General features: G+C 32.9%; 5 protein-coding genes across 11 annotated transcripts; 3 read left to right on the forward strand and 2 right to left on the reverse strand.

Moving 5' to 3' along the window:
* The first annotated feature begins 26790 nt into the window (after nucleotides 1-26790).
* On the forward strand, nucleotides 26791-28816 carry LOC107889615 (peroxidase 21). Its single transcript, XM_016814113.2, has 5 exons — nucleotides 26791-26940; nucleotides 27404-27552; nucleotides 27741-27929; nucleotides 28026-28191; nucleotides 28288-28816. The coding sequence occupies exons 1-5, from the start codon at nucleotides 26862-26864 to the stop codon at nucleotides 28692-28694; spliced, it is 990 nt and encodes a 329-aa protein (XP_016669602.1). The 5' UTR covers nucleotides 26791-26861; the 3' UTR covers nucleotides 28695-28816.
* Nucleotides 28817-29306: 490 nt separating this feature from the next.
* LOC107889616 (DNA-binding protein S1FA) lies at nucleotides 29307-31641 on the forward strand. Of its 2 annotated transcripts, XR_001681794.2 has the most exons (3): nucleotides 29403-29559; nucleotides 30852-31136; nucleotides 31239-31641. XR_001681794.2 is itself a non-coding variant. In XM_016814114.2 (2 exons), exons 1-2 carry the CDS (start codon nucleotides 29506-29508, stop codon nucleotides 31068-31070), a joined length of 273 nt encoding a protein of 90 aa, XP_016669603.1. In that variant the 5' UTR covers nucleotides 29307-29505; the 3' UTR covers nucleotides 31071-31226. The 2 variants fall into 2 exon arrangements, 1 of the variants encoding a protein (XP_016669603.1); XM_016814114.2 differs by lacking the exon at nucleotides 31239-31641 and having other exon boundaries at nucleotides 29307-29559; nucleotides 30852-31226.
* Nucleotides 31642-36116: 4475 nt separating this feature from the next.
* On the reverse strand, nucleotides 36117-37736 carry LOC107889617 (uncharacterized). Its single transcript, XM_016814115.2, has one exon. The coding sequence runs from the start codon at nucleotides 37159-37161 to the stop codon at nucleotides 36295-36297; it is 867 nt and encodes a 288-aa protein (XP_016669604.1). The 5' UTR covers nucleotides 37162-37736; the 3' UTR covers nucleotides 36117-36294.
* A 14337-nt stretch (nucleotides 37737-52073) lies between these two features.
* Nucleotides 52074-55676, forward strand: LOC107889618 (uncharacterized). Of its 4 annotated transcripts, none has more exons than XM_041076783.1 (7): nucleotides 52074-52251; nucleotides 52500-53034; nucleotides 53205-53393; nucleotides 53471-53710; nucleotides 53882-54099; nucleotides 54435-54689; nucleotides 55153-55676. In XM_041076783.1, the coding sequence occupies exons 2-7, from the start codon at nucleotides 52602-52604 to the stop codon at nucleotides 55408-55410; spliced, it is 1593 nt and encodes a 530-aa protein (XP_040932717.1). In that variant the 5' UTR covers nucleotides 52074-52251; nucleotides 52500-52601; the 3' UTR covers nucleotides 55411-55676. The 4 variants fall into 4 exon arrangements, with proteins under 4 accessions (XP_040932717.1, XP_040932716.1, XP_040932714.1 ...); XM_041076782.1 differs by having other exon boundaries at nucleotides 52114-52232; XM_041076780.1 differs by having other exon boundaries at nucleotides 52156-52346.
* Nucleotides 55677-56651: 975 nt separating this feature from the next.
* On the reverse strand, nucleotides 56652-60633 carry LOC107891112 (protein IQ-DOMAIN 1). 3 transcript variants are annotated; one of them, XM_016815765.2, is made up of 6 exons: nucleotides 60236-60633; nucleotides 59472-59569; nucleotides 59091-59378; nucleotides 58309-58530; nucleotides 57946-58065; nucleotides 56652-57631 (listed from the first exon to the last, which is right to left on the reverse strand). In XM_016815765.2, exons 2-6 carry the CDS (start codon nucleotides 59544-59546, stop codon nucleotides 56978-56980), a joined length of 1359 nt encoding a protein of 452 aa, XP_016671254.2. In that variant the 5' UTR covers nucleotides 59547-59569; nucleotides 60236-60633; the 3' UTR covers nucleotides 56652-56977. The 3 variants fall into 3 exon arrangements, with proteins under 3 accessions (XP_016671254.2, XP_016671255.2, XP_040932718.1); XM_016815766.2 differs by having other exon boundaries at nucleotides 59472-59560; nucleotides 60236-60565; XM_041076784.1 differs by having other exon boundaries at nucleotides 59472-60565.
* Nucleotides 60634-61975: the final 1342 nt, after the last annotated feature.

The raw sequence follows: 61975 nt of genomic DNA on the forward strand, positions 1-61975 counted from the left end.
AATGATGGAAACTTGCAAATTTAATTAGATTATGAATAAGTGTTAACGGTAAAAAAGGAAAGATTTTCCGGTTGAACCCTCGGTACAAGAACAATACGAATGACCCATTGTGAATACACGTGTGTAGAACTAAGTGCAGGCTACTACATGTACCATACTGTTAAGTCGCATGTGTAGTACTAAGTGCAGGCTACTATGCGTACTCAATGACTTCGATCACGTGTGTAGTACTAAGTGTAGGCTGCTACGTGTATTAGATGGTGAGGTCACGTGTGTAGTACTAAGTGCAGGCTACTACGTGTATCAGATGGTGAGGTCACGTGTGTAGTACTAAGTGCAGGCTACTACGTGTACCAGATTGTTGGTCGCATGAGTAGTACTAAGTGCAGGCTACTATGCGTATCAGATAGCTTTGGCTATAAGTGTGGAAAGGGGAAATATGTGTAAACAATGGTATATTTGTTATTTTTCTGTTGAGTTCAACGGGGAGAATCGATAAAGTGGTAATATGTGAAAGTTATTATAAGGTGGATCTGTGCAAATTTATGTTTATGAAAAGTTAGGAGCTATGTGCTCGATAATTGAGTGAATTCTGGTATAACAAAAAGGACTAGGTGAAATTATGCAAGAGTGAATGTTAGAAATAAAACAGTGTTGGACAGTAGCAGTTACATGGTTTTAAAAATTTACCAAAAATAGTGGAAGTTGAATAAAAACGCAAATGATATATGAAAATAAAGATTAATGAGTCTATTTTCACATAAAAGAAACATGTGAAGCAAAAGAATTCTATATTGTGTGATATTTGAATTCTTGTGAAACAGAGTCTGAATGAATTTGAGATCCCCTGTTCTGACTTTAGAAATTCACCATAAATTGTAAAAAAATTATTAAGAGTCACACTTTACATGCATGGATTCCTTATTGAGTTTATTTTTAATGGAAACAAACGGAATGGTCGTTGGAATTCTGTACAAGGAGAAATTTTGTTTGTAGTGCACAGGGGTCAGAGTAGTTGAACCCTGAAATAGGGGAGAATTTAACTAATAAACTGTACTAATTGACCCGACCGAAAATTCTATAAAAAAATTAGTAAGTATACATATGAGTCTAGTTTTAGGGAAAATTTATGGAATTGGATTTTGAGTTTTTTACCTCGAGATATGATTTTTTTTAAACCGGGACTCTAGAAAATAGCCTGTCCTAAATATGTGATTATATACTAGTATGATTGTTTTACTTTGATAAATTGAATATCAATTTCGTACTTACTTACTAAGCTATATGCTTACCTTCTTTTCTTTTTCTTGTCTTATAGAATTACTAAGCCAGCTCGAGATTTGGAGATCGTCGGAGACCCATCCACACTATCAATACTTTTTGGTATTTTGTAAACATTATTTTGGAATTATGGCATGTATAGAGGGCTAAATCATTTTGTTATGTGTCATAATTAATTTGTTTTAAAATATTACTTTTCAAAATTTGATAATTTACTTGTACTTATGTATATCTATTAATGTTATCTATTTTTGTTCAAGCTAGAGGAATTAATTACGTAAGATCAGGTAAATGTGTGAATTCATGTTTTCGTGATCTGTAATATTCCGTACCTTGTTCCGGCTTAGAACATGGGTAAGGGGTGTTACAAAAACATATCAAACACATGCATATCGTCCCTTATACAGGCCTTCGAAGCCTATAACATACATCGGGGTGGTTCGGGACTAAACCGAGAACTTTGAAAATCTTTGGGCAGCTTAACAAATTTTCTTGCTTTGGAGAGTCACACGTCCGTGTGGGTTGGGCCGTGTGGTCACACATGTCCGTGTGGCTTGGGACACGCCCGTGTCACCAGTCCGTGTAACTCTCTGTTTGTGACATCAACAACCGTTTAAAGGCACATGACCAAGGTACACACCAGTGGCGAGAGGCCGTGCCCTCCACACGGATGAGACACACGGTCGTGTCTCTACCCGTGTGGTCAAAACTTAGGCTAATTTCCAAGCATTTTTTTCATTTTCACATGCATACACATACATTGACCTTGTCATCTTAATAATCACTTATACCATTATGTTATGGTTATTTACTTATACATCAACGTTCATGTTCAAGGCACTAACAACTTATTACCATATCACACAATTATTCCATGACCATGACCGCCTCGAACGGTCCTAAAGCCTTCATCGTGTACATATGCCATATACTCCTCATACATAGTGAACGAGCATAATCACAAGACATAAACACATATCATGGATAAATAGGCTTACAAGCCAAAATCATTATAAGCCACATCTCATGGCTATAAACAACAAATCAATATAAGCCAATACCTTTGGCTAATCACAACAATATTCATCATAGAAAAACTAAGTCCCTATACATGCCACTCATTTGAAAACATTTAACTTACACATGTCAATACTCCAAGGGTAATGGCTCGATAGTGTGATGCTGCCTCCGACGATCTCCAACCCCGAACTAACCTGAAAAAACTAAAAGAAATGGAAAGTAGTGAGTAAGCTTTACGCTTATTAAGCTCACATGAAAATAATAAGCAATATGATAACATGTTATTTTCAAATTCTTTCTATTTATTCAAATTCCAGCTAAGCTATTTTCTCGAGTCACAGTCATTAAATTATTTATATATGAAGTTACGAGACTCCAAATAAAGATCTGTTAATTTTTCCAAAAACTAGACTCATATATTTTATTACCATAAAATTTTTAGAATATTTGGCCAAGCCAATAAATACAGTTTATTATTCAAAGTATCCCTTGTTTTGCTATTTGACAGCTTCAACCTTTCTTCACTAAAATTTATTTATCTCATAGTACGAGACTCGGATAATGTTCCCGTCTCTTTATCCTGAAAGTAAACTCATTAAAGATTTCATTCATATGATTTCTAACTCATAATTATTTTTTTAAAATTTCTAGTGATTTTCCCAATTCAGAACAGGGGATTTTAAACTCATTCTGACTCTGTCTCACAAGAATTCAAATATATCTTAATAAAAAAATTATTTTGCTTACACCATTTCCTTTATGTGAAACTAGACTCATTAATCTTTAATTCCATATTTTATTCAGCCTCTAACTCAATTTCCAATATTTTTAGTGGATTTCAAAGTCGGATCACTGCTATTGTCCTAATCTGTCTTAGTGCAACATAATGATAACCATCACAAGTTCATCATAGAAATTATTCTCATAAATATCACTCATTCATTTGCACTCTTATCACAAGTCCATTTTATTTGACATGTCAAACACATACTCATGAGTTGCGAGTACGTACCTGTGCTATCTCTTAGCACAATTACTCATCCAAACAGGACAATCATATGCATCATACTAAAATCAACTAAGCATAGATGAGTTTATCATGCCGTTTTTCTTTATATCACTATGTATGTCATTACCGCTGAATTATTGAATTTATGATGGACCTTTCCTTTTCCAGTTGCACACTCGAGGTGTACGTTTATTTCTGAGTGGTACACACAAAGTATACCTTTCCTTTTCAAATGGTATACACAAAGTATACCTAACCTTTCCAAGTGTACACACAAAGTGTACATAACCTTTTCAAATGGTATACACAAAGTATACCTAACCTTTCCAAGTGTACACACAAAGTGTACATAACCTTTTCAAATGATATACACAAAGTATACTTTTCCTTTTCTAGTGGTATACACAAAGTATACTTTTCCTTTTCACATTCGATAGCCGAAGCTATCCCTTTTCACATTCGATAGCCGAAGCTATCCCTTTTCACATTTGATAGCCGAAGCTATCCCTTTTCACATTGTACACACAAGGTGTACACTTCTTTTTCACAATGAGATCAAAAGATTACCCTTTCGGGACAACCTTTCTGCAATACATGTAGGACCTTATTTACACGGTAACTAATCATTTCATTTAAAATATCATATTCCACCAAATTTCTAATTACATCAAATTCAATACAATTATAACAAGATATATTTCATGTATAACAATAATAACATGAATAATAGGCTTATTAAATCACGCGAACTTACCTCGGACCTAGAAACGATAATTTACCATTTTAGTCCATAACGTTGTATTTTCCCAATTTAAGCCCGAATCTCAATTTCCTTGATCTATAATATCACATTTAGCCTAATAATTAGTCACATTATTCATATGGGTCTAAAAATATACTTTTACAAATTTGCATTTTGACCCCTAAATTTTCACATATTTGTACTTTTGCCTCAATGCTCGTAAAATGATTTTTATTCAATTTACTTACATTTTAAGTCTAGCTGAATCATTTTCATAACTATGGTAGCCTCCAATTTCCACTAAATCACACTTTTATGACCAATTTTACAACTTTTACAAAACGGTCTTTTAGACATTTTCATCAAAAATCACTTAGTAAAAGTCGTTTATTACACACCGAGTCTTCATATTCTACCATTAATATAATTTTAGTATTATTTTATGTTTTATAATATAATTTTATAAGTGCATGTAAATTTTGGTAAGTTAATTTTAGCGATTTCTAGTCCAATTTCGAAAAATGACTAAATCGCGAAAAAGGTAAAAGTTGTGTTTTGATGCCTAAGGTGTTAAATTTCTTTGTGTCTTAAATTGGGGGATTTTAAAGTGAAATTAGACCCGTAAATGAAGTATGACTGGTCATGGGGGACAAAAATTGTTGAAAAGTCAAAATTAGGTGAAGTTGGTCACCAATTTTGACTAGTTTTATTATTAACAAATCAAAAAGAAAAAGTTATCATTTTTCTCTTCTCCTCCACCGAAATATGCAGCAAAAAAAAGGGTTTTGAAGTTTGAAATATCAGCCACTTACATCCCTTGCTAGTAAGTGATTTTTAATGTATTTACATTTTTGGAACCCTTAAAACATGAGCTTTCATATGAGGGGTCTAGTTTGCAAAATGATGAAGAGTCTAGGGTTTTGCCATGAGAGTAAATATGTTGTTTTCTGTGTTTTTATGGAAGATTATGTGTCCTAGTTGTCTAATAAACAACTTTTGTGAAAGAAATTGCATGAAAACACCTTAAAAATGGCTAGTTTGCCACGTTGTAAGATAAGGTGTTAGTGTGTGTAATAATGATTTTTGTGAGTTTCCATAGTTATGAAAATGGTTTATCTAGGCTTAAGGGGTAAAGAAATTGAATAAAAATTATTTTTCGAGCCTAGGGGCAATTTGGTAATTTTGGCAAAATAGAGGGGTTTCAATGGACTAATATGATTAGTATATTGTTTTAATAAGCTAAATGTGATGTTTTAGATGTTGAAAATCGAGATTTGGACTTAGAACAGAAAGAAATCGATTAAGGGATGATTACGTGCTTTTCACCTTTGTCGTATCGAGGTAAGTTCGTATGGTAACAATAATGCAATATCATGCTTGAATTAAAATTTTTTATTTTTATGGCATTAAGTGTATGATCTAAAATATTAGAAGTTTGTATGAAAGTAATGCTCAACTTCATTATGATGTGCTTAATACTTGATATTGCACGAAATGTGGATGTATGCCTCTATTGGAATTGACTTATAAGGATTCAATAAAAAGGTGGTGATATGTGTGCTAGTATAAGACCATGTCCGGTACATGGAATCGGCACTAACATGAAACCTCGTATAAGACCATATCCGGGATATGGCAACGATATGTGGATCCATGTAAGACCATGTGAGGGACATGGCCTTGGGCATTCTAGTCGGTGCATAATAATTCCAAACATCCTTTAGCGTCCCGAGTGTCCAACGGGTAATATAATGGATGATGTGATGAAAGGTCTAAGGAGAGCATGTTAAAAAGGTATGATTATATATTTTATCACGAGTTGGTATAGGTTTGTACACTGAGCTTATGAGTAATACCTTGATATGTGATAATCTATGATGTTTATAGTATTTGGTAAATACTATGGAAATGGCATGATTTGGAATAAGTCTTTGATATTTGACGACAATGAGATTATGGGTCCATGCTTATGATGCATAGCTATGTGTTCTTACCATGATAGATGATATGATGTTGTATTAATTTGGTGAACAATAATTGTGAATGAATAAATTAGCCTGGACAGTGTTGGGCTATTATAGTGGTTTAACTTTGAAAATACACCAAAAATAGTAGAAAATGAGTTTTAAGCTAAATAAAATATGATAATAAATCTTATTGAGTCTAGTTTCTTATAAAAGAAACTGTGTAAGCAAAAGAATTTCGTATAATGAGATATTTGAAGTTGTATGGGACAGAGTCAGAATGACTTTGAGATCCCCTACTCTGATTTTAGAAAATCATTATAAATTGTAAAAAAATGGTTATGAGTTATGATTTATATACTTAGAATCCTTAATGAGTCTAGTTTCAAGAGAAATAGATGAGAACATTATTCAAGTCTTGAGCTATGAGATAATTGAACTTTAATGCAGAAGGGTCTGAACTATCAGACAGTGAATCAGGTGTAACTTTGAGGAATAAAATTTACTAATTGACTTAGCCAAAAATTCTGGAAATTTTATGGTAGAAAGGTATATGAGTCTAGTTTCAGGAAAAATTAACGGAACTTAATTTGGAGTTTCGTAGCTCAAGTTATAAATAATTTAGTGACTGTAGGAAGATAGCTTGTCGTGAACTTGAGAATATGTTGTAAACATTGATAAAACATGTTAATGAGTTATTTATTGTTTTCATATGAACTTACTAAGCTTACCCCCCCTTTCTTTCCCATGTTCCCTAGAGTTGCCAGGTTAGCTCGGGTCGGAGACCGTCAGAGATATTATCACACTGTCAAGTTAACGCTATTGGCGTAAGTAAATCCTAGTGTTTCGAGTCTATGGCATGTATAGGGTTTTAATGTTGAGTATGTGATATTATGATTTAGCCAAAGGTTGTAATGAACCGAAAGTTATGGTATCGGAAATTGAGTCTTGAGTACTGTTTCCGTGAAATTTATTCATGAATATTTATTAGAAATATTTATGAATTATAGATGAATGGTTATTTAGTGTTTAATTAAGTGAAGTAGCTTGAATTTAGTTTAAAGGGCTAAATTGCATAAGGAATAAAAGTTTAATTATAGATTAAAGAAGTAAAAGGGACTAATCTAGTAATTAGACCCTAAGTGCCATGTGTGTGTTAATATTGAATAACGTGTGTAATATTTGGTATATATGTGTAATAGCTATAAGATATTTTATGTTATAGCTATTTCACATGTTAGTTTTATATTTATTATAGGTTAATAATAGTATAATAAGTAAAATTGATAAAATAGAAAAAGAAGATAGAAAGACTAACAGAGAGCAAACGTGAAAGAAAGAAGAAAGAAAGAAAGAAATAAAAAAGGGAAATTTCAGGATTAAAGCCCTAAAGTTTGATTGGTAAGTTATTTTATCTCATTTTCTTATGATTTTTATGTTTATGGATGCCTAATTCAAATTTCTACATGTATGAGGTTAAAATGAAGAAAAATAGAGAATTTTTAGATATTGATTTAGTTGAATAAATTGAGGTTTTATGGGTTAAATTGATAGAAATTGAAGTTAGAAGTGATTAGTTAAAGGAATTTCTAAGTTAGGTTTAAATAGGGACTAAGTTGAATAGAGCTCAAAATTTATGTTTTATAATGAATTTTATGAGTTAGAAATTGTTAATGAGTTGATTAAAAGAGAATATGAAGCTTAAGTTAAAGAAAAAAAGATTAGTAATGGAAAAAGGACGAAATTGGAATTTTTGTAAAAGTTTGGTAGAAAGTGAAAATGTGTTTTATGAATTAATATATTGATGATTTTTAATTGTATGATTGTTAGTAGCAAACGTAGCATCGGATACGTCATCAAAGAAGGGAAAAGAGAAAGTGAACGAAGAATCGATTAAATTCGATAAATAGTGGTTGTATTTCTATAAACCGAGCTTAATCGTTATTGCTATATTTGATATTTATATTGTATGAAAATGTGAATGGGGTAAGTATTTTTACCATATTGAAATGAATGTGATTTTGAATACCCTATTAACAGTGTCGGGCTAGTCGGATATAGTTAACATGTCATAGGAATTGGAAGTATTGGGATATTCCGACATTGAGTTGATGAGACGCTATGTGTCGACTACTGTTAAAGTTTCAGATTTGTTCCGATGAAGTACTTTGTGTACTATAATGTTCAAGTTTCGGATTTATTCCGATGAAGCACTATGTGCTTATCCTAGAGTGTGGGTTGGATCCGTGTATTCGTCAGTGTCCGAGTTATGTTAATAAGGGTAAATAAAGTAAAGGTTATTAAAGTACTGATTGATATTGAATAATAGCAATAATGTGTTTGAATTACCATGTTTTAAAGTTGATTAAGCTATTGTTTATAGAAATACCACTGAGAGTATTCTCAGCGTACGGTTTGTTTTCGTGCGCAGGTTAGGTACGAAAGTATAAGGACTCAGCATACAAGCCGATCCCCAAACTCAAATTGGTAAAGTTTCTATCTTTTTGGAAAATGGCATTGTACCTAGGATGTCTTTTGGTCATTTTGAAAGTATCTAAGTTGTTAAGTGATATTTTGGTATGTTTTGTAAATGTTACCAAAACCTTAAGTAAGGTATGTTTTGATATGTTAGTGAAGAGTAATAAGAGGAAGTGTTGGTAAATATTGTAGAGAGAAGAAATGAAGATGTTATAAACTTAGTTATCAACATTTTATACTAAAATAGATTTGGACAGTAGCGGTAGTCCAACTTTGAAAATATACCAAAAATAGTATAAAGTGAATTAGATAATGAATAAAATTTTTAATTGAATCTTAATGAATCTATTTTTATATGGAAGAAATAAAATAGGTAAAAGAGTTGTATTTTATGAGATATTTACGTTTTGGTGAAACAGGGTTAGAACAATTTCTGGATTCCCTGTTCTGAATTTAGAAATTCACCATAAATTGTGTATTAAGAATTAGACTCAAAATTTATTATATGGATTCCTTATTGAGTCTATTTTTAATTGAAACAAATGGCATAGTCATTGGATTTCTGTACAGGAAGAAATTTGATTCGTAGTGCACAAGGGTCAGAGTAGCCGAACCCTGAAACAGGGGAGACTTTTTCTAATAAACTGTACTAATTGACCTGACCAAAAATTCTAGAAAAAAATTAATAAGTAGATATATGAGTCTAGTTTCAGGGAAAATTTACGGAATTAGATTTTGAGTTTCGTAACTCAAGATATGATTTTTTTAGCGACCGTGATGCAGATGGATAGTTTACTACGAAAACTGTTTAAATGCTAAGATAAGTTTTGTAATGTCTCCTGCTCGACTTCGACGACGGTCTCGGGTAGGGGGACGTTACAAAGGCGTTGGCTTGTAATGATAAAGTGTTGTAGCCATGTGAAATGGCCTATGTTGGCTAATGATGTTGTGGGCCTAAATGTTTATACAGATATATGTATGATACTATCTCTTGTGATGTGGCTTATAGCATGTATGCCTAGAGATTAAAATGAGATTCATTGATGAGTTAGTAATTGATGCAAGATTAGGTGATTGGTAAATAGTTAATAATGCCTCATGAATGGTTTGTGGAAATGATTATGTATGCTTAGTGATGGACATGAGGTTTGTGATGTAATGATAGTTATGACTAGTATGTGGTAATGATGTAAGCAAATTTTATGATATTTATTGCATAAGAAAATGATTTGAGCATAACATGTTTGTAGATGTTTAAGAGCTCATTTATGCCATGTTGTATGTTATTGGATAAGTATGTGTGCACATGTTGTGAGGGTGGCAAATGGCTTGGAAAATAGCCTTGTAATTGTCCACATGGGTAGACACACGAGCATGTGTCTAGACCGTGTGTGACATACGGTCTGCCCACATGGGCGTGTTGTCTAACCGTGTGTCCCCTACACCTAAGTTTTTCAAGTCAGTATGCATGGTAGTAGTACACGGGCAAGAGACACGGCCATGTGCCTCAGCCGTGTGAAGGACACGGTTATAGAACACGGGCGTGTGCCTTGGTCGTGTGGTTTTGGCAGAATGTCCAGGTTTTTGGACATGGGTTCGAGACACGGGCATGTCCCTAGCACACGGGCATGTGCTCTATACCCACACGGGTATGTGAAGCCTTGATGCAAGAGATTTTCTAAGTTTTTTAGGAGTTCTTGGTTGGGTCTCGAACCACCCTGGATGTATGTTTTGGGCCGCGTAAGCCCGTATATGGGATAGATTGCATGTGAAAAGAAAATTTTTTAAATTGATCAAAATTTTACGGCCCAGTTTTTGTGTGATTGATTGAGTTTAAGTTAGGTAACACCTCGAACCCTATCCCGGCGTCGGATACGGGCGAGGGGTGTTAAACGGAATCACTTGCTATTGAGCTTGGAAGCTTGGCCAAACCCTAACCATGGATGCTCTTGGTATATTCTGTTGAAGCAAGAAGAAAGGGACACATTTGGGTTTTAAAGTTTGTCTTTTAATTCATTTTACCCCTAAATGACCAAAATGCCTTTTTTACTATTCTTTCAAATTTTACCCAACCAAGGTCATTTTTGTCCAAAAAGTTATACAATGGTCTAATTGCCATTTAAGGACCTTCCATTTAAAATTTCATAACAATTAGACACCTCTAACATGTAGAACTCAACTTTTTCACTTTTAACAATTTAGTCCTTTTGACCAAATTGAGTGCCCAAACATCGAAATTTTTGAATAAAAATTTCACAAAATCATTCCGTGAAATAGTATACCATAAAAATATAATAAAATAAAATTTTCCTTATCGAATTTGTGGTCCCGAAACCACTGTTCTGACTAGGCCCAAAATCGGGATGCTACACTATCACTCAATTGATAGTTATACAATTATTTTGAGTTTAAGGTTGTGGCATGTAGTAAGAGTCTTAGTGTGTACTTTAGCATTTGAAAGTGTTAACTACTTGGCAAATGTGACATTGCCTATCTTGTGTTACATGTTTCGCTTGAGACTTGGTAAATGTATGGTATTAGTCATATTTCATGCTAGAATAGATGATGATATATGTTTTGGCATGTGGAATGTTATAAAATGAAGTAAAAAAAAAAGGTAACTAAGTTAATCAATGGTTGGAGTTGACATAATTGAATATAATGCTTGGATGTATGTTTGGAGTATGATTGTTTTGGTTCAAAATAAGGTCATTTAGGTTCATAGTGCACCAAATGAAATGGATAGGTTAATTTGTAGAAGTTGAATGCCATGCCTATTTATGTTTTGGTATAAGTAGGTTTGGCATTTGAATGAAAGTGTTGGGGATAAACCCGATTAAGCAACGAACGAGTAAACTAAAGAAGATGTAACACCCCTAACCCGTACCCGTCGCCGAAGGGTTAATGAGTACTACCATACAAGCACGAAATTCCATTTAACTTTATTCGAATAACTCCTGTTGGCACACTTATACAACCGAATTCCAACTTGTTTTTTTTCCAATTATACAATATACAAAAGAGTCATCTCAAGTTAATGGGTACATTGATTCATTCTTAAGTTCAATTCACATCAAAACATGGAAAACATTAATCGAATATCAACCACACATTCACATTAACTATGTGGAACACATATAGTAACTTAACAAGCCATTTTCGCATGGCTATACATATATACATCATCAAAAAAATACTTATTTAACATAAAAAAGTCAAGCCTATACATGCCATTATCAAAGTTTAGCTACTAGAGTACCGAATGGGCTTAGATAGTGTGGACGACTTCGACTTTGAGATTTCCAAGACTGTAGCTAACGAACGAGATCTATAAAACAGAGAATTAAGGACAACAGAGTAAGGATTTCTATGCTTAGTAAGTTTTAAGCAATGAAATCATTTAAAATTAAAGCATAGCATTCATAAGGCTTATCATCTTTTCTTTGACCGAATGTAACCATGACTAAATATACCACTATTATTCATGCATGTCATTTTAAATTTTTCCTTAAACACAAATTCATATCACGTAGATAACTTCTTTTTATCCAACCAACTTCATCATTTGGCCGAATACATCTAATTCAATTACAAGGCTAAATAAATACATATACGCATATTCACATATTCATGTTACTTCACACTTCAACCAATATACTCACATGCTCAGAGCCAATCTTAACATATTTCCACTTGAATCAAAATTCATGTATCCTGAAAAAGCTATAGACTTCATACAACCCTAAGCAATGGCCGGAAGAGCACTATCCAAGTGAATAATCACAATTTGAACCGAATCAAATTTTACAACGTATATACGGTACATACCTGACCATCTTAGGGTTGTGAGCACATTAATTGGAATTATTACAGCAAGATCACACATTTCCAACACAAATGTCTTCGGGACTTAGCCCGGATATAACACCAGTACAAATACCTTCAGGACTTAGCACGGATATAACACCAGCACGAATACCTTCGGGACTTAGCCCGGATATGACACTAGCATTAATACCTTCGGGACTTAGCCCGGATATGACACCAGCACGAATGCCTTCGGGACTTAGCCCGGACATAACAACAGCACGAATGCCTTCGGGACTTAGCCCGGATATAACACCAGCACGAATGGCTTCGGGACTTAGCCCGGACATAAATCTCACACAAGGCCTGCGGGTCTTAGCCCGGTTATAATCCTCAATTATCATGCACATATATATATCATAACACATTAGCATTTCATTTACAATACTAGAACACAAGCACAACATGCTTATCAACCATTCCACTCTCGGCTCCATAGCCACATACAAAGAACACGATTTCGTTTCGCTATCCAACATGATTTCTATAACCATTCGGCTACAAGTCATATGCACAAATTATTTATCTTACTACGTAATTCAAGTAGAACCATTAGGTCACAATTTATTTATTATGCTTATATATCATGATTTTATCAAATCATAAGTTAAGTTCCATTACTCAAAGACTTACCTTGTATCTTTCTGAACAAATTTCGGGTTGGCTATTCCGTGACTTTAGCTTTTCCCTTATCCGATGTTGCCCCTCTATGCTCTTGAGCTATGTTAAACAAGTTTAATTATATTAAACCTTATTCATACCTCTCATTCAATAATTACACTTTCATTCCAATATGACACACACACACACACAAAATTTTCCTTTACATACACATTCGGCCAAATACAACTATGTTACAAGTCACAACTAAATTATTGATTTGATCAAGTTTACATAATCTTTTAATCAAACTCATTATTCATGACATAATAATCATCAAGAGCCGAATAGGTGATCACTTGGTAAGCTTAAATTCATGTGAACTTAAGTGTCAAAAATGTCTATAAAATATTTACTCACTATCTTCTATCTTTAACTCAATTTCCTAGCTCCCAATCGGCACACTAGGACCATCTTAATTCATTTCTCATCTTGTTAACATAAACATGGCAAAGCTAATTCCCATAAACAATTATCATCAATCCATTCATTCTCTAGGGACAAAGCCGAATGTTCAATAAGCAAATAAGGCACACAAAGCATTACTTCTTCAATTAAACCTACCATTCTCTATTTCATTGATTTTAACATCAATTTTACTTAGCAACTTCTCACTTTACAATTTGGCAACCATGAAAGCTTCTTTTTAAGCATATTGACTAAATTCTCAATTATCCAAATCTTAACAAAATCTAGCTAATGGCCGAATATAAATACTTTGCCCCATACCCACGAATTCACCTATTCTAAGCTCAATTTGCCAACTAAGTAAATAACACTAATGTTGAGCATTATTTGACAATTTGTCTTAAGTAGCCGACTAAATTCATGTTCCTAATTCATAATTTCAAGTATTTCATTCACAAGTTACACAAGTTATGCTCAAAACCTCAAATTCAATTTCGGTAAGCACAAACATGTTAGCCAAAATTCCCCAAAGCACCTAAACCACTACTATGCATATCTAACAAGTTTAAATCTCACTTATCCACCTTTACTCATAAGAGCATAAAACAACCACCATTTCTTACCATCCATATCATGGCCGAATGCCCAAATCACCATAGATTTCAAAATTTCAAAATGGGCTAAGTCAAATACTTAGCTATCAACCACACTTAAAAAAAATTCAAAGGAAATAACATGAAATTTTTACCTTAATCAAGCAAAAATCAAAGAGTGACCGAAAGCCTAGCTTTCCCTCCTATATTCGGCAAATGAAGAACAAAAGATGAACTAAGCCTTGTTCTTTTCACCTTTCACTATTTTATTTATTTTATTTTAATACCAATACCAATAACATATATAATTATAATTATATTATAATACAAATATATGTATAAAATACATACATTTCAATGATTATTCCACATGGCCGGCCACTATAAAAAAACATGTCAATTTGACATGCAAGTCCTTGTGTTTTAAAGTCACATAATACAAGGCCATTTCAAAATTTACCTAACACATTCTCAAAATTTTCACACAAGTCCATTTTCAATTAATTTCACATCAATTTGCAAAAATTAAAGCATTTAAAAATTCACACAGGCATAAGCACATATTTTAGACATAAAATATTATATTCAAATATTTCGGTGACTCGGTTTAGCGGTCCCGAAACCACTTTCCGACTAGGGTCAAAATAGGGTTGTCACAACTCTCCCCCCATTTAGGGATTTTCGTCCCCGAAAATCTTACCAGTAAATAGATTTGGGTATCTTACTTTCATGGAGTTCTCAGGTTCTCAAGTAGCTTCTTCGATCCCGTGCTTGAGCCATAACACCTTTACTAACGGAACCTTTTTGTTTCGCAACTCTTTCACCTCGCAAGCTAGGTTACGAATCGGTTCTTCTTCATAACTCAAATCGGACTAAATTTCAATTTCTGACGGACTAATTACGTGAGAATGATCAGATCTATAACGACGGAGCATCGATACATGAAAAACGTTGTGAATCTTTTCAAGATCAGGGGGCAGAATTAGTCTATAAGCAACAAGGCAATCCTCTTTGAAATCTCATACGGTTCGATAAATCTCGGACTCAATTTGCCTTTACGGCCAACACGGAGTATCTTTTTCCATGGCGAGACTTTCAGAAAAACTTTTTCTCCAATCTGAAATCCATATTTTTATGCTTTAAGACCGCGTATGATTTCTGACGATCCGATGCTGCTTTCAAGCTATCACGAATTATTTTCACTTGCTGTTTGGCTTCTTTAATTAAATCCACCCCATATAACTTATTCTCGCTGAGCTCGGTCCAAAACAAATGTGTACGACATTTACGTTCGTATAAGGCCTCGTAAGGCACCATCTTGATACTCGTTCGAAAGCTATTATTATAGGCAAATTCAATCAACGGTATGTATTTCTCCTACGAGCCTCTAAACTCGAGAATGCAACATCTCAACATATCCTCGAGTATTAGAATCGTTCTTTCGGACTGACCATCGGTCTGGGGATGAAAGGCAGTGCTAAAATGGAGCTTGGTACCCAACGCTTCATGCAATTTTCGCCAAAACCGTGAAGTAAATCGGGGATCTCTGTCTAAAACAATAGAAGTCGGCACCCCGTGCAATCGTACAATATGAGAGACGTATAATTCCACTAGCCTATCAAGTGAAAAATCCGTACGAACAGGGATGAAATGAGTTGACTTCGTTAATCTGTCCACAATAACCCAAATGGAGTCTTTCTTGCTCGGCGTCAGCGGTAAACCAGACACAAAGTCTATCGTAACTCAATCCCATTTCCACTCAGGTATCATGATCGGCTGAAGTAACCCCGAAGGGATTTGATGTTCTGCTTTCACTTGTTGACATATTAAGCATCTTGATACAAAATCAAATATGTCACGTTTCATACCATGCCACCAATACTGACATTTTATATCATTATACATTTTTGTGCTACCAGGATGGACCAACATTTGCTACTATGAGCCTCGCTCAAAATCATCGAAATAAGCTCTGAGTTTCTCGGAACACACACACGATCCCTGAACCTTAAACAATCATTATCGTCAATTCGAAATTCTGGATCCACACTTGATTCACACTGAACTCGCCTAGCAACCAACTCATCGTTGACTATCTGAGCTTCACAAATTTGTCGTATTAACACTGGTCTTGCTTTTAACTCCGCTATCAACACATCATCTGCCGACAACGATAATTGTACGTTCATAGCTCGCAAGGAAAATAATGATTTTCGGCTCAGAGCGTCTGCAACTACATTAGCTTTTCCCGGGTGGTAATCAATGACAAGCTCGTAGTCTTTAAGTAACTCCAACCATTGTCTTTGTCTCAGATTCAAATCTCTTTGAGTCATTAAATATTTGAGACTTTTATGATCAGAAAAGACGTGGCATTTCTCACCGAACAGATAGTGACGCCAAATTTTCAGAGTGAAAACAATAACAGCTAGCTCCAGATCATGAGTCGGATAGTTCCGCTCGTGCGGCTTTAACTGCCTCGAAGCATATGCGACAACTCGACCCTCTTGTATCAAAACACAGCCCAGACCGTTCAGAGATGCATCACTATAAATCACGAACTCCTTGCCAAATTCTTGCTAAACTAACACTGGGGCTTCCGTCAAAAACGTTTTCAGTTGGTCGAAACTTTTCTGACACTTTTCAGACTACTCGAATTTGGCGTCTTTTTGCAGCAATTTTTTCAAAGGTGTCGTGATCATCGAAAAACCTTTTACGAATCGTTGGTAGTAACCGGCAAGTCTCGAGAAGCTCCGAACTTCTGAAATATTTCTAAGAGGTTTCCAGTCAAGAATGGCTGAAATCTTGTTTGGATCGACTCGAATACCTGAAACAGACACTATATGTCCCAAAAAGCTGACCTCGCGCAACCAGAACTCGCATTTACTAAATTTCACGTACAATTGATTATCACATAAAGTCTGAAGCAAGAGTCTCAAATGCTCGGCATGCTCGATCTCATTGCGAGAGTAAATCAAAATGTTGTTGATAAACACCACCATAAATCGATCCAGATACTGTCTAAACACCCGATTCATCAAGTCCATAAAAACCGCAGGGGCATTAGTTAGCCCGAACGGCATCACTAAAAATTTGTAGTGTCCGTATCTTGTTCTGAAAGCAGCCTTTGGCACGTCGGAATCTCTAACTCTCAACTGGTAATAACTGGATCGCAGATCAATCTTTAAAAACACTGAAGCTTCTTTCAACTGATCAAACAGGTCGTCGATTCGGGGCAACGGATATTTATTCTTTATAGTGGCTTTATTCAATTGTCTATAGTCGACACACATTCTCATAGTCCCGTCTTTCTTTTTCACAAACAAAACTGGTGCGCCCCATGGTGAGAAACTCGGTCGTGCGAAACCTCTATCCGTCAACTCTTGCAACTGAGCTTTCAATTCCTTCAATTCGGTTGGTGCCATACGATATGGAGCTATCGAAATTGGTGTAGTCCTAGGTACAAGTTCAATGCCAAACTCTACTTCACGAATAGGTGGTAATCCTGGTAACTTTTCGAGAAATACATCCGAATACTCACAAACCACAAGTACAATCTCAAGCTCTTGTTCGGATACTTTACTGTCTAACACATAGGCCAGATACGCTTTACAGCTCTTCCTCACATATTTTTGAGCTAACATGGAAGTTAATACGGCTGATAGCCCATTTAAATCAGTGGATGCAACCCGAATTATCTCATTATTCGAACATCGCAAATCGATAGTCTTTCGCTTGCAATTCACTACAGCATCGTGCACAGTCAACCAATCCATTTCGAGAATAATATCAAACTTGTCGAAGGGTAAAAGCATCAAGTCAGCTGGGAAACATAAATCTCGAACCATCAGGGGGCATTTCCTGCACACTTTGTCGACTAGCACATATCGACCTAAAAGATTCGATACTCGAATCACGAACTCAGTAAACTCAGCAGGTAGAGTCTTACTGGATGCTAAAGTCTCACATACATATGAATGAGTAGAACCAGGGTCAATCAAAGCAATCATATCAGTATCAAAGAGAGTGAAAGTACCGGTAATAACATCAGGCGAAAAAGCATCCTCGCGTGCGCGTATAGCATAAGCTCTAGCAGGAGCACGAGCCTCGGATCTGGTTGTAGCATCTCTAGACCCTCTCTGACCGCCGCTAGCATTCCCCGTATTCCTAGGTGGTCTACCTCATGCTGTAGTAGTGCTCGGTTTCCCACTCTGGTTCACATTTTGTTCAGATAATCTCAGGCAGTCTTTGATAAAATGGTCGGCTGATCCGCATCTATAACATGAGCGGTCATGAAATCTACAGCTCCCCGAATGCCATTTTCCACAATACTTGCACTCGGTTCTATCCCGTCGATTATTTCCAACACTGGCAACTGAAGTGGCTCGTGTACTCAAAGGGGGTCGATCGCGGTCTCGTCTGGAAAAACCCGATGTGTTCTTTGATCGGCCTGAATCATCTCAAAATTTATTCGATGATTGCTGAAAAGACTTTCCTGAAGATCTTTTACGAAATTCTCCAACTCTGACATCAACTTTTCTTTTCTCCTTACTAAGTTCTTCGGCTTTGCAAGCTCGCTCGACAAGTACTACGAACTCTCGTATTTCAAGAATGCCAACAAACATTTTTATATCTTTATTCAGCCCATCTTCAAAACGTTTACACATAATAGCCTCAGACGATACACATTCCCGAGCATATCTACTAAGTCTGACAAACTTCCGTTCATAATCAATAACTGACATGGAACCCTGTTTAAGCTCAAGAAATTCTTTTCGTTTCTGATCGATGAACCCCTGACTGATATACTTTTTTCGGAACTCAGTCTGGAAGAATTCCCACGTCATCCGTTCTTTGGGCACAACAGAAACCAATGTATTCCACCAATAATAGGCAGAATCACGTAGCAGAGATATGGCACATTTAAGGCATTCATCAGGTGTGCAAGATAGTTCATCGAATACTCGGATAGTATTGTCCAACCAAAACTCAGCTTGCTCGGTATCATCACTGTCTGTAGCTTTAAATTCAGTAGCCCCATGCTTTCTAATTCTGTCTATCTGGGGCTTATTCAACCTCATGTGATCAATCATTGGAGGTATCATAGGTGCAGGAGTGTATTTGTTGGAAGTGAAGGTTGTGGAGCAGCCGTATTTGTCCGAATGTATTGGTTGAACCAATCATTCATCACATTATAAAAGGCTGATCTAGCCTCATCATTTTGATTGCTTGCGTTAGGTTGAGAGTCTATCGGTGCGGTCCTGTGTGCGGGAGCAGGCGCTACACTCTCAACATCATCAGCTATCGCTCGATCGGGATCAAAATCCATTACTATACGAAAAAACGTTTTTAACTGTCAGAAATCATCACACTATCGTATTAACACTTAATGGCATGTATAGCTAGACTCATACGTGCTACGTTAGTCCTAGAATCAACTAAACCTTAGCTCTGATACCAATAAAATGTAACACCCCTAACCTGTACCCATCGCCAGAGAGTTAAGGAGTATTACCATACAAGCACGGAATTCCATTTAACTTTATTCGAATAACTCCCGTTGGCACACTTATACAACCGAATTCCAACTTGTTTTTTTTTCCAATTATACAATACACAAAAGAGTCATCTCAAGTTAATGGGTACATTGATTCATTCTTAAGTTCAATTCACATCAAAAGATGGAAAACATTAATCGAATATCAACCACATATTCACATTAACTATGTGGAACACATATAGTAACTTAACAAGCCATTTTCGCATGGCTATACATATATACATCATCAAAAATATACTTATTTAACACAAAAAAGTCAAGCCTATACATGCCATTATCAAAGTTTAGCTACTAGAGTACCAGCATGAATGCCTTCAGGACTTAGCCCGGATATAACACCGGCACGAATGCCTTCGGGACTTAGCCCGGATATAAATCTCACACAAGGCCTGCGGGTCTTAGCCCGGTTATAATCTTCAATTATCATGCACATATATATATATCATAACACATTAGCATTTTATTTACAATACTAGAACACAAGCACAACATGCTTATCAACCATTCCACTTTCGGCTCAATAGCCACATACAAAGAACACGATTTCGTTTCGCTATCCAACATGATTTCTATAACCATTCGGCTACAAGTCATACGCACAAATTATTTATCTCACTACGTAATTCAAGTAGAACTATTAGGTCGCAATTTATTTATTATGCTTATATATCATGATTTTATCAAATCATAAGCTAAGTTATATTACCCAAAGACTTACCTTGTATCTTTCTGAACAAATTTCGGGTTGGCTATTCCGTGACTTTAGCTTTTCCCTTATCCGATGTTGCCCCTCTATGCTCTTGAGCTATGTTAAACAAGCTTAATTATATTAAACCTTATTCATACCTCTCATTCAATAATTACACTTTCATTCCAATATGACACACACACACACACAATTTTCCTTTACATACACATTCGGCCAAATACAACTATGTTACAAGTCACAACTAAATTATTGATTTGATCAAGTTTACATAATCTTTTAATCAAACTCATTATTCATGACATAATAATCATCAAGAGCCGAATATGTGATCACTTGGTAAGCTTAAATTCATGTGAACTTAAGTGTCAAAAATGTCTATAAAATATTTACTCACTATCTTCTATCTTTAACTCAATTTCCTAGCTCCCAATCGGCACACTAGGACCATCTTAATTCATTTCTCATCTTGTTAACATAAACATGGCAAAGCTAATTCCCATAAACAATTATCATCAATTCATTCATTCTCTAGGGACAAAGCCGAATGTTCAATAAGCAAATAAGGCACACAAAGCATGACTTCTTCAATTAAACCTACCATTCTCTATTTCATTGATTTTAACATCAATTTTACTTAGCAACTTCTCACTTTACAATTTGGCAACCATGAAAGCTTCTTTTTAAGCATATTGACTAAATTCTCAATTATCCAAATCTTAACAAAATCTAGCTAATGGCCGAATATAAATACTTTGCCCCATACCCACGAATTCACCTATTCTAAGCTTAATTTGCCAACTAAGTAAATAACATTAATGTTGAGCATTATTTGACAATTTGTCTTAAGTAGCCGACTAAATTCATGTTCCTAATTCATAATTTCAAGTATTTCATTCACAAGTTACACAAATTATGCTCAAAACCTCAAATTCAATTTCGGTAAGCACAAACATGTTAGCCAAAATTCCTTAAAGCACCTAAACCATTACTATGCATATCTAACAAGTTTGAACCTCACTTATCCACCTTTACTTATAAGAGCATAAAACAACCACCATTTCTTACCATCCATATCATGGCCGAATGCCTAAATCACCATAGAATTCAAAATTTCAAAATGGGCTAAGTCAAATACTTAGCTATCAACCACACTTAAAAAAATTCAAAGGAAATAACATGAAATTTTTACCTTAATCAAGCAAAAATCAAAGAGTGACCGAAAGCCTAGCTTTCCCTCCTATATTCGGCAAATGAAGAACAAAAGATGAACTAAGCCTTGTTCTTTTCACTTTTCACTATTTTATTTATTTTATTTTAACACCAATAACATAATAATTATAATTATATTATAATACAAATATATGTATAAAATACATACATTTCAATGATTATTCCACATGGTCGGCCACTATAAAAAAAACATGTCAATTTGACATGCAAGTCATTGTGTTTTAAAGTCACATAATACAAGGCCATTTCAAAATTTACCTAACACATTCTCAAAATTTTCACACAAGTCCATTTTCAATTAATTTCACATCAATTTGCAAAAATTAAAGCATTTAAAAATTCACACAGGCATAAACACATATTTTAGACATAAAATATTATATTCAAATATTTCGGTGACTCGGTTTAGCGGTCCCGAAACCACTTCCTGACTAGGGTCAAAATAGGGCTGTCATAGAAGAAATTGAAAAGATCCAACACAAATATTTTACGTGGAAAAACCCCTCTGAAAAGGATAAAAATCCAAATATTTTACGTAGAAAAACCCCTCTGAAGAGGATAAAAAACCACATGCAAAGATAATTTCACTAAATCGGTAAAAATGAAGAGTACAGAGATGAAGATAAAAACTAAACCTTGAAACCTGAAAAATAAGAACCCCCAAAACTTATATACAAGATTCCTTGAAAGCTTGTAAAAGCTAATACTTAAATCTTTCTAGGGTTGTAGAAGGCTTATTTATAGTCTCAATTCGTAGGTCAAATAATTTTAAAATAATATATACTAATCAGAGTTTAAGTGGGTAACTAAAACATTGTTTAATTGAAAGAAGTAAAGACGAGAAAATTGAGGAACATGTCTCCATATCATCGGGACAAAGCATGTTTCCTCATCGCAATGTCAGTAGCTCGTTGACACGAACAGCTCCTCCTTGTTGCGACGTCACACATTGTTTATGCTGAAATGCGAGGCATACTCCACAAAAAGTAATAAAATCAATTGATTTTGAGTAGGTTAAGCTTATGTTTGATTTGGTTTTGATTAGAATGGTTACGTGATTTGTTTGACAATAATATGATATGAGTTTAGGTTGTTTTAATGGTACCAAGTCCGTACGAATCATATGGGTTGTTTAACATGCCTTGAATGGGAATTAAAATGACATTTTTATCAAAAACAGAGTGCTCATCACAACCTTCAACTCTTAATGTCGTGCCGAAACAAAATGTTGTCACAAAGGTGGTATGTATGAAGTCACGACGTGAAATATTGAGATGGTGACGTCACGATGTGTAAAGTGTGAAGTCATGATGTCAGCCCAAAAGTTTCCATACCTTACAATTTGATCTTAATTCAAGCTTGGGGTAACAAAAGAGCTTTGGTAAGCTTGTGTGGGATCCAAAAATGTTTGTGTAACATATTATGTTTATGAATGCTATTGATTTTCATGTTTGAACGATCAAATGTTGCATAATGGCTTGAATTTACTCTGTCAGTAGTAATATCTCGTAATTCGAACCCAACAATTGAATTAAGTATAAAGTGTTACATTTAGTGATAACCTTAAGCTTTAAGGAAAAAGTTTTAAAGGCGAAAACTCTCTCAAATATTTAAAAAATCTTCAAAATAATCAAACAAATTAAAAAAAAATTGTAGAACTTTATGTTAAATTTTAAGAATTCTTATAGAACTTCTCCGCTGTCATCCTTCACTAAAGAAAGGATATAAATTCCAGGTTTAAAGATAAAGTCTCAACTACCATTAAAACATACTTCATTTACTTAAGATTAGGTTTAAAGATCTTAATTCATTTTTAAGATTTAATTTCAATAACTCTTAAAATAAATCGTGTTTATCTAAGATAAAATCTATACAACTATTTCATCAAATTTTAGTTGAAGAGAAGAACAAAAAGGATTTTTTTTTTTATTAGGAAAAGTTAGAGTTTGAAAATTTGATAAATAATTTGTTTTATTTGTTTCCAATTTTTCTTCACGTCATATTTTTAAGCTACTTTACAAATAACCAATCAATATGTCTAAATTAAATATATATATATAATGATTTAATTAGATTAAAGTTAAATAAAAAATGCTATTTCCATAGCCATATCCCAAATAAAAAATTTATTCTATCTCTTGAAACTCCTTATACGTACAAGTTGGATCTAAATATCTGATTACTCTCACGAGCTTAAGCTTGTGCTTACTCAATGTCTATTATTGTAGCTTTAGGCTTTTCAAAGAATTATTTTAAACAATATCCTGCTATACATTATAAAATATAAAAATGGTGATGAAAACAAATAAGAAGACAACAATCAATTAAAATCTTTACCAACCTATGGTTATAAATATGAAATATGGAATCCTAATGGACATATACTAATTAAGAATCCTTACAATAAAATACACAACATTCTTAATCTAATTGATAATTAGTAATAACAAAATATTTATATTGATATTCAGTAAAAGAAGACATGAGTTCAAGTACATTAAAATGCATTATCCTCTTAAGAAAGTGTTACGAGTAATTTTAAGTTTTGTATAAAAATTATAATAAATGAAAAACTATTCTTCTAGTTGAATAGAAAAAAAAACTAATTTATTAAAATAGACATTATTTGATCAAATAAAAGAAATTTATTATTAACCTTATCCATTTCTCCGTGGTCTTTTCTTTAAAAATAAAATAAAAATAATAGACATCAGTCAAATTTATGAGGATGCCCACAAAGCAATACAGAATGAGAGCAAGGCCATGTTATTAAATTATTAATGGTAAACATCCTTGAATTGTTAAGTATCTATGTGCTAAATTGTTACGTATAAGTTTAGTTTAATTATTTATTTATTTATCTTTGTCTTTAGTTAAATTGTATTAATTTTATTAAAAATTATATTACATGGAAATTGAGAAGTTAAAATATAAATATATATTTAAACATAATAATAATATATTAAATATGTACTATATTAAAATAACATAACATAAATATATTAAATTAACAATATTAAATATAAAAGGAAAACTATATTCACCAAAATTCTAGAAAATGATATAACGATATGTACTTAATAAAGCATCAACATAAAAATCATTGGTTAATTAATTAAAATTGGTTGCGTCACATGTACATGACAGTCTAACTAAAAGAAAAAAGGACAAAAATCACATAATCTCTCTCTTATTATGAACCACTCCTTTAATTTATTTTTGGTATCACCCACTAACCACTTGGAAACCAATTATTTCCCTCTCTTTTAAGTTTAAACCATAAAGTCCTTTTTGGGGGTATAGGAATAAAATAACTTACTAAAATTTACTGCATACAACACCACAAATCCACTAAAATTGAGTGAATGAGGGTGACATCGGACTCCATATTAAGAGGCTAATAATTTCTCAAGTTACTATATAAATGCAAGTTGATTTAGTAATTCATTTCTTTTTATGAATATCATAATTTGGATAACACAAATTGCTCAATATTTTATTTGTTATACAACTTCATCTTCTTATAATATTTCATGCTTACTTTTCTTTGGGTCAAATAGACAACATGTGAACTAATTTTGTAAGCAATCGGGGATTTTTAATAATTATATATATAATTATTCATCTATACTATATTTATGTTTTTGGTTGAGTTGAGTCATAGTCTATCGGACATCAATTTAATTAGAAAAAAAAGTGTCTATTTTTTTATAAAGTAATAAATATAAGGTTAGAATATATTTTGAGTTCATATACTCTTTATATATTTGGAATTCAATTCCTACTTTTATTTTTAGAAATTTAGTCCTTCTACTTTTTGTATTTTAAATTTCAGATTTAATTGTTAACACCATTAAAATTCTTTTATTAAATTCATTGATGTGACACTTTGAAATTAAAAAAAAATACTCATTTGATAGCCATGTAATTAAAAATTGACATTGCAATGAATTTGAATTTAACAAGTGAATTTTAACAATGTTAACAATTGAACCTGCATTTTTAAATTACAAAAGTAAAGAGACTAAATTTCTTAAAATAAAAGTAAATAGACTAATTTTCAAATGTATAGAGACTTAGAACATATTTTAACCTCAATATACATAATTACTAAGGTGTTTGATGTTTTTATCCTTTTTTATATCAAATAAGTTTAAAATAACTACACAAATTTGAATATGAGAAACCATAAATATCAAAACTTTAAATTTATCAATTCAACTAGAGCTATATTTAATTTTTATATAATTTTTTTTTATAATTTTATGTCCTACATAAAACTTGTTTCACTCACAAGTCACAATTTAGGTATACCATAATCTATTATATTATATATAGTTCTAATTTTGTATTTGGTATTTAGAATGTGTTCGATAAATCAATAAAAATGCAAAATTTTCAATATTTAATATTTTAAATGTGTTTGATATCATTTCAATTTTTTACTTAATATAAAAATTTCAACAAAATAAATAAGTGATAGTTACTTATCACTTAAGGTAGAAAATATTAAGTCGAATTTATTTTATTAAAAAATTAAAATAATTAAAAAAAAATAAGATATTCAAATTACCATATTTATCTTTCACCCAAAATATAATATAAACTATTACATTAATAAGATTAAAATAAAAAATAAACAATATTTTAAAAATTAATATTCATTTTTATCAAACAACATAATTATATTAAATAATTATATTTACTAATTTACTAAATAATTTTCTTCATAAATTCAACACTCTGTAAATTTTGATAATTAACATGTTTAGGTCACTTATTAATATTAACACGGTTAGTTTCATAAATAAACTGATTTGTATAGCAAAAATTGAGCCATTAGTTACGCATTTTGTAATATGAAGAACACAAATTAAAAATTATAATTATAATTAAAATACAAAATACATATTATTAAATAATTTCAAATCGAAGCTTCATGAATGAAAAAATTAAAGAAAATTGTAGGAAAACCAATTATACGTGAGGAACCCAACAAATCTCTTTCTTCTTGCCATCAATATTCAATATAGTTGAATTCATAATTGAATGCTTAAAGATGTGAACAAATAAACAATAATGAAGTATAAAATTATATTATACATCCAGCGAATCCTGAAGAAAAACTTGACCGTTGCCCCATAGTGGGGGCGGCCGCTCGCGTGAGGAGGGAAGGGGGCATAAGGTCAAAGAAAGTAGCGTAGTGGAGGAATCGAGATTAGGGAGCTTGCCCTTTCTTTTATTTTAATTTAATTTTCTCATTTTTCAGGCTCTTCTAAAACACTACTATATAAAGCTTGGGTCGACGGTCTTTGAGTTGTATCACACCAAAGATATTCATACATGATGGCTATCAAGAGCCACCATTGCTGCCTCAGCTTTATCTTTTTGTTATTACCATTACTCCTACAGCTTCATTCTGGTACTTAACTGTTTCTTTTCATTTTTATGTTTTAGCTCATGTCGTGTTTTTATTATGCTCAAATTCGTACCCTGGGATAGACTTCCTTACGTGAGAGTTTAGAGTTAGACCGATGTGAGTACTACTATTACTATTACCATTAGTTGGTAATTATACAATTCTTAATTAGTAAAATTTTTGCATTATGGCCAAAGCTCAATGACCTTGCCTACCTAAGAATTTGTGTAATCAATGGATTAAGATGAACAGAAGAAAGTAGAGTTGGTTGCAATGCCACCAAACTCACGAGCTTAATTTAGAAATGTTGGACCCCATAGATTTATATATATATATATATTTCACGATAGACTACCAACATTGCCTAGCAATATTTTAATTCCAAGGCTGAAAGCCAGTTCTGATAAGGTTTCAGAGAGGGAAAAAAATACCAAGGAAAACAATTAATCTTATCCTTTTTTTGCAGTCAAAGGTAATCTCCAGTTGAACTACTATGCTCAAAGTTGCCCCAATGCTGAAGAGATCATCAAACAACAAGTCATCAAGCTCTACAACAAACATGGAAACACAGCTGTTTCTTGGGTTCGAAATCTCTTCCATGACTGCATGGTTAAGGTATATATCTTTTGTTTTATTGATCAGATGGTAATTAAATCATATTTAGTCTTATCCTATGTATGGCAAAGTCAAGTATCATATATATATATATATTTATAAAATTATACTTCTATACATATATCCCAATATGTGATTATATAATGAAAATGAAGAGCGAGAATAACATAGCTATTTTGTTGATGCAGTCATGCGATGCATCGTTATTGTTAGAGACGGTGAATGGAATTGAATCGGAACAAAAATCAGATAGGAGTTTTGGGATGAGAAATTTCAAGTACGTTAAGACAATTAAAGATGCTCTGGAGCAAGAATGTCCAAGGACAGTTTCCTGCGCTGATATCGTCTCTCTTTCTGCTAGAGATGGCATTGTCTTGGTCTGTGTATTTTTTTTTTCATTAAAAACAAAAATCAAAACATAAAATGGACAGTTTTGTTAAACGTATAAACCTATACCTCTGCCCATATTACAGCTTGGAGGACCACGCATTGAGATGAAAACCGGTCGGAAAGATAGCAAGAGAAGTTACCTTCCAGAGGTAGAAAATACCATCCCCAACCACAATGATTCAATGGAGTTGGTGCTTTCACGCTTTCAATCCATTGGCATCGACACCCAAGGAGTAGTAGCTTTACTAGGTATAATATATATATATGTGTGTGTGTGTATGAAAACTATATTCTCGTTTGATTTATTCCATATAATATGATAAATCTTGCTTTATTATTGTTTAGGAGCTCACTCCGTAGGTCGAGTTCATTGTGTAAACTTAGTACACAGACTCTACCCCACAGTTGATCCGACATTGGAACCTGACTATGCCGAGTACCTTAAAGGGAGGTGTCCGACACCCGACCCTGATCCGGAGGCGGTGTTGTACTCGAGAAACGACCGGGAAACGCCGATGATTCTTGACAATATGTACTACAAGAACTTGTTGAAGCACAAGGGGTTGCTGGTGATCGACCAGCAACTGACCTCTGATCCCACTACTTCCCCTTTTGTGGAGAAAATGGCTGCTGATAATGGATATTTCCATGACCAGTTTGCCAGAGCTGTGCTGTTGTTGTCAGAGAATAATCCACTTACGGGAGATGAAGGAGAGGTTCGAAAGGATTGTCGTTATGTCAACAGTGAATAAAATTACAATGTTAAAAGAAACTGGGGAATGCAAATTTTCCTTAGTATGCTTGCAACTCGCAAGTTAATTATATTTGTGTTGCAATAAAATTTGTCCCGCAAGAGATAATTATGTACTCCAAATGAATGACAGAATAAACTATGCAAACCGTGTAAATATGGAGGATGTTTTCATTCCAAACAAAAAAAACGCGTGTTAATTGTAATTAAGTATGAGCTAAGCCATATCTCAAAAAAAAGAAAGTATGAGCTAAGGCAAATCCTTTTCTTTGTTAAATTGTTTTTATGTTAAATTATAAGGAAAAATATAAAAATTTAAATACAAATCAGTCACAAAGTGTTTATATGACAAAAGATTAAATTGTTTTTAGATATTGAAAAAAGAAACATTAACGAGGAGATTAATTGTTTTTAGTTATTCGCTTTCGAAATTGACAAAGATTAAATTGTTTTGATTTTTTGAGAGACTAATTTACTATATATCAAAATTGAGAGGGACCAAAGAGATGTTTTTACCCCTATATATATTTTGACACAGTTCGTACGAACTAACACTCCAATGGGCTTAATATGTTAAGACATAAAGCCCAACTTTTACTTGGATCCATTGGACTGGAGAAAATGGGTTTCAACTTTCAACTCTGAATCTGAATCTGCATCCAAATCATGATAATCAAAATCCGGAACAGTCCCGTTATAAATACCATCAGGTACGGTACCTTGAATTGGTTTTATTCATCTTCTCCAATTTCTGGAATTTTCTCCGTCCTAAATTCGTTTTGGTCGGGAGCTCTACCTTTGAGTTCGCAGCCATGGCAGAAGAGTCCGACTTCGCCGATAAGGTTCCTCCCTCCTTTTATGAAATGGTACATATTTCTTGAATCTCAATATCTTTGGCAATTCACCTAGATCCGTTCTAAATCAATTAAAAATTTCCATCTAATATAGAGATCTGGTTTTCTCTCCCCGCCTTATTACTTGGTATCGTGCTGATCTAGTGGTTTTTTTTATCATTTCATTTTATATTGTTTTGAGAATTGTGCATGCTGATTGTCTCGCATAATTTAGATTTTCTTTTTTCTTAATTGCATGTTTTTGTTTGAGTAATCTAACATCAAGATGTTTCCATCTTTCATATTGCATGTATATTACCTTCTCTTTTTTTTCTTAACTTTTCTTTGTTTCTTTCTTCTTCTTCTTCTTCTTCTTCTTCTTCTTCTTTTTTTTTTGCGATGTGCTGGTGGTTGAAATCTTTAGTTATACATAAAAAAATTTCTTCTGGATTGGATTCTTTCTTTAAGCAGATTAAATCTTTTAATTGGAATAATTAATTTGACATTGATCCATTTTCAATGCAAGTTTTCGGTGATGATAATAACTAATAATGTTGTTGGCTTTTGTTTTGACTCGTTTAATAGTAGGATTATATGTTGTAAATGTAAAGATTGGCTGAGATTTTTTTTCCTTTTCATTAATTTTTTTTGCTAAAGACAAAGCAGTCATTTAATAGCTGCTATTAATGGAAATATTTCCCTTTCTTAATGTGGGATTTGAAATGATCAACTCGGATTGGGTTTTTGTTAGTCTATACTCCTCCTTAATGTCCAAAAAGAAAAAAAAATGAAAACTGATTTTTTAGCGGAAAACCAGAAAAATGTTCTCACTTGGTAACATTCGATGATTTCGTTATGCATTTCAATGCCATAATTATGCCTAGCTTGCTAAAATGAGCATGAGCTCGATTAAGAATTAACATCTCTGATAAATTAACGGGGTCTCGGTAGAAACCTTGTGCATTCAATTAAGTCTCATTATAAACGAATGATAAATTATTTTTTGGAGCAATACTGCCTGTATGCGATGTTGTCCTGCATTGTAGAATTTTTTATTTTGCAAGTATCATATGACATAACTTAATAACCCCTTTGAAAAGTCAGCAGCTTCCATGTAGGAGGACTAAGTTCTTAAAATAAAACATATGCAATTAAGAATTTTCCTTCCATGATAAAATGAACTTTCCCTGTTGGCTCTCGATGGCCATGCGAAGCTAAAATGTTGAAGCTAAATATCGAGCAGCTAGTTGTGTTTGTGTGTTTTTCTTGTGCATTAGATGATGAATGCTTAGAGTGTAATAATTTCGTTTCCCCTGATGCAATAGGGAAACAAGATCATTTATGAAACTGAAGCCAAAGGGTTGAACCCCGGATTGATAGTGCTACTGGTTGTTGTGGGGCTGCTGCTGATATTCCTTGTAGGGAACTATATACTTTACTCGTATGCGCAAAAGACTCTTCCTCCTAGGAAAAAGAAGCCAGTATCCAAGAAGAAGATGAAAAGAGAGAGGCTGAAGCAAGGAGTCTCAGCACCAGGAGAGTAGGACTTCGAGGTCTGATCTCTTCAGCTCCCCATGTTAAACTGTTTGCAACTTCCTGTTCCGTGTCCAGTGAGTTACATTAGTCAGTCAAACTTTAACATCTTAATTAGAAGTTAACATACCTTTGCGTAGATAAGGAAGTAAATACTGTTTTTTGTTTGTCTGGTGCAGGTTTACTTCTTGTTGTGTTTACTCTTATTATATGTTTCGTTTTAATTTACATCTTATGTTACTCATTTAGTTGCTTCCACAACCCATGGAAGCCGTTTACGGACTCAAAGCAACCGCAATGAAGCCTTTTAGTGGTGCTTCATAGGCTTTTCCTGTTTAAAGGGCATGTACTAATTTCAAACTTAGGATACGTTGCATGCCCTGTGGAAAAGAATGTTTTTGATTTGATCATCTGAAAAAGAAACATTAGAACCTCGTTCAAGAACTTTAGCCATTAGCCGTTCTGTTGGTTTTAACGAAATCATCTTATGCGATTCAAACCTCTAAGCCCAACATGCTCTTATTCAAGAACTATGTAATAAATTATTATTAGTGCAATACAGATGTATCCATCAGTATGTTATTTGGTTTCTCACGTTAACATTATTTTTACTACATGCATCACTGATGATGTAATTACGAGGTAGCTACTCTCCTAGAATTCTTTCATATTACAAGGCAGGACATGGACAAGGGTCCACGGCCATGGTCTAATCCCCAGGACAGGCTGAGACAAATGCAAAGGAGCTTACAGAATTCCTGGCAGAAAACATGGGTTGCAAAGTCACAGGCTGATTCACACTGTTGGCGTTGCAACTCATCTTCCACTAACTATCCCACAGCATCCGCATGATCCTTTTAGTGCCCTGTTCATCCCAAGAAAACCACCAGATTTATATAATCTCCATTTTTCCTTCGATTCTGTGTGTAAAACTCCACATGAAAGAGCATTATCAAGCGATCAACTAACGCAGTAGCTCATGGTACAATAACAGAGTGTATGAAAATGAGAATAGAACCAAACATTTGATTTTACCAATGAACAGTACAGGATGGTAGAAACTTCCAAAAACCAAATTTGGAGGATGGAGGGGCGTATTTTGCTCCTTTTCCCTGGGCAATAAATGGGTGCACCAAACCGATATCTGCAAGCGTTAGCCACACCCACATAGTACCCGTCAATCATCAATTCTCAATCTTCTTCTTCCTTCTTTCTCCTCCCCCTCCTCCAAATTTTAATGTTAATAAGTAACAATAATCAAATTAAAAAGGCAGAATTAATTATTTGGTACCGAAATCTTAATTTGGTATCTAAGGTTTTTGTGTCCAATTTGGTAATTGAGCTTAACATTTTTTCTTAATTTGGTACTTAAGCTCTTTTAGATTCAATTTGGTACCTAAATTTGTTAAGTGATATACAAATTACCCCAAAACAATAACGGTATTAAAAAATTCATGTTACGTTGCAAAAATATCTTCAGTATTAGATGAAATTCATGTTAAAAAATTGTGCATTGAGTTATACTTAACAAATTAATATTGAACAAGGTATACCATGTCATTTGCCACATATCAATCATTCAATAATTATTTTTGCTACCTAACAAAAAATTATTATTATTAGTATATTGGAGTAATTTGTATAAGGTTTGACAAGTTCAAGTACTGAATCAACAAAAAAAAGGTACCAAATTAGGAAAAAGAGTCAAGTTTAGGTACCAAATTAGACCCAAAAAATGGTCAAATTAAAAAAAGTCTCAAGTTCAAGTACTAAATCAGAAAAAAGTGTCAAGCTTAAATACCAAATTAGACAAAAAAAATCTAAGTATTTGTCTCTTTCAGATGAGGTGCAATATACTTAGAAGTCCCTCTTTCTATCCCATTAGGACACAAAATCGAATTATCACAAAATCGAATTATCATCGCACATTTCTTACTTCATAATTATGTTTGTAATGAAATGTCTTATGATCCATTGGAATCGGATAATGAAGCTTCAAGTAATGAGGAAGTCAGAGATGATATGAATGAAACATTAGTTTCTTAAATTGAGCCTACAAATGAGTGGACCATGTGGCAACAACAATTTACTAAGGAGATGTTTAGTGAGTGGAAGGCTACTTCGAAGAGTGAAATAATGGAGTAAATTGATCTGAAGTAATTGAAATAATTTCATTAAATGTAGATATGAGTTTAGTTGTCAATGTATGAACTACTTTACATAAATATTTTATTTGCATGAAATGTTTGATTGTATTTATTTGTGATATTTATATTCTTTATTTGTATATTTCATTCTTCTTTATATTTGATTTGGCAATAATTTTGATGTATTATATCATTCCACTTATACTTATAGAATAACAAATCAAGAGGTGAATTTCAAATGTGAGAGTTTTAAGTAGCAATTCTCATAAGAGACATTGGACAGATGATGAAGGTAAAGTTTAATACAAAGCCTTAGTTGAATTGCACCACCTAGGCAACCACAATATTAATTGCGGCTTCAATAAAGGATATCTATCAAAACTGCAGAAAATGTTACAATTAAAATTCTCCTTTTTTTGGTATCAAAATTAAGCCTCGCATGGAGAATAAGTAAAGAACTCTTAGAAACAAATGGTCAATTGTATATGATATGATCTATAGCATACGCACTAACAACTTTGGATAGGATACCACAAAAGTAGTGGTAACGATTGAGTAAGCCATAGAGATACATTAAATGGTATTGGTGTGAGAAAAGCTGGCTCAAATGGAATAAAAAACTAATGAAGAGTTGCAAGTGGAGGAGGAGGATAATGGTGGAACTAATTTGTCAGAAGGACTACAAACAATATTGTTTACATCACTTTGGAACATAATTGGATTTGGATGGATTAGGACTTGCAAGCATAAGGTGAACTATGAGGGCGTTGGAACTTGTCCTTCATGATGCTTTTTGATGCTTAAGCCAATAAAGAGGATGAGAGCCAGAAAGGGATAGCATAGGGGTAGAGTGGTAGAATGATTCAATAGGAGACTGCTACACTGCTTTCTTTATATCTGAGCATGTCCTCCATTCCCTAGGGTATTCGGTAAGCTGTCACTTTGCATGAGAGTGCATCGTCATTTCTTAATTGGTTGAGGCATCTTTAACCCAATTAGATCTTGCTGAAGGACTTTAGGTTCACTACCTTGCTTTCTGTTTTGCTCCAAACATTTGTTAGTACTAAGTGTATAGCTTTGATAAGTTTTGGCTAAGAGCATATGGAGTTTGAGCTTTTTAGGTAGCTTTTTCTTTGGACTTTAAATTTATTATCTTAGGTGAGTATAACAAATATGATTTAAAGTTTAAAAAAAAAAGTCAAATCTTTGGATTTTTAATTTTTTTTAATCAAATCCAAGAGAAATTTTCTATATGAAAACTTGATATAGTAACTTCTATATTTTCATTGAAAAAAAAAATTCTATCTTTCATCCACCAAATTAAAAACAAAGCTTTTCAGTTTTACACCAAATGTATCGAGCATGGGCTTAGGGTATTGAAGCCGTCAACATCCTCACAACATTGTTAGGTAGATGCATGCCATTGAGCTCTACTTAACTGAATTTCTCATTCTTCACACCATCTCTTTCTATTTTTGTTTCCTTAGTCACTGTTATGCCATTTCATATTTGAAAAACCTATCTTATACACAGATGGAAATTTTAAAAAGCTGTATAAGTAAATTTAGCAATATTTACTATGATTGGAAGCAAAACTGCAGATCTAATTAGCTATCAATTGAGTATATAAGCCTTCATTTTAGTTATGTCTGGACTAAGATTCATGGGGGGGTTTTTTTGTTGCTGTTAAAGTTGGGACATTAATCTCTGTCGTGTTTTGAAAAAACTAAAAACAAGAAGCAGAAGAAAACAGGAATTAGGCTCCAGTTTGAGCAGTTTTACAATCTAGAGGTTGACCCTAGACAGGGAAACCAAACAAAATCTTTTGGGCCAGATACTGGATGTAATCTTGGATCAGAATCTGATTCTGACCACTGCAGATGCTTGGTTGTAAAGGGTAAAAGCGTGTTCTTCCAATACCTGATGTATCAGATAGATTCGGACACCAAAATCTCCTGCCTTCCCTAGTTTCATTCCGTCAGGAATTTGGGGCTTCATTTTTCTTTCATAACCCTCATATTTGGTATAATCTGAATATATGTAAGTCAGCGCATGCTGTTGCTGATGATTTTATTTTCCGTTCTTTAAGGTTACCATACATTGAAAATTTCAAGCATCTTCAATCACCATCCATTCAATCCACAAGCAAAATCATCATTGTTCACAAAGATCAACGACTTGGATTTTTTTGCTCCCTATGCCACTTTCTGAAGATGCTTTCATAGTCTTATAATTATGTTGATATTAGTTTAAATACTTCCTTACTAAAAAGTGGAAGAAATATATATATAAACCCCAATGTTTACCTAGTTACTTTTTTTTTTTATCACTTTGATTTCGAATGTTTAAAATTTAGATAAATTATCTTTTGCTGAATAAAATAATTATTTAAATTACTAAAAGTTTAATAGTATTGATGTAATAACTCACGTAACAAAACACAACCATTTGTATGGAAGCAATTTTTTTATATAAATATTTTTGTTCATTTTACCATATAAGATTAATAAGTAAAGCCCTCTCCGATTCTAAAATTCAAATTTAATTTGATAAAACTCCTCCCACTCAAGTGAAAAGGGTAAAATTGAAACAATTTGATTGTTTACTAAATGAGTGAAGAAGAACAGCATATGGGCCCTCAAAAAGCTTAACAATGTGACAAGTGCAAAAGTTGGATCCATTAGGTATGCCCCAACCAAGGTTTGGAATCAGAATTTAATCCCATTTAAACCCAAACTATTTTCTTTTCTCTTTGAAATATAAAAAAAATTTCATCCCCATGATTCTTATCCAATCTGAAAAAGAAAGAATGGTCCTAATTTTCTTCTATTAGTAGGTTGATCCGCTTATCAATTACAAAAATTAATAATCACTTGACTAAGCTTTAACCATTAGCATTACAAATAAAAATTAAGAAGACATAAACTCTATCATTGATTTGATTTAACACTGTACATATTTCCGTTTTCTTGGTTTATGTTAACCTAAGAGCCCATAGAGATTCTCTCTCAAAGCTCTAGCTGTTGACGTAACATGAGTCCATTTAAGGTTAAAAAACAGAAATTTAATTAAATGAAAATGGAATGAATCACGTGAAACCCAACGTTCTCTTCTTCCACAATCTCATTTCAGGATCGAGCCTTGCAACTTTTCTCGCCGGTTCTGATTTACACCTTGCGAGAACTACAGGCCCCACATTTCCCTGCTGCTCTGTTTTCGATTCTTCACTTTTCTCAGTTTCTTCTATTTCGTTCTCTTCAATTTTGCTGCAAAAACCGGGCTTTTCTTCAGTTTCCGAATTTCTACAAATCGACTCTTTCTCTTCTTCGTCTTCAAATCCTCTGTTCGCTACCTCTGTTTCTTCATTTGTTTCATGGTTGGCTAAAGGTGACCCCCAAAATCTACAAGCTAAAGAAGAAGACCTGTACGGAGCTGATCGACAACGTGTTAAAATCAAAGCATTTTTTGGTGGTGATGAACAAGAAGAAGATGCAAATATCTTAGCTTCCTCTTCCTCTTCACTTCCTTCCATTTTGTTCCCATATTTCGATGAATCTTCTCTAGTTTGGGGCTTTCTGCAAGAGCCCATAAGGAAAAAAGTCCCCCATTTCTCCCAAGAGGGTTTAACAAAAGGCTTGGCCTTGACTTCCCCAGGGAAATTATGGCAAAAAAGAGCATTGGTGATCCATTTACAGCGGCTGCTGCGACAAATAGGGGCACCTGGTGGAGCGGTTTGTTTGGAGCGTCTGACCCGAACCTGACCCATGCAAGTTACTTTAGGCGAAGAAGGCTCTTGGGTTTCGATGGGGGTGTGCTTTCTTCTAACAAACATGGGGCTGGAACGTGACCTTCCCCTGCTTCTACTTCCAACGTTGCTTCTCAGAAAACGCATCAATTGTGGCGGATACTTCTCTCCCCGACAGGGGCTCGATATGGGTTTCGACGACACCTTCATTTTCACACGCACAAACAAAAAAAAACCTTTCCTCCTTCTTTAAAGATTCCAGAGATTTCTCCTTTATCCTGTCTGTCTTTATCTACACGAGTTTCTTTGATGTTTTGAGTTATATACTTACATGAAGGTCTAGAGTTTGGAGAATGAAAGATGTGCAGTATGGTTATTTGTCATTTTCTGAAAGCATGTGGGTGTTATTTGCGTCTGGGAATAGGTGACTTTGGGTGTGGGTAGAAAATGAAGAAGGTATTGTAGACAGTGTTGGTCACTGCTCACCTTCCTTTATTATATTTCTGTCTATAGATATATATTTGCACGGATGGGTGAATGAATCCAATGACTGAAAGGGGTTTTTTTATTTGCTTTTAGATTGATGGAGTAGGGATGTGTTTTGGGCATCGAGGTGGGATGTTGGTTCAGTGTGGTAACATCCAGGCTATGGTTTGGGACAGTGGTTTGCGGGATAACTGAAGGTGTGGTTCACTCAGTGGCTACTAAACCAGGCATTCATGATTGGATGCTGATTGATGCTTTTGTTTTTTTAAGGGAAACGACCAACTGGACCAAAGTACTCAATTTCAAATATATAAAATCTATAATAATTTTTAAAATTAATTATTCAAATTAAATTTTGTTAGACCTACTACTATAGAATAAAAGAAAATATTTTTTTTTAAAATTTATTCAATAATAAATACAAGTGGAGTGATAATAAATTTGTATTTTAATACAATTGAACACACACATGATCTTTGAATCTATAATGGTTTTATTTAAAAATAATATAAAATTATGAAAAGACAAAAATATTATCATAATAACATTAATTATAATTGAAAAAAATAGGTATTTTTGTAATTTCATAAATAAATTGGCGACTTGATTAAATATAACACCAACTTAATAAAATGCTTAAATATAGTAAGTATAAATATAGTAAGAATATATTTAAATTGAGTCTTAACTCGATTGGCATGGACATTGTCTCCAATGTAAGAGGACTTGGGTTTGAGTGCGTGGGTTAGGAAGTGACTATAGGTAGTTTTAGGAGGCATTATGTCAAAAAGAATAAATATTATCAAAACATATAATGTGAATGATATATATAGAGAAATTATTTTATGAATCCTTCCTACCATATCATCCATGGTCCCTTTTCAATTATTTAATGACATTTCAATTTTTTCCTATGTCATTAATACATAATATTGGTAATTTTTTTACTCTGAATCCTGAACATGGAACATTGGACCCCAAATCTCAAACCTCAAACCCTGGACCCAAACCTGAACTATAAACCTGAACCATAACCTTAAACCTTAAACATCGAACCCAAACCACGAACCGCAAACAGAAATGGAGAAGGCAGGAAAATAGAGGGAGAAACAGAAGATAATGAAAAAAATAAAAAAAGAAAAAAAGTTTAAAGAATATAAAAGGAAAATTTAAATTGTTCAAAATAAAAAAATATGGGGATCGATTGTATAATTTAACCTAATTTTTTTGTTTGAAATGATAATTTAGCATATCACATCACCTTATTGTTACATCGTTAACAACAATTAACGGCTTAGTTACTAAAATATTACAATACTATAACGTAAGTGACTAAAACGCAACATTTTAAATATAAGTGACTAAAATGTAACCTAAGGTGAACAAAAGTGACCATGGGTGTAGTTTACCTTTTTTTTTTATATTTCCATTATCTATAGTTTAAGTTTCAATTTATTGAATCAAAATCACATCCATAATTTTGGAGAAAAACTGCTGACAAATTAAGGTTTAATTATTATACTTTTCTTATTTATTCAGTACACAAACTGTAAATGCATTTGTTAGAGGTCTAAATTTTGCATTATAAAAGTTGTTATATCCCTTCGTCAAAGAGAAACGTATTAGCCTAAAAGGCATCATTGACTCCGTATTGACTTTCTAAGTATGACCATCCATTTTACCTCAAATAGAACCAACCACCTAGGCTTAAGAGTGAATGTTATCCTAATGTGAACACAAACTTAAGGCAATAAAAAGTTTATTTAGGCTTAACTACCTCGTACTGATAGACTCCCATGATATGGGCCAATAATTATCCATTACCCATTTAACTGGATTGAATGTATATCTTGACACATCATACCCACAGACAAGAGGACCTCTCTAATAAATACCTTGAGAACGATAAACAAAGGATCGACCTTTTGGCATCCTAAAGTTTCTCTAAACACTTGTTTTCCCAATCAGTCTGTCATCTTATCCTTATCCCAACTCTCAACGGCTATAGGTGAACCGACCTCCATTACCCATCTTGACCTTTTCCTTGCCTTGCATTATCCTCCTCCCTTGTCATATTATGTATCAACAACTGGTGTCTCTGGGAGTAGGGCCATAGTATTACTTTTCGTAACATTTGGGCCCCTTTGTGAACCTTTTGGGCTCTCAACGGAGGTAAGGCATATCTTCAATATCTCAACCCTTTCGTGAACCCTTTGGGATCTCAGCGAAGGTGAGACATATCTTCATTATTTAGACATCTCCGTGAACCCTTCGAGCACTATGAATTTCTAGTGACTAACATATATTACACATTTCTTATGTTTCAATGAATAGGTCGTATTCCTACATTTTATTACCAACAGTCAGCTTAAATCTTTTCTATTTTACATTTCTAATAATCTAAAAAAGTTTATATCAAGCAAATGACCTTTTGGGCCCCTCTGTGAACCTTTTGGGCTCTCAACGGAGGTAAGGCATATCTTCAATATCTCGACTCTTTCGTGAACCCTTTGGGATCTTAGCGAAGATGAGACATATCTTCAATATTTAGACCTCTCCGTGAACCCTTCGAGCACTATGAATTTCTAGTGACTAACATATATTACATATTTCTTATATTTCAATGAATAGGTCGTATCTCTTATATTTTATTCCCAACAGTCAGCTTAAATATTTTCTATTTTACATTTCTAATAATCTAAAAAAGTTTATATCAAGCAAACGACCTTTTGGGCCCCTCTATGAACCTTTTGGGCTCTCAATTGAGGTAAGGCATATCTTCAATATCTTGACCCTTTCGTGAACCCTTTGGAATCTCAGCGAAGATGAGACATATCTTTAATATTTAGACCTCTCCATGAACCCTTCGAGCACTATGAATTTCTAGTGACTAACATATATTACACATTTCTTATGTTTCAATGAATAGGTCGTGTCTCTTACATTTTATTACCAACAGTCAGCTTAAATCTTTTCTATTTTACATTTCTAATAATCTAAAAAGGTTTATATCAAGCAAACGACCTACCAAAGTGCCAGACTTAGATTCCTAATACCTAATACAAATTGTTGTGGTTACTCGCATATTAAAAAAACCAAGAGTTGAAATATTGATAATTTTTGAATATATGATTATAACTTTATAACGTAAAGTAGTTATACTACTGTCTTACATACCATTAGTAGTAGAAACAACAAAGTAATAAATCCAAGGTACTGAGAGAAAAGTAGAAAATGTTATTACTATGAAAAACATATTATAATATAGAATCAATTTTCAACATCAGGCCCCTGCCAACACCCTCTACAAGCTTATTACTATGAGGATCCTTACCACCATTCGAAGCTTTGATTTCCTCACTCAATGCATCATCTTAGTCCTTTGTACCCTCCCTCTAAAAAATATTAGACACACACAAGGGCCTCATTCTCTCCGAATACTTATTCCACTAAGGGTCATCAGGATTGAAATAATTGAACCTAATACCCTTACCATTGTAGCTTTTAATACTTTTGAGGGGATTGAGACCTAGGCTATACACGTAGATAGGCCCATGGTGTAGTTGCATCCCCAAGATGGCTTTACTCATGCCCAAGTCTAAGGCATTGACAACAGTCTCTTCAATCCGAGACTTGGTAAGGGTATGGGCCTACTGCTCCACTTTCAACTTCTCCTCCTTCTAAGCTAAAGTTGCTTGAGTTGTGTATCATTCAGTCTTGTATTTCTCTATTTAGTCCCACCAAAACTTGACATCATCGCTAACTTTCTTCTTAGCAGCTTTCCACTTCCCTACTACAACTAGAGCCCTGTCCTCATCAGCCTTAGCAATATTGGATGACTCATGCAAATCTATGATAGTCCGTATAGAGATCTCAACAACAACCCTTACTCCCTTAAAGAGATCTTTAAAACCTGCGCACAAACATCACATTATGACCACCCTAAAGGCTTCAATAAGATTATGAGAATTAAAAATTGCTTACTATGTGGAGCCTCAAAGGAATCTTATAAACCAATAGCCACCGCTTGTACAAAAATAGTGGTAGGAGGAGTAGCAAGGTTAACAACATATTTCCCATGGCCTCTCGCAATATGAGTAGAACACCCTTCATTAACAAAAAGAGTTTTAGTTGAACTACCCTTCCATTTCAGCCCTAAATGGGGCCTTCCACAAAACATCTCCTCATATAGTAGATGACTCCTTTACTATCCCATCCCACCTCTTAATGGAAGGACACAAAATGGACTTCTTTTTCAAACTAAAAGGAGCCTGGGGAGCTCAAAGAGGCTTCGCGGGAATAAAACCCCTCTTTCCCAAAATAGTAGGAATAATAGCATCAACAATTGGATCTTCGGTGCCCATCATACCTTCCTCGTCTAGGCTAGAGAAAAAACAAAAGTTAAGACAATATTAGTACTGATATAAATAAAACACAAGGAAAGTACTAATGTTGTTTTCACTTCTTAAAACGAGCAGGAAACACAAGTTTCTCCTTGACAATTTCATTCTCCTTCTAATTGCGTATATCACCAAAATGACCGCCACTCGGAAGAAGTTGTGGCAAATATTCAACCTCCCTAACCCCTTTAAAATGGAATATTGCTATTTTGGTCCCCTAAAATTTTTAAAATCTTAAATTAATAAATGGTAAGATTATAGTTTACCCCTAAAATGCTAGAATTTCAATTTAGTCCTTTTGAAAACCATAAAGATATAAGTTAATACAAGGGTGGAACTGCATTTTAGCTTTCATACAAGTATATAATCTAATCTCAACCCTTAAAAAAATTCTGATTTCGCCTTTAATCGCTCCATACAAGTCAAGACAAATAAATTCGAAAACTTAAATATAGGTTTAATTTTTTTTATGAATTCCTTGTCATTAAGGTAAAGATGCATCCACGAGTTATTGGAAACAATAGGAACTTGTATTTATGACATCAAATTTAAGGGTTTGTTTGGACAACATAGAACAATTAAATAAAAGTGTAATTACTAGGGTAGTAATTATACTCTTATTACAAAGAATTGTAATTCCCTAGACGTGTTTGGCTGACAAAGTGTAATTATATCATAATTCTTCATGTCATGTTTGATATTATAAATTGTAATTACACAATTACATAATTTATATTTTAAAAAATATTGATTACTATAAAAATTATTGGTATGATAAAAAAAATTTCTAATCAAGTAACAAAAATTAAAATCAAATCATCATATGTATTATGTTAGTCTAAAAAAGTAGTTGATGAGGTTGATAATACGATTATTGATAAAAACAACAAGAAAAATAAACATTATATGCAATTTTATCTAATTGTTCTAATGTGTATTTGTTGGGTTATTTTCCCTTTAATATTTAATATATGCTTCTTATTATTATTTGTTGGTCATTGACCGAGTTAATTATCATTTGAACTTGAGTATGCATTATTAAAATATTATTAAAATGATCAAGATCTCATTCTTTCATGTACTCTTTGAAGTCTGGATCATCTCAATTTCACCTATGATTGAGGTTATGAAATATGCAACATGCTATACGAGGCAACCTTAGCTTTTTATGCTATACTAAGGTGATGTTGTTGAATTCAATTACACTTTGTCAATCACATTTCGAAGTTTTGAATGTCTCAAATTAAAGAATTCACGAGCTGTTGATGGTGCTTGTGTATGGGACAATTGTCTCAAATAGTATTATATCCTACTATATGACAACCTTTTCTATTTGCATAATTAGCATTTACCTTATAATATTTCGGTTCACAGATCAAATAATCTGTATTTTTTATTATAAAAACTCATATAAACTTAATTTAAAGAAAGTCTTATGCTAGGTTTTATTCTTTTTTTATAATACATAAATTAAGTTAAAAATAATATAAAATTTATAATATATAACCTTTATAAAAAAAAATTATATATTGTCTAAAACTTTTTATAACTATAAATATTTTTTTTCATATCTTTAGAAAGTTATTTTTTTTATAAATAAGTTATAATAAAAAAATTTATAACATTTTTTTATGAATAAATATATTGTTTTTATAATATATAGTATAGATATATAAGTAGGTTATATCCATACTTAATCATAATTTTTTTATAAATAAATATATTATGACATTTTTATAACATGAAAATCTTTTTTATAATAAACTTTTTAGTCAAAATTGTAGAATATTCTACGATTTAAATAATATAACTGTATAAAATATAGAAATTATTTTTATAATATAAATTTTTAAAATTTATAATATAAGAATTGAATTCAATTACATTAAATTTGATAAAACCCACCGAATAGTTACCCAAATATATATTATATAATTACAAACAACTTCATTCAAATTCAATTTTTAGACGATTTTCTGAACCCTGCCTTCAATGGCATCTAATATCTTGAAAAAGCGTCTACTTTTATCAGTCGCTGGGTTGGTTAATGAAATGATAGTAAAATCTCGTTTTTATTTTGGTGCAAAAAACCAAGCCAAACCCAGCAGACAATCAACTATTTCTTGCTAAGCAACCCATAGGCCCTGTCCGGTTCCACCGACTGAAGAACATCACCTGGCGGTACTCCGAATAGCTGGGCTGTCCATGTATCAGGAGCAACTCTTCTGGCCCTTGCATCAGCCGTCTTGTTGGCCGTACGACTGGCATACTTAACCGTGACCAACCAGTCTCGTAAACACAACCGACGGAGATGAGAAATCAACGCATCTTCCATGCCATCTGACTGCCTTCGCTGCAGCAGTAAAACATATGTATTTCTTTATAGGAACAATATATTTGAAAATTTTGAAAGTTGGGACTACTTTTTCAAAAACATTATTTTATATAATTTTTAGATAACTAAAGAAAAAAAATATATATATATTTGTTGTTAATAACGTTTGAATAAGAGATGAAAAAGAACATGTGGAGTTTTCCGGTCAAGAACAAAGTAATAAAGTCATCTCTATCTTCTTGGATGGGAAAGGAAATCTTCCCCCACCTTCACCATGCAATTAATTTTAAATTCCATAAGATAATATAAATATAAAAACCAAAAAAAAAACGATATAAAAATATAATTATGTCCAAAATAAATTATAAATATATAATAATTTGATAAAAGAAAAAAGCAAGTGCAGAAGCAACCACCACTGCACTATGAATTTGTGCAGAAGCAACCACCACTGCACTATGAATTTGTGCAGAAGCAACCACCACTGCACTATGAATTTACTCTACAATTACTGGTTTTCCAACATTACCCTTGGGTGCACTCAAGTCTCGAATCAGACCTTAAAGTTTGTGAAAGGAGTGATTCGTAATTTAAGAATGTCTTAACAAGAAGACAAAAAAAGTCAACTAGGATATCAGGATCTGTTTCCCATCCGACACTCTTAAGAATGAAAGTCAACTAGGAATCACTTTGTGAAGGAGAGAGTTCAGCCCCGAACTCAGGCATAAAGACAAGCCAGAATATCAATATCTACGTTAATATTATATTTTACGGATCCATCTCCATCTAGGAGAATCACAACAAAGGGCATATGCAAGGTAGATTTTAGAATGGTGAGAGACCTGTCATACCCCATTGGCAAATCCATTGTTGTTGGTATTATTTTCTGATAGCATCTTCAAGGTCTTGCCTATAGAAAATGTGGTACAATATGTTGTTTGGATTGAGCCAAAGCCATTTCAGATTGCTGTTGCTGAATTAGCAGCTTCTGGTCTAGTTCAGATGGCAATATTCTCTGGTACTGGTATAAATAAAACCTTTGGCTTTGCCTCACTCCCTCATGCATGCAAAAGATTTCACCAAAGAACGAACCTTTTGTAATCCCAGGAAGAGGCAGACTTGTCAAAACATTTATAAAACTAAGTAGCAAAAATGCACTCATAAAAGATCCCATAAAGATATTCCTTTCACCAAGCAAAGCTGATTAACTGAATTTCACATGCATTTTACGATTAATACAATAGATGCTTAAATTTGGTTAGCTATGGCTGTCCATCCAAAAGAATCACTCAAATTTTTGCAATTTTTTAAGAACACTACTGGGATACTGGCATATTACCTTTAAATGATTTATCAAGCAGTAAGTGGTGAATTTTTTTTCCATTAAAAATTTATTTCAACTTGTAGCAACTTCATTTGCAGAATTTGCAGCATCTACTTTGATCAAAGGGCCGGCTCCAACTGGATCTGGAAAAAAAACTTGCCTTTTGTATCTGAAACTAAAGGCAGTACATTTTTATCATTATTGCATGAAATTCTCCCGTGATTTCTTATTAGCTTTCTTCATCTATCAGCACTCATCGACCAAAGGTGTCAGAGCTATTACATTGTGCCCTACTACATGTGAGCTAGCTGCTCAGACAACTAGAGAGTGCAAAGTTTTACATTGTTCTCTTAAAAAGCTCATAAGAAGTGTTGGTTTATCAAAGCTGCCTTGCGATTGACTTCAGCTATCAACAACTTACAGAACTTGATTTGAGCAGGTTTGGGCTTATCAATATTTCTTTTCCTTCTGGATACAATTTCATTCTCACTTTAGATTGCAATAGACGCAATACGAATTTCATGGCAAGGACTTAAAAGCATCAACATGGTTGGTGTAATTACGATGAGTAAAGCATGCCTTAGCAAACATTTTGAAGAAACTCAACCAAAAAAACTTTGGATCAATTTTGGAGAAATGACTGAGAATATAAATATAGAACTTTAATCGGCTACATCTTTTGGAAAATATCTTTAGTGGTCCATTATTGTTCTTCACGGATAAATTAGAGTTTTTAAAGAGATTAAAATTTATTTAATTAGAGATCCAACTTATAAAATTGAATATTTATTTCATTTTAGAAGTTTTTAATTACTTATTATTGCCTTAAAAATTAAATTGTTACCATCGAATTTTATATTATGGTTACAATCGAATATTTAATTCATTTTAAGAGATTAAAAATTATTTATTTACCGAAAAATTAAATTGTTACAATCGAATTTTATATTATTGTCTTAAAAACTTATATTTCTTTTAAACTTTTTGTGTACTCATTAAATAGAATTTGATTATAAATTAAATTTTATTGTCGAATTTTATATTTTTCTCTTAGACTTTATTTAGTAAGTGTCTATATAAAGCATGTTTCACCAATTATATTTGTTAGTGTCAATTTTATCTTTTAGCTACAATGTCCGTTGGCTAAACTTAGGATACAAATTGCGTTATTTGAATTGGCACGTTTTTTACCCAAATTTTATGGAGGTTTGTTTTGTGGATCTCATTAATGATTTTAGCCATATGTGATGTTAAAACATGTTGAAATCAGATCAAGCCAAAGCCTTTGAAAGCAATCCTAACTTCCTTTTTTTTTACAAGTTTGTATCGTGTTCAATATTTTGAAAATCTTATCTATTATGAAGATAATTGAAAACTTTATATGTGGCTATTAAACTTAACAAGTCATCTCTTATATGTGTATGGCTTGTATTAGGTTAGAGTACGTATATTGTGAAAGCACTTTACTTGTTCGAAATGAAACAAGTGGAATATTTTAAATAAATTAAATTGGGTCCTTTAGTTTACATCTAAGCTTTTGAAAATAAAGTCTTAGAGAGAGTTATCTTATTTAGAGTATAAGGGTGAAATTGTTATTAGGTGAGTAAATGGGACCTAAATTAAAGCTTGTACATGCTTATGTATAATGGAGTTAAATATAAGAAGTTTTTGAATTGCGTAAATAATTTTTTTACGTCCATCTCTATTTTATTTCAATCGATACTAAAGTATACTTGACAGGCGATCTTAAAGTTGAGTTTTGATCGAGATGAAATATTTTTCAATTTCGAAACCTCTTATGTTGGATATAGAACCAACTACACTTACTGTAAAGCCAAGATGAGGGTTTCCATTGACGAGGTGGCTTGGCTGTCAATTATGGCAGGTTAGAAACCGCTAACTTGATGTTGTTATTTTAAAGACCCCAAAACCAAAGGCTACTTGGACAAGTGATGAGGAAAAAATTAGTAAATGGAAGTTTCAGGGCTCTTAATGCTATATTTTGGTTTTGATGGATAATAATTCAAGAGGAATTTCAAAATGTTCCTGTTAGAGAAACTTGGTTGATACTCGATATTGTATATGAGGGAACTAGTACAGTGAAGTAATCAAAATATCAGATGTGGACCATCTTGAGGATGCAAGAAAATAAAACTTTCTATCTCTTATAATACATTTTGTTAAACCCCTTAATCTATTTCTAAAATCTAAAAAACCTAATATCAAATAATTTTCCATAATATTTATACCATTCAAAAGTGAAAATAAACAGGCTGTTTTAGTATATGTCTTGTGACTCTTTCCCATTTTACAAAATTGCTCACAAATAAAAACCTACCACCACACTAATACCTTTAACATAAAACCAAGGAAAAATAACTGAAAGAAATACAATTCAAACATTTGTTTTAACTCTTTTTCTCAATTTCTAATTCTTAAAAGGAAAAAAAAAACAAATTCCAAATTCTTAAACCTCTAAACACAACAGCAATCAAATAATTAAATTGATAATAAAAAGGTTTTTTAAGTGATATAATAATACATTTAGTCCTCCATATTTACATATCTTATCAATTTAATTTTAATTCTAAACAATTTAATAAATTCAACTCTTCACATTTACAAATTTTATCAATTTAATCATAAATATTAAAAATATATTTACCCTAATTTAAATCATGTACTTTGAATTTATGTGTAGTGCGAATAATTAAATTTGTTATTTCTGACTAATGAGCGGTACATATCTGACCAATGAACTCATTGTTCAAACCCTTTCCCCTTTATTATTGAAACTTGACACAAGTTAATACTAACATAACAAATATTAATATAAATAAAAAATACTTATATACGTATTTTAATTCCACCTATATATACAATTTTAAAACTCCGATATTTCATTTCTTTTTGTTGGGCAAGTTTTGAGTAGTGTAAATGAAATATTGGTGTTCGAATTTGACTCGAAAAAATTTAAATTAGATTCGGGAGCTTGAGCTCAAGTTATCAGTCGAGTTAAATTTGAACTTAATAATATTTGACTCGAACAATTTTTTTTATATTTTATATTATTAAATTACATTGTTACTTTTAATAAATATTATTAACTTTAAATTTAATTATTGAGTTAAACTTGAGCTCGAGTATAAAAATTCGTAAATAAACTTATTTGAGTTCGAATAACTTAATTATATTTTAAACTGAACTCGAATTTAAAAATAAATATTTGATAAATTTAAATTAAATTTTAAATTTTAAATTTCAAATCGAAAACGAGTTTGAGTTTAATGATATTCAAGTTCAGTTGTACTTGATTGCATCTTTAATGGTGAGGTTACCGGTAGGAGAAATTTGAGAAAAGGTAAAGAGTAGATTGGTCGTTATCAAGAAATTTGGAACTTTACGCCATTCCCTCACCTACTCTCATTTCCATTAAATTGAACATGCCATCCAATTTCACGAAGGATTAATATTTTGATAGGTCAAACTTATTATTAATTTTTTTACAATTTTCGAATGGATGGGTTTTAACTTTTATATATTTTAAATTTTATTTTTTTATCAAACAGTGAGTTTATTTGATAAAATTTTATTTTTAATATTGTATTATGTGTAAAATTGTAAATTTAACTTTATACTTTTTAATTCTTTGTCTTTATATATTTTAATTTTTGAAATTTTAATATTGACATAAACGATAACCGTTAACTCTATTAATTGATCTTTTTATTAGTGACATTACAAATGTGATAATATATTTATTGTATAAGATTTTGAAAACAGATGAAATTAATGAATTTAAGTATAGCTCATACACGCACACAAGCACACTACTCAACTACCACTAGAAATAGTACGCTAATATGACGTTATACATGTGATAATATATTTATTACTTGAGATTCTGAAAATGGGTGAATTCGTAGCATTACATATGTGATAATATATTTGTTATATAAGATTTTAAAAATAGATTAACTTAATAAATTTAAGTATAACTCACACCCACACAAGCACACTACTAAACAACCACACAAGTTATGTAGAGGATCAATTTCACGTTTTGAGATGGGGTAAACACCTTTAATCGATAAGCCTAAGTTTGGATTTTATATAATCATATATATGTATATATTACGTTACAAGCTTATTAAGTTTATAATGTATTCACACTATAAAAATTTGACATATAGCAAATAAGGAAAATAAGTGTTCGTAGAGCTAAATGTTCAAAATAAACCCCTTTTATCTTTTTTATATAATTTTTAATGGTGCTTTACAAGTTATATTTTCATAATAAATCTTTTTAATTTGTTTATATTCAATAATTCAATTTACATTTTACATAATAAACCATTCTAGATTTTTAAATAGTTTAAAACAAATTTTTAAAAGTTTATCATTATTTTTACAAATTAAATGCACTGTTAAAATTGAAATAGATATTTTAAAAAAAATAATGCTACAATAACTTATTTACAAATTACAAGTCATAATAATTAAATTAAATTAACAATTTACATTAAATAATTAATAATTAAGATTAAGTTAGAAATTATCTATAACAGTAAAAATCTCACACAATTTACTATCATAATATTTTAAAAATAATTTCAAAATATTATTTATTTAAATTTAATTTAATATTAATTTATTATATTTTTAAAATTAAGCTCATACATTTATATATTTTAATTTTGTAATCATATTACTAAATAAATATTACAACATTTATAAAAAATTAAAAGTAATTAAATTGGAGTAAAAGTATTAGTAGGAGAATATAACGCAATCTTATCAGGATCAATACCCAAGTCTCAATCGTAATCATTCTCTTCACGAGTAGCACATTACCTGTGGTCCTCGTCCATCACCGTCAATTCATATTCTAACAAATTTCAGCAATGATTTTAATCAAAATCAAGGGACAATCCATTTTTTATTACAATAAACAATTGAAGAAAAAGATAACCGGCAAAAAGAAAAGGTTAAAACGAGCATTCCCATGTCACATGCACCGACTTGCACTTTCATCACCACGTCATTCCTGTTCGTTTGCAACCGGCAATAGCAGGTGCAAAAATAGCGGATATAGGCGCCAGACACGCACCGGTCCCACCGGTAATGAGCCGTTTAGCTTACGGAACAGTGCTTGCAACGTGGACAAATCGTCAGCATCCGTCCTTAATCAACGCTCAGTATTCAATTACATAACAATTTATTTGGGTAATATTTAGAAAACCAGTTAATAATTAGATATAGACATGTTGATTAGTATTCACTTTTCAAAATTTAAAAACACTTTTCAAAATTTAAGAGTTTTTAATTATTAAGAGGACGATGAGAGTTAGAGTAATTACGTAAGTCACATAATTATATTTAATTTTAAAAAAATTATTTTATATAAAATTAAGTTATATTTTTTATATTATAAACTTAAATATATATAAGTGTTTAAATTTTTTTTAAAATATTAAAATAATAAATTATGTGCCTTTTATAAAATTCTAACAAAAAAACATATTATTGAAATCCAAATTTTTCTAAAGGTTTAACTAAAAGTTTATTATAAAAATAATTTATATGTTGTACAAGTGTTATAATATATTTATTTATAAAAAGTTATAGTCAAGAAATATATACATAATTTATTTATGTGTCAATACTATATATTATAAAAATAATATGATTATGCACAAAAAAAAAGTGTTATGTTTTTTTTTATCATGATTTATTTGTAAAAAATAACTTTCTAAAATTATGACAAAAAAATTGTTAAAGGTGTTATGAAGGTTATTAAACACTTTATAAAATCCTTTTTGTTATAAATGTTATACATATTATAAATTTTATATTATTTTTTACTTAATTTACATATTGTAAAAAAGGTTATAACATAGTATAATTCTTTTTTAAAATTAAGTTTATATAATTTTTTATGATTAAAGTTATAGAGTACTTGTATCGTAAACCCAAATATTTTAGGGTAGATGTTAATTATGCAAATATAAAAGGGTTTTTTACACTATATTGTAGACCTAAGACAAGCATGGCTTGCGATGTGGTTGAAAGAACATTTATCATTTATAATAAAATATTTCTTATATTAACAACATCACTTTAATATAACATAAAAAATTAAAGTTGGATCGTACTAACTTTTTACATATTTTATAGCTTCATTCATATGTAGATTTGGGGTGATCCATATTTTGAAGAGTATATGAAAGAAATATATATTGATAATTTTAATGATACAGATTCAGAATCAAATGATGAACTGCGTCACATGCTAGCATTAAATAAAAACGAGCTTATATTAAATATTAAAGAGAGAATAACCTAACAAATATGAAATACTAAAACAATTAAACAAAGTATTATATGATGTTTATTTTTCTTATTACTTTTATTATTAATCGTATTATCAATTATTATTTTAGACTAACAAAATACATACCATAATTTGATTTTAATTTTTATTACTAGTTTATAATTTTTTTTATTGTGTTAATAATTTTTTATTGTAATTAATATTTAAAAAAAATATAAATGCTGTAAATTTACTACCAAGCATAATTATAATGTAATTACTAAACACCTAAAAAAACCAATGTGTGTAATTAAAAGAGAGTATAACAACTAACTTGATTCAAATCATTCTTTAGTTAATTCAGTAAAAGAAATGAAGGAATTCGGTCAGATTGTAATCAGACGGTTTCTGATGTGTCGGAAGGTGAAATAGGGAGGAGGGAGTGAGTGAAAACCTTTTTGGACTTATTTTATTTTATTTTTATTCTTTTTCTTTTGGAGATTTTGATTCCGTTTTAATGGCGGTCGGTTCGGTTAGGTTTTTTCTTTCTTTTTATTTTGGTTTCATGTTTTGTTTGATTAAAGAAATGAAAAGCTTCATTATCACGCTTGTAAAGCTTCAGTTGCAGTTCTGTCTTTATATTTGATTTTGACATTATTTATTTGGTTTTTGAACTTTTTTTATGAAAAGGTTTCATGATTAATTGAGAGGCTTCTGGTTAAAGCAAAGCGGCTCTTTCATAGAAATTGATGATTGATTGAGAGAGAGTGAGCGAATTCTTTTAGCAAAATCATGGCGGAAGTGAGAGGAGCAAACACGTGGCGGGAGGAACTGGCGAGTTTAGTGGAAGACACGGGGATACTATACACCGGGGAAGCGGCCACTTTCTCGTCGTTACCGCCATTTAATCCGGAAAAATCGACGGCGATGGCGGCGGCGGTTTCTGAGACTGATCATGAGACGGTACCGCCTGAGACTTTGAAGGAACAAGTGACGGAATTTTTGAAATCGTGGTGCGAGATGGTTCTTGAGCTTGGAAGAGGATGTAGAGATATTTTGCAGCAAACGGTAGTTACGGAAGATTCGTTTGTAGTACAGAAGCTTGGTGGACCTGTCGCTAGGGTCTCCAGTCGATTGAGGTTCTTGAATGAGTTCTTGCCTGAGGATCGTGATCCAGTTCATGCTTGGCCTGTTATCTTCTTCGTTTTCATCCTTGCACTTTCAGGTACTAAATCCTTTAATATTTGCGGTTGGCCAGTGGTTGCTGAAAATCTGGAACGTTAGATTCGCACAATTTAGGAACGTATTTATGAAATTCGGTTACTTGATTGCAAATTCGAATAATTTTGAAGAATATATATATTTTTTAATACTACATTGTTTAAAATTTTGCAGCTCTAAATTTGAATGGACATGATGGATTGGCACCAGCAGTGAAGAAAGTGCTTGTTCATCCTCCTAGCGCCAGCCGAATCCAGCTTCCAGATGGTAGACACTTGGCTTATCGTGAAATAGGTGTTCCAGCGGATAAAGCTAGATTTTCTCTCATGGCGCCACACTCTTTTCTTTCATCCCGACTTGCAGGTAAGTTTATAAGAAATTGTATATGCATGTTCTCAATCAAAATTGGTGGACTTTGTATAATATTTTTTGTTTAACAGGTATACCTGGAGTTAAGATACCACTGCTGGAAGAGTTTGGCGTTCGTTTGGTCAGTTATGATCTTCCTGGTTTTGGGGAGAGTGATCCTCATCCTAGTCGAAATTTAAATTCATCAGCATTTGATATGCTACATCTAGCTGATGCTGTTGGGGTCAATGATACATTCTGGGTGTTGGGCTACTCAGGTGGAAGCATCCATGCTTGGGCTGCTCTTAGATATGTTCCTCACAGAATTGCAGGTGTGAACTGGTTGCTTTTGTACATTTACTGGTTTGGTACTTGACATAATAATGCATAATGTTACTTAGAAGCCTGAATAGATATTTGTTTCATAATGAACTTTCTTTGTGAAGGCAAATTGTTAACAATGCTGGACCTTATATCATGTTGCATGTTGGCTAAATCTACAGGTGCAGCAGTGGTTGCTCCAATGATCAATCCGTATGAACCTAGCATGACTAAGGAAGAAATGAGAAGTATTTGGGGAGAGTCATTACCAAGAAGGAAGCTAATGTACTACTTAGCTAGAAGATTGCCAAAACTGCTGTCCTTTTTTTACCGCCGGAGTTTCCTATCAGGCAAGCATGGTCGAATTGAAAAGTTGATGTCTGTGTCACTTGGAAGGAGGGTAAGTCAACTCTCATCCTTTTGTGTTAATTTAAAGAACTTTTTGTGTTTAAACTGTCAAATTTCCTCCTTTCTCGGGTTTTCATGACAACTTCAATAATTTCTTTTCAATTGCAAACATATTGGAGTGCATGTAGTTATTTGACTAAGAAATAGAACAGGGATTGATGCATGAAATGATGCCTCCTATTTGGGTGAACTTTTTAACTCTGTGGGGTTTGTTCCAAATTTGGAAGTGCCATGTGATAAGGTCTACCCTTACACTTATGCATAGAGTTGAAAACTGGCCTTTGATATATTTTAAGGATTTGCATAAGCTAATCTTGATATGTGCAGGATGAGATTCTGACTGAAGGAGCAAACTTTGAAGACTTCTGGCATAGAGATGTGGAGGAGTCAGTCCGTCAGGGGAATACCAAACCATTCATTGAGGAAGCTATCCTGCAGGTTTCCAATTGGGGTTTTAGTTTGGCAGATCTTCAGGTGCAGAGGAAGTGTTACAGAAATGGAATTTTTCCTTGGCTCAAGTCCCTGTACAGTCAAGCGGAATGTGAATTGGCAGGATTTCTTGGACCAATACATATATGGCAGGTCTGCATACTCTTTCCCTTTTGTTTCCTTTCATAGAACTATCACCATGTAAGTTGCCTGTCCTGTCATATTTATCACCTCAACGTAGCCTGCTTTCCAGTCTTGTAAAGCAGTAAGTTTTGACTGCTCTATGACTATTAAGTGCGAGGAGCATGATCTATTCTTCTATTGTTGTGGACTGGAGAGAGTATAACTTTATAGTGTGGTATGCCATGCATCATGATCCATAATTTTTTGCCGGTCAGCCTTCATTCTAGTGATGTATTAATCATTTAAGAGTCTCTCAAAGTGTCTAATTTAGTTGGTGATGCATTTTTTATTAGACTAACTGTGCTTGTGACTTGTTATGCCTTTCAAGTTTGAACCACATATTATCTGAAGTGTCACTGATACTGTTGAGCCAACCATAGACAGTATAAGTTGTTATCGGTTTTTACTTGTTCATTGATCAATTTCTGTACAGGGGATGGATGATCAAGCTATTCCACAAGGAATGATAGATCACATAAGCCGGGTTCTACCAGGAGCCACCATGCATAAGCTCCCAAATGAAGGCCATTTTTCCTTTTTCTTTTTCTGTGACGAGTGTCATCGACAGATATTCTCTACTCTGTTTGGAAGCCCTCAAGGTCCTCTTGAGCAGGCAACGGATGGAGGTGAAATCCTCTCCGAAGGAGATATGGAAGAACAATCATTAGCTACTGATTCTACCAACAAATGATACACCACCATAGATTTACACATTTTGATTATGCTATCCCAATTTTTGTGTAAATAAACCACATATTGCTCCTCATAGCTCGCGGGAGAACATTTAGATGTTTGAAAATTTTCTGTTACAACTTACAAGTACTTGAGAGGTAAAGCTAAAAGAAAACGTACAATAGAGATGAGTATACAGGCAAGGAAGCACTGATTTTAGCGATTTACCTTACACAACACTAGAATCAATGAGTATTAACTATGAACAATTCTTTTTGGTATTTACCTATTTCTATACTTGAAATAGTTGACAGCATTTTGTTGCCAGAAAGGTTGGTTATGGTTATGCTATGATTCAGCTTGGGGCAAAACAATTTTCTTCTTGTACTGATATGTTTCAGAATAATTGCTGGAGGAGACGGGTGCCTGCACGTGCACAACCGTGGTGGTTCCAGTGGCCTGATCATGTGATCTTTTTGCATGTGCAACTGAGTTGGGTGGTTGTGCGTGCTTTTTGTACAGGGAACCTGTCCACTCCTGGAAAGGGAACTGACAGACAGAAATTTTGTGCTGGCCTTGGTGGTTAGTCCAACATAATCAACAAGAAAGAGTGATGATTCCATGTTCAAAATGTTGGGATTATCAAGGGCTTTCTTCCCTGGTTTGTATATCAAAATGGTGTAAAAAGGGCGAGACAATAGTTTCAAGGAAATACTTATGTCTGCAAATTACCTCATTTAATTATTAAGCTGCGTTAACTAGTTGAATTTAAATATTTTAATACTTAATTTCAAATAGCTCTTCTAAATTTTAATGTAGTATATATATATTTAAATATATATGAGTAAGCTTAACTTGAGTTTGAATGTGGGATTGATTAAACAAACTTAATCGTAATAGTTTCATTATATCTCGAGCTTAAAAGGAATGATGCTCAGGAATTAAGTCACCAGCTTAATAGAACCAAACATATGTGAAGCTTTGAAAATGATACTCGGGTCGTGTTTGAGGCAAACATTAAGCTGTGGATTTCGAAGTTTATCGAGCTGAGTTTCGCTTTGATTACAACCCTACTTTCTGGTGAATAAACAAGCCAAAAATAAGAAGTAATTGGAAGTCTTTATAAACAAGCTCCAACCTGAAATACGGATTAAAACTACCCTAAGCTAAACCGCAAAATGCCAGAAAAAAATTAAGTTAATTAAATAGAAAATACCTCAATAGCGGTTAAATCTAAAACTAAAAATCACAAACATCAAAGAACTGAATTTGGACATCATTTGCTCTCAATCACAAATATCAATCTATCAAAAAAACAAAAAAAACCCAAAGATGTATGAATTGAAAAGGATCTGTTAGATAACAGTGCATCCCAGCAAACAATTATACCCCCACAAAAACCACTCAGGCATTAATGAATCAAAAGCTATAGAAATCAAAAGCTATAGTTCCTCCTTGCTTCCTTCCCCTCACCAACCCCCCTTTTGTTTTTGCTCCTTTTGGACTTCTCCATACCCACGTACAGATGCTTGCATTCTTTGATATTATATTTTTTATGACATAAAATGACTAACTGCCCTTTCCATTCATGACACCAACTTCTGTATTAGTAAGTGCTGCCTTGGCCTAGCTGGTGAAGGTGGATAAGAAAGGCGTTTCTTGGCAGACGCAATTGGTCCCTTCTCAGGTGTTCCATTGGCTTCTAGTCCCAACGGACTTTGCAACTTGGTCTTAGCTCTTGTGGATTCAGTCGGTACCATGTAACTTGGAAGCGATGGAGAGCTTCCTAGGCCCTCACTGTCATGCACTGAGGAGCCTGCAATGCTATGCCTACGGTTTCTTTCTGACTGAATGCTCACCATGCTTCTTCCGTCATCATCTGGACCGACCACACTGCTTCTAGGGCTTGCGGACTTCAGCTTTCGGGCGGGTATTGAAGCTGATGTCTTAGGAGTTGAAACGGATAGGAGACTTGAAGTTTGGTTTGGCTTTTGGCCAGTCTTTGGGGATTGCTTATCCAAATTGAGTTGGTAGCGAGCATAAGCTTTGCTGATTTCTCCTCCAAAGTTGCTGCGTGCACTCCTTATGGATGACTGGTCGTTCTGTTCCTTTTCTGTTGTACCACGACCCTCCTGTGGTGGTGCTGCCATCCATCGTTCCAACCAACTCCATCCCCATGAGGGATTGTTTGGATCCATGAATAACGGATTCATAGATCTTGAAGTATGCTTCCAGGTTTGCTGCAAAAAGAAGTATAGGTGTCAGATAACTTTGTTTAAATTTCAGGTACTTGAATTGCAAAGGACTATACTCAGCACCTTAAAAGGAGGCTCATGTATAAGCATTTGGATGAGCCAATAATAAAAGTTTACAAGATAATGCTACTTCCTGCCTCATTACCAAGCTATGGAGAACAATTTTTCAAGTAATTATTTATGTTTCATTCATTCATATCATTGATGATGTTGTTAACTCTCACTTGAACATATAAATACTTAAATATTTGATGCTCTTAAAAGTATTCAACAGCATATGTAAAATTTCAGCAGGTCACCTGATGAGTAAATGAATATGCCATGGCCCTTTCTCTTCTCATAGCTGCCTTGTGCTTGCTAAGTAAGCTTGCCTCGATTTGTTCCTTTGACTGCAGGCTGTCATCCCAGTCTTCCCCCATCTGTTTAAGCATTTCAAAAATCCACACTGGTCAGCATGATGGAGACATTGTGGCAAATCAACACCACAGAATTGTTTTCCACCAATGGAAGATGCTATGGGGGAAACTAGGAGGTTTAATGAAGTCACTCTAAGATCAGCTCTATAATGTTATATAATACCTCAATCAATTATCTTATATGTCTGCAATATAAAGATAACTCTAATTATAGGATCTAATGTATCACAGTGAAAGGGGATTTACCTGCAAGTTCACAATCTCTTTTGCATGTTTCTGCAAGAGTTGCCTCTGAAGAGCCTGATTTTCTTCAGTCATCCTGGTTCTCCTAATTCGAACCTGACACTGCAGACGAGAAAGCGTTTGCATGCACCGAAGAGTACTCACTGCTTGCCTCTTGACCACAGGCCCTTCCATCAATGATTTCAGCCTGACCAATCCTTTTAAAGCATGCAATGCCCTTCTAGCCTGAAAAGAATAAATAATCAGCAAACACTACAAAAGTTTCTGTTATAGCTGAAAAATAAATTATGATCGAGAAAGAATTTCACACATTAAAACCATTTAATTAGACCCCAGAACACATAACATAAAGCAACAAATTATCATGGGAATCAACAATTCATATAAGTTAAACAAAGTAATTATCTTTCTCTGAGCTTTTTATCATTTTTGTCTTTTCTAACCATTAGAAGGAAATACTTAGCAGCAAAAAATCTGCAACTGTCATAAGTAGATGTTAAGCTGCTTAGAATCCCATTCTATGCAGATTTTGTTCCATGAGTCTAGTCAAAACTATAAACTTAAACATCTCTCTTCTAGAAAATTTGATGAGAACCTCAAGCGGTTATCAAGGAAAAGTTTCACAAAGATGTTTTTGCAATTTTTCCTGCAGGTTGAGTAGCTTTAACCAAGAATATGCTGGACTTGATTGATAAATAATAACCATATCAGCTTGAATTTCTAAGAAAAATTATTAAGCAAACACTCTTGTTGATGAAATAAAAAGTTAGAATTGCAGCACATGCCAGGTAAACTCGGAAAGCTGTTTGAATCTTTATTGCTGCCACTTCCTCCTCAGATTTTCCAGCGAACAGAGCATCTCTATTAAGCTGACGTTGAACAACCTCTACGGCAGCCTGAGGTGAAGCAGCAGCAGTGGCAACTGCCACAGGGTAAGTCTGCTTGCTTTCTGCTTCAATCGGTTTAACTTCTTCTGGCGGAGGAGGGGGCAAGTTGACAGTTTCTAAAGTGGCTGCACCAGAATCATTGGAACCCAAATGCACCTGCTTCTCCAACAACTGTTGTTTTGATTTCTGAAAAACATAGCAATCAAGAATACTAAAAACTCATTGAGGACTATAAACTACTGCAAAGGCAAAATTAGGTGAATGGGATTTTCTTCAAACCTGGTTTTTCTTTTCCTTGGAATCTGGGCTGAACACTTTCTTCAAAGAAGACAACCATTTTCCTTTCTTCCCCATCTTATCTTTCCTCACTGTGAACCCTTTAACAGGCAAAACAAAAGAGCCTTTTCTAAATGAAAGGATTTTGGAATGTATATTCTCCAACCAATATTCATAGAGGCAGATAGGTAATAAATGGTAATAATAGATAAATCGTGAAGACAGAGTGCCAAAATCATGGAAATTAAATATTAACAGTGATAATTAGGAAGGCGAGTGGGAGTTTTAGAAAAAAAGTAGAACTTGATTGGAGGGGGGAAATGTTTTAAAAAGAAAAAAAAGAAAGAATAATCCCATGATCTATCATATGCATATCTATTGGCAAATATCAAAACAATTTGTCCACTTGTTTTTTTTTCTTTTCTTTTGCATTTTCAGTTCAAAAATGATTAAGCAAAATAAAGTCTCTTTTTTTTTTTTAATCCAGGAAAACTGCACAGTAACAACTTTAGTTACAAAAGTTTCAAAATTTTCCTAGATTTTCTCCTCAATTATGCAAAGCACAATAGAGCAACACTTCAAAGGTTCCCATGTATTTGTAAAAAAAAAAAAAAAGACTGGTTGCTACCAAATTTAGAAACAACCCAGATTCAGAAAGACAATTAGCAATACCAAGCAACAAAATTTTCATACAAAACGAAGCTAAAAATTGCATCTTTAAATTGAGTTTCCATGAAACAAAAAAGGAAAAAAAGTAGCAGAAGCACCTGAGATTGTAATTCCTAGATCTCAAAGAATTTGAAAAGTGCTCTTTCCCTTTCTATTCACAATACAAACAGAAAAAAAAGAACCCAGAAATTTGAAAGGTTGTCTCCGCATAGGCTTAGCAGACTGCATCCTTTTGATATGGAGAAGAAAATGGAATATATAAAGAGAAGTTGACAAGTGGATTTTAGAGAATATGAAGAAGAAACAGCTGGTCCTTTTGCTAGTGTGACCCAGTTGTTGGGGCAAAAAATGCGACACACTTATCTAACCGCATTGCCACCCTCCCCTGATTGGTTTGGTTGGAAACAAAGCCTACCTATTTCCCCCCCCCCCAAATTTTGGCAACTGAACCACAGTTTTATGAACACTTGTTTCTAAATTTTACACACGGATCAGTGAAAACTCGAAACTCGCATGTCAAATTTATATAAATCTATATTACATATTAAGCAATCCACAACTTTAAGTTGGTACGAGGAGTATTAATTTTGTTGAGTAATAACGAAAATATCTTAAAATATATTATTTTAAAGATATTTTTGTTATTTTATATTTTTTAAGTAAAAAATAAAAAATATATATAGAAAAATATGCACATAATTAAATTCATGGGTTGGGTTATTTGCTCAAGTTCAGATGTTTGTCTAAAATTTTAAAGAGTTTGAGCAAGAATATTAAACCCGAAAAATAAATTAAGGTAAAAAAATTAAACTTGTTTAGAATATGAGCTGAGCTTAAGCTTGAACATTCAAGGCTTAAGCTTGACCTGAACTATTTTTTAGTTTGTAATATTTTATATTATATAATTTATAACATATGAAAGTTAAATGTATAGTACTATATAATACTACTACAATATAAATATTAAAAATGTTAAAATAATTATATGTAAACTTTTAATAAAAAATAAAATTAATAAATATTAGCTTAAAATGATATAAATATATTTTTAATTTTTTAAAAATAATATGAGCATGACTAAAATGAGCTAAGTTAGATATTTGCAAATATGAATGGGTTAGGGTAAAATTTTAAGCCTATATTTCGGGTCGGGATTGAATAAGTATAAAAAGTGTTAACATCATACGTAGGCCCGACTTGAACCTGACTTGGTCTGGCCCATGAAAATCTCTAATTCAAACCCAAGCCTCTTTAATTTTTAACATTTCTATTTTACCATCCAACTAAAGCCTCAGTTATTATTATTGATATAATGTCTAGAACTAACCATAACTCTCTCTACCTTTAAATAAAAAGATAAATGTGATTCAGCGTTCGAACTTACGTCTTCATGGACTGACAACGATATTGATGTCAATCGAACTAAGACTAAAGTAACAAATTTATTTATTATTTAAATCAAATTTTATAAATATATAATGTGAAAATGTTATATAAAAAAACAAAATACGAGTATAATAAAGAATGAGTTGCTAAGAAGTTTTTTAAAGATAATGATAATGAATGGTTCACATAGCTTTATAATAAATCATATTAAGTACGTTGGGCAAAAAGAAAGGATAATTTGCTCTTAATCCCATGCTTATTTAATATTTAGCTTGAATTGGAATAATAATAATAGCCAATTGGTTGACTTATTCTTTAAGAAATGAAGTGATTTTCTTAAATAAATTATACCTAATGAATCAAATGTAGGTTAAAATGATTGGGCAATACAAGACCATATCAACTCTTTTATATTTCTTTTTCCCTTGCTTTTTTTAGAAAAAAAAAACTAA

This window comes from Gossypium hirsutum, chromosome A09 (assembly GCF_007990345.1).
Source record: "Gossypium hirsutum isolate 1008001.06 chromosome A09, Gossypium_hirsutum_v2.1, whole genome shotgun sequence".
Lineage (NCBI taxonomy): Eukaryota > Viridiplantae > Streptophyta > Magnoliopsida > Malvales > Malvaceae > Gossypium > Gossypium hirsutum.

What these genes read in the sequence shown, in the direction of transcription:
- LOC107889616 (XM_016814114.2), top strand. Translation starts at nt 29,506, where the DNA reads ATGGCAGAAGAGTCCGACTTCGCCGATAAGGTTCCTCCCTCCTTTTAT. An exon ending in CTCCCTCCTTTTATGAAATG is followed by an intron (nt 29,560 to 30,851) that starts GTACATATTTCT and finishes CTGATGCAATAG; the next exon opens with GGAAACAAGATCATTTATGA.
- LOC107889615 (XM_016814113.2), top strand. Translation starts at nt 26,862, where the DNA reads ATGATGGCTATCAAGAGCCACCATTGCTGCCTCAGCTTTATCTTTTTG. An exon ending in CTAGAGATGGCATTGTCTTG is followed by an intron (nt 27,930 to 28,025) that starts GTCTGTGTATTT and finishes CCCATATTACAG; the next exon opens with CTTGGAGGACCACGCATTGA. An exon ending in AGGAGTAGTAGCTTTACTAG is followed by an intron (nt 28,192 to 28,287) that starts GTATAATATATA and finishes ATTATTGTTTAG; the next exon opens with GAGCTCACTCCGTAGGTCGA.
- LOC107889617 (XM_016814115.2), bottom strand. Translation starts at nt 37,161, where the DNA reads ATGAAGGTGTCGTCGAAACCCATATCGAGCCCCTGTCGGGGAGAGAAG.
- LOC107889618 (XM_041076783.1), top strand. Translation starts at nt 52,602, where the DNA reads ATGGCGGAAGTGAGAGGAGCAAACACGTGGCGGGAGGAACTGGCGAGT. An exon ending in TTTCATCCTTGCACTTTCAG is followed by an intron (nt 53,035 to 53,204) that starts GTACTAAATCCT and finishes AAAATTTTGCAG; the next exon opens with CTCTAAATTTGAATGGACAT. An exon ending in CTGTGTCACTTGGAAGGAGG is followed by an intron (nt 54,100 to 54,434) that starts GTAAGTCAACTC and finishes TGATATGTGCAG; the next exon opens with GATGAGATTCTGACTGAAGG.
- LOC107891112 (XM_016815765.2), bottom strand. Translation starts at nt 59,546, where the DNA reads ATGGGGAAGAAAGGAAAATGGTTGTCTTCTTTGAAGAAAGTGTTCAGC. An exon ending in CAGCTTTCCGAGTTTACCTG is followed by an intron (nt 58,531 to 59,090) that starts GCATGTGCTGCA and finishes TATTCTTTTCAG; the next exon opens with GCTAGAAGGGCATTGCATGC. An exon ending in CATATTCATTTACTCATCAG is followed by an intron (nt 57,632 to 57,945) that starts GTGACCTGCTGA and finishes TTCTTTTTGCAG; the next exon opens with CAAACCTGGAAGCATACTTC.